This window comes from Macrotis lagotis, chromosome 2 (genome assembly GCF_037893015.1).
Source record: "Macrotis lagotis isolate mMagLag1 chromosome 2, bilby.v1.9.chrom.fasta, whole genome shotgun sequence".
In the NCBI taxonomy this organism is placed as follows: domain Eukaryota; kingdom Metazoa; phylum Chordata; class Mammalia; order Peramelemorphia; family Peramelidae; genus Macrotis; species Macrotis lagotis.
Genome location: NC_133659.1, coordinates 331472876 through 331542337, shown reverse-complemented (window position 1 = coordinate 331542337; position 69462 = coordinate 331472876). Strand labels below are relative to the sequence as shown.

At 47.4% G+C, this 69462-nt stretch overlaps 1 protein-coding gene across 1 annotated transcript; it reads left to right on the top strand.

Moving 5' to 3' along the window:
- The first annotated feature begins 36041 nt into the window (after nucleotides 1-36041).
- CBX7 (chromobox 7) lies at nucleotides 36042-66227 on the top strand. Its single transcript, XM_074226961.1, has 6 exons — nucleotides 36042-36148; nucleotides 37606-37649; nucleotides 46181-46246; nucleotides 53835-53901; nucleotides 59247-59646; nucleotides 61340-66227. Exons 1-6 carry the CDS (start codon nucleotides 36080-36082, stop codon nucleotides 61492-61494), a joined length of 801 nt encoding a protein of 266 aa, XP_074083062.1. The 5' UTR covers nucleotides 36042-36079; the 3' UTR covers nucleotides 61495-66227.
- Nucleotides 66228-69462: the final 3235 nt, after the last annotated feature.

The following is a 69462-nucleotide window of genomic DNA, read 5'->3' as shown; positions in this document are numbered from 1 at the left end:
GGATCCCCAATCGGGTTCTTTTTCCCAGAGACTGAGAACAGAGGCCCTCCCCCCACTTCACAACCCCCATCCAAGGAAAGCAAGGAAATGTATCATAGCCCCAGAATCGGAAGGACTTCAATCCTGGTAGTGCAGCCCCCTCCTTTAGGAGAGCAGGAAACCAAAGCCCAGGGACTGGAATCGATTGTTGAAGGCCGCACAGTCAGTAAGTGCCAGAGACAGAATTTGAACTTGGGCCCTCTAATTCTGAACCAAGGTTCTTAATCCTGGACCATATAATGGGGACAGACACCCTCTCATCACCTCAAAAGCACCAAGTCATCCATCAACAGATAGGTATTAAAAGACAAAACTGTGGCAGAGTCAACCTGAGGGATAGATAAGAAGACCCTAATGGAAGGGCAGGTGCTGATCTGCATCGGTACAGGTTGTTTATTGGCGTTCCCTAAATCAAAGGCTCAGATTCAGTCCAAAAATGAAGGAAATTCTGGGGACGAAAAAGGAATAAGGGAGCAGGGCCTGCCTTCAGGAAGATTACTTTCTAGCCAGAGCCAAAACAATGCTTCCCCATAGCTAGCCCCCCCCCCAAACGGCTTGACTGGGTACCCCCTTTTCTTATAGCCTAGGTTCTCTGGACCAGGGGCCTTGGGTCAGAAGGAAGCTCAGGAGAGGGCAGGGTCCTGGCAGGCCATAATGGGAGAGAGAGAGAGAAGAGAAAAGCTTGGGGGTTAGCCTATAGTCTCCTCTGGTTTTGGGGGGCTCCCAGCTGCTGGGAGGAGTCAAACCGGGGTGGGGGGAAGATTCACAAAAATCCCACAGCCCCTGGAGCCTCCGGGCTCGGAGGAAATGTGATTGAATGTGTATTGTGTTGGGAGGCAAAAACACGGCTCCCTGGCCTTGGTCCAGGCCGGGCTGGCTTGGAACTCTCTGCCTTTGTTTGGTATTTTGGCGTTTTTTTTTTCCTCTCTCTCTTTGGGTTAATTGTTCTCATTAAGTCTTTTTGTTCTGTTTTGTTTCCTTGGCTGACAATGCTGCCCGCCTGGTGGCCACTTTGGGCCGCTTCCTGTGTTTGGACCCAAAGCAGAGAAGGCCTGGTCACTAGGCCTTGCTTCCTGTGCAGAGACAATTGCCGTGGCAACAGCACAGCCCTGGGTCCAACTGAGGCCGAGTTGGGGGAGGAGGACTTACATCACCGGGGGGGGGCAGCTGGGGATGGCCTTGACCAGACACAGGATGAAAAAGGGCTGGAGACCTGGAGAGCACAAGCCAGGAGGATGCAGAAGGGGAAGGGGGGGACCAGGGGGCAGCTCGAGGGGCCAGACCGAGAGTGGAAACGCCGCCGCATAGCTGGGAGGTGACTCACCCGCCTGTTGAGAGGGGAAAAAAATTCCAATCACATTCTTTCGGGAAGGTAAACAAGGTCATTGAAGGAACCCAAGATCCTGTTTACCTGACCCTTGAACCCCCTGGGACCCCAGGAGGCTGAGCTCCTGGGGACACATACTTCGGGGAACAAGGACCCACTGGAGCCAGACTGAGAGGTCTGGAGTCTGGGAGTGGGCAGTGGTGACCTTTTGTCACTGCCCAGAGACCTTGGGCATGATGGATGGCTCCCCTGCTGCCCCCCCTTCCCAGGAACCAACACACCACAACTATTGACCTGAAAGTCTCCCCTCAGACCAAGAGCTCCCCAAGGACAGAAGATGAGTCTCCCTCCTCACACCAAAGGCTTCTTACAACCAGGTGTGGCTTCTGTGCAGAGCCGTAACTAGGGCAGGGTGACTAAGGTTTGTCCTCGGGGCAATGAAATTTGAAGGGTGCTGACATCACCTTTGGTCCTTTCAGGAGCTAAAAACAACAGAACTTCAAACTTAGAAGGGCTAATTCAAATAGGAAGCTACCACTGGTCCACTGGGGTGAACAGATTCTCTCTTCCTCACCTATAGCCACCTTGAGGCAGTCATGGACCTCTCACAGCCCAGGAGGGAGGAAAAGAGATTCAAACCCACCCAAACTGGCTGAGTCTGGGGTTCTTCACTCTGGGGGGGGGGGTCTCCCATCTCTGCCCTGTCAGGGACCTGAGACCCTCCAAACTAAGAGGCAAGTTGGCAAATCCCTGGTTGTCTTCCTGGGTCACCACCTCCCCCACACACACACACCTATGATCTGAAGTCCGCAGTGACCAAACTTGAGGATTGGGATGGCTCCTCCCCACCTGCCCTCCTACTCCAGGATGAAGGGTCTTCATTGCTGACCCCACAGAGGGCAGAAATTCCCTCCACCCCTTCTCTCCTTTTAAAGTTTAGAGGAAAGGCTGGGGGAGCAGGGCCAGGTAACTTCTGCCCTTCACTTGGGTCGGAGCAGTAATACCCGGCCTCTGGCCTGCTTTCTGCCTTTCTGCCCAAACTCTGATGACCTCACTGCCACCTTCACCCTGACCTAGACTCTTTCAGCCTCCCGAGGCAATAATGAGCTCACCTAATAACTCACCTATGTTTGTCTGGAAGAAGGCTAGATGCCGGTGCTCACAGTGCTCCTGGGAAAGCCTTTTAACTGGGCCCTTCTTTTGCCATCTAACTGGTGAGTGAGGCTAGGAAGGAAGGGAGGATGGCGCTACAACATAGGAGCATAGGAAGAAACTTGGAAGAAGGTGGCTCATTTCCTTGACTCATCCTTAATCCAAATAGGACCTTTAGGTTCCCTTCCTCACCTGTACCCACAAATCAATCATAGGTTGTATGTTGGCGGGCCTCAGCTCAGTTAAAGGGAGCATATAGTCAGAGTTTTTTCTCATATGGAAGAGAGCTCCCCGTCAGTGGAGGTATTTAAGTAGGATCTGGTTGACCATGACCGTGTCATGGATGACATGGATTCCTACCCAGGAGGGAAGACAAGCTCCCCATGAGGTTTCTTCTGGCTCTTATGATGATCTAACGTTGAGATGTTAAAACTCTGTCATTCTATGTTCTTGAGCTCATTGGAATCTAAAATTTTAATGATTCTGCAATTCTGGAAATTCTGATGCTATTTTGTGGGACTCCAACATCCTGTGAAGGGTTTGCTTCTCACTGGAACACCAGCTCCTTGGTCCTTTCTGTTCACACTAGGTCAGTATCATAGAGGTACCCCTGAATGGAGATGGGGAAGGAGAAGACACCAGTTTCCTCTCACCCCCCCCAAAGAGAGACCCTCCCCCTGACACACTGAAGGGTCCGTGGCTGTGCCCATCCCCCTCTGCCACTTCTAAGTTTTCCCATAACTAGATGGACTTGGGTCACTTTGTTTGAGAAATATCCTGTCCTCTCTTGGGCTGGGAGGAGCATGGAGGGGAAGGGGGGGGCTGGAGGGAGGAAGAGTGAAGGGGAGGACACAGCAGAGACACATTCCTGAGATTCCTGGCGGCCTTCCCATCCAGCTGCCTGGGGCACCTGGCCTGGTGCCCTCCTCCTCTCCCCCCCCTTCTTCTTGGTTTAGGGGTGCTCATACTCCCTCCCCTTGGTTCCAGGCTGATCCAGGCCTTCCCCACCCCAAACCTTAACCAGAGGCTGAGTTTGGTTGGAGGGAGTGGGTTTCCCATTTCAGCCCACTCTGGGACAGTTGCCCCTTCCGTTTCACCTTGGCCAGATGATCTGTCTCCATCATTTTGGGGTTTTTTTTGGGAGGGGGCAATGAGGTTAAATGATTTGCCTAAGATCACACAGTTAATAAGTGTTACAGGTCTGAGGTTGGATTTGAACTCCTGATTTCAGGGCTATCTACTTCACCACTTTGTTGCCTCCCCCCATTTATTCTTTTTTTGAAGGGTCTGTCCCCATTATTGAAGTGCCAGCTGTCTCCCATTTCTGTAGCCCTTGAAGGTCTCCAAAGGGCTTCCCTCAAAACAGCCCTAGGGAGGAGGCAGGTGGTATGATCCCTCCTCCCAAGAAAGGAAGTGACTTAGCCAAGGTAACACTTAATCAGTGTTGAAGGTAGGACTCAAATTGAAGATTTTTTTCATGACTTTTAGGGAGTGGATTGATTGGGAAGTCGCCATCATCCATGGAGAGGGGCGGGATCTAGAGAACTAGGGTGCTGTAGGGGCACTGCCCCCTCCCTGGGTGTAAATTATTAGGAAAGCAGAATATGCACTGATAATATTAGCAGACACTTGAATGTTTGGTCCATCAACTAGAATGTGTTACAGGGCTACCACGTGCCAATCACTCTGAGATTACAAGGAAAGACCCCAAATGCCTTGCCCTCAGGGAGTTTATACTCTAGCTTAGGAGGCAAGGTGCTAACAACAGTGTTCAGACAGTCTCAAGACAGGATGAATTGGAGAGAATTAAGAATTAAGAAAAATTGGAAAGGTTTTCCTGGAAAAGGAGAGATTTGGGGGCAGTTGGTGATACAGGGGATGAAGCACCCTAGAATCAGGAGTTCAAATATGACCCCAAACACTTGCTAGCTGTGTGATCCTGGGCAAGTCACTTAATCCCGATTCCCTCCAAAAAACAAGTGAAAAGAAATTTTTTTCATAAAAGAAGGGATTTTTACTGGGACTTGATTTTTGTTGGGAAGCCAGGAAGCTGAGATGAGGAAGAACAGCCCAGGTACAGGGGAGGGGAAGGGGGTCCAGTTCTGCCCACATAGGAACACCCTCTGTGTCACAGCTAAGAAGTGTTTGTCTGATTGTGCCTGAAGATGGGAAGCTGACTAATGGTTTTATTTTTTTTAATTTTGAGAATAATTTAACATGAAATGATACACATAAAATTAGTACAATCTGTCCAAATGCACATTTGTCATAACACAGATGGCAAAGGACAAAGTCAAAGCACTCACCACCTTGATGAAGTAAACCGTCTCGGATCTGTCTCCTCGCTTCCTGGAAATCTGTCTCTCTGGTCCTTCCACACATTGTTCTTACATTTACCCTCTGGGACGACTCAGTGAACTGAGGACTCCCCTGCTACTTCCTGCTATGTGCTCTGAGATCCTCAGAGGAAAAGCCCCAGGGGAATCCCTGGCATTTTTGCTGGGACGGGGGAGATAGTCCAGATTTTTTTGGGGGGGGTTCATCTGTTCATTTCCAGGAATGGCAATAGGGTAACAAACAATTCTAATTCCTTCAAACCCCAACTCTGTTCCTTCCTATGTGACCCTGGGAAAGTTACCTCACCCTGTTTGCCTCAGTTTCCTCATCTATAAAATGAACCGAAGGCAAAGGCAAACTACTCCAGTATCTACGACAAGAAAATCTCAAATAGGGTCACGAAGACTTGACACACTAAAATGGCTGTGCCAGTCTCGGTGCTGGGTCCTATGGGTACAAATGAAAAAATAAAAATAATGCTTCTGTCCACAAGGAAACAATATAGATAGAGAGGCTGATAGGTAAATGGATGGATGGACGGATGGATGGATGGATGGACGGATGGATGGATGGATGGACGGATGGACGGATGGATGGATGGATGGATGGATGGACGGATGGATGGATGGATGGATGGATGGACGGATGGATGGATGGATGGATGGATGGATGGATGGATGGATGGGCAGATGGCGAGATAAACAGGTAGATGGCTTGATCATTTCCATTAATTAGGCTCTTATTGTCTGCTTGGCACTGTGCTAAGTCCTGAGAATACAAATGTAAGCCAACTAGGCCGTCCTTGCCCTCAACAGAACATCAGGGGGATCTGGGAAGGGCCTCCCAGCTGGGACAGGATTGCTGGTAAAGTGGAGAGGAAGTAAGGTGGGGAGGCAGCATGTAAAATTGGGAATCCAAAAGATCTGTATTCAAATCCTGTCCCAGCCACTTACTTTCTGTATGGCCCTGGGTAAGTCACCTACTGCTCTCTTCTTCAGTTTCTTCATCTACAAAATGGGGGATAATAATATCTACTTCATGGAGTTGTAAGGATAAATGAAATAAATTATGTAAAAGTGTCTCTGTTTACGGATATGCATATTCTATATGAGCAACTAGGTGGCACAGTGTGATGGAGCATCAGGCAGACCTGAGTTCAAATCCAACCTCAGACATTTCCTAGCTGTATGATCCTGGGCAAGTCAGTTTACGCTGAGTGCCTCAGTTTCCTCATCTGTAAAATGAGCTGGAGAAGGAAATGGCAAAGCACTCCAATATCTTTGCTTTTTGTTTTTTGGGGGTTTTTGTTTTAAGGTTTTCTTACAAGGCAATGGGGTTAAGTGACTTGCCCAAGGCCACACAGCCACATCATTATTAAGTGTCTGAGACTGGGATTTGAACTCAGGTCCTCCTGACCCCAGGGCCGGTGCTCTATCCACTGTGCCACCTAGCTGCCCCCTCTAATATCTTTGCCAAGAAAACCCCAAATGGGTCACAGAGAGTCAGATACAACGGAATAACACTGATAACACAGGCATGGAACTCAAGCTTGAGTTTTCCTCTTACTCTAGAACTAGGCCTCAGACTGTACCACTTCCTCCCAGGAGATTCTTCATTGCCACCTTGCTCTCTGGCACCATCCATCCAGACCCTCTTGCCTTAAGCTTCACACCCTGTTAGCTCCCTCCAAATTACTTTCCATTCCCACCCAAACGGGCTATCTGGATCACTTCAGAGACAGCTTCGCCCGGCCCCTGCCCCAGCCATTGTCACCTCTGCCCCACACCCTTCCTGGGTTTTCCATCTGTCCCTCAGACTGTCTACCCATCCAGTTGTCTGTCTGAGACAGACAGAGGAAAAAGGGTAGAACCCCGCCCACCGCTGTGTTGGTCCTGGAGAGAGCGAGTACAGTAGATCATTGTTCCCTCTCTTGCTAGGAAATCATTACCATTGTGTCTTTCTGTGCCCCCAAGGCTGTCTGTTTTCATGACTGTATGTGTCAAACATTTTTCTATTGTTAGCTTTGGGTGATTGTGGATTCTGAAAAGGGACATTCCCTTGGGAGGGCCACAAAAGGAGGAGTCATCCAGGAGCACCTGGGAATGGGGATGAAGGGAGCTGGCGCCGAGCCCCCCGTCATCCAGGCACTCAAGCCACCTCTGTCATCCTTGCCTTGCCCATTTTAATGTCAGATGAGCCCGCTCCATAATCGATTTGAGAGAAGTCTCCTTCTCACCTTCAATACCAAACCACATTTGAGCTGGGGTGGGGAAGGAGAGGGGGGTCCTTGGAACATCACAGGATCTTGGCCACTCACTTAGGGGGCTTAGATTTGTTCAGGGTGGAACTAGAGACAGTGGCTGTGAAAGTGATGGTGAGAGACTCGAGACATGCAGATTTAGACCCCTGGGGGGGGAGAAATCAGCCCTCGGATGGAGCAGACGGAACTGGAGGTGGGGAGGGAACCCTCTGTCGCTCAGGGCTTTTGAGGTCCAACGGAGGACCACTTGTCAGCCATGCTTAGAAAGGCTGCCCCTTTAGGGTCAGTTTATTTTTTTTTATTTTTTATTTTTTAGGTTTTTGCAAGGCAAATGGGGTTAAGTGACTTGCCCAAGGCCACACAGCCAGGTAATTATTGAGTGTCTGAGACCCGATTTGAACCCAGGTACTCCTGACTCCAAGGCCGGTGCTTTATCCACTACGCCACCTAGCCGCCCCCCAAAGATTTTTTTTTTTTAATTTTTGTAAGGCAATGGGGGTTAAGTGGCTTGCCCAAGGCCACATCAGGGTCAGTTTAAACAGAATCACTTCCAAGATTCTGTCCAACGTCGGACTGTGCCAAGAGGGAGGGCAGAGACCCTGCTCAGCTGTGCCTACCACGTCCAGCCATGGCGACTTCAGCCCCCAGAAGATCAGAAGGCGCTTCCCTGTAACTCATTCATCCTGTGCTCTTGAATTTTCTGTTGGTGCTTCCTCCACTGTGACATGGGTAGGGTCACAACTGGAAGGACCCGGAATGTTGGAATGAAGTGCTGTCCTAGAACAGAAAATGTCAGGGTGGGGAGGGATCTAAGGAAGGGAACGTCAGGACTGGAAGGGACCTTAGAACAGGGAATGTCAAGCTCAGAGAGCAAGGGTTTTGCCCCTGGTGGCACAGCTTGTAAGGAGCCGAGCTGGCCCCCGACTCCAAAGCATACCCTCTTGCCCTTACACTACAAGGTTTCTCATTTAGTCCCCCCACAATTACCTAAACCCCCAAACTGAGTTCCTGTGAGTAGCTTCCCCACATCTTGATTTCTTAGCTCTAGGTTCCCCTTTTACCCTGCAGACCCCCCAACTCAATACCTATTCCCATCTGATCTCGGATACCGGTAGCATCAAAAATCCCTTTGGATTTCCTTGGTGCCAGTTCCTTATTAGACACCCTGGTCGGCTTCCCCTCCTTCCCTCAGCCCCACTCCCAGAGAGATCTCACCCTGACCTAATGAGCTGATGCCATGTGTCCAGCTGGTTGAAGAGAGCCACTAGAGTCCTTGCCTAAGGGTCAAACCCACATCCCAGCTAACACTCAAGACCTCTCCCACAACGTGGCCTGGACCTACATCTTATTTTTTTATTTTTTAGATTTTTGCAAGGCAATGGGGTTCAGTGGCTTGCCCAAGGCCACACAGCTAGGTCATTATTAAGTGTCTGAGATCAGATTTGAACCCAGGTCCTCCTGACTCCAGGGCCAGGGCTCTATCCACTGTGCCACCTAGCCACCCCTTGGACCTACATCTTGAGCCTTCATTCATTCCTGTTCCTTAGTCACTTACACATTCAATAAACATTAAATGCCAGGCATGATGTTAAGTGTTGGGGCTACAAAAAGAGGCCAAGGGAATCCCTGCCCTCGGGGAGCTTCCAGTCTAAAGGAGGAGACAATATATAAACAAAAGTATGCACATGAGCTGGATACAGGATAAATGAGAGATTATTAATAGAGAAGGTACTGGATTAGGAAGGGTTGGGAAAGGCTTTCTGTGGGGGGGGGATTTTATTTGGGGCTTAAAGGAGGCTACTAGATTAGGACTTGGAGCGGAGGAGGGAAAACTTTCCGGAAATGGGAGACAGCTAGAGAAAATGGTCAGTGTCTTATTCCAACACCAGCCAGGGCAGCAGTATCTCTGAATTAAATAGTTTGTGCTGGGGAATAAGAGATAAAGAAGCTGGAAAGGTAGGAAGGATGTGAGTGATGAAGGGTTTTGAATGTGAAACAGAGCATTTTGTATTTGCTCCTGGAGGCAAAGGGGAGCTACTGGAGGTTATGGAGGGGATAACACAAACACACTGGCACTAAAGGAAAATCACTTGGGTGGCTGAATGAAAAATGGCCTGGAGTAGGGAGAGATTTGAGATAAGGAGATTTACCAGGAGCTACTGCTATAATCTAAATGTGAGGTGATAAGGCCTGCCCCTGGGGAAGGGGGGTGGGGCAAGTATTGGAGAGATGCTCCAAAGATGAAATAAAGTGGACAAGAGATGCCAGAGAAGTGAACCGGCTAAGAGATACCGGAGAGATGAATTAGATAAGAGTGGTACAGAGGTGAAACGGAGAAGAGATTTTAGAGCTGTGAAATGGCAAGAGATAAAAGAGAGATGAGATAGACAGTAGTGCTCCCAGAGGGGAAATGGAGAAGAGATGCTGAAGAAATGAAATCCACAGGCCTCGGCCACAGCTTGGATGTAGGGATCAAAGAGTGTGAGGAACCCAGGATACACATAGGTTTGGAGCCTGAGGGACCAGGTATTGCTATTGCTCTCTACAATAAAAAGGGAGGAAAATGGGGCAGGAAGAAAGGTGATTTCATTTAGGACATATTGAATTGAAGATGTCTGCTGGACATCCAGTTTGGTAAGCTTGGAAGACAGGTTAGCAGAGTGATTAGGGCAGCATTACAGCAACCCACCGTACATTCCAACCAAAATATGTGACCTTGGATCATAGCATCATAGATTTAAAGATGGAAGAGACCTAAGGGGTCATGGGTTTTAAGCTCATTCAATTTTTTAAATTACCTTAATTTAATTTTTTAACAAAGAAACATTTTTGTTCTCTCCCTCTTGTCATTGAAAAAAGAGGAAAAAATAAAAACAGCCTAGCAAAATAAATTCCTGCATTGAGCCACATCTGAAAATGTATGTTTGATGCTGCATCTTGAGTGGATCTGTTCTCTGTAGCAGGAAGAGAATAGAATGCTTTCTCAGCCATTCAGTGGAATTGTGATGGCAAGGCAGTGGGTTAGAGTTCTGAGATCTTTCACAGTCACTTTGTTGTTGTTACTGTATAATTTAGTCTTCTGATTCTGTTCCCTTCACTTGGCATCAGCTTATAGTTTCTCTGAAACCATATCCATCATTATTTCCTAGAGCATAAAAGGGTTTCAAAACATTCACTTATGTAGCATCACGCTCCCGGGCAGGCAGGGGTATAAGACATGGTGAGGATGGTGTAGCTGTCACACAAGGCAGAAGGAGAACCGGAAAGTGAGGGGGTGCCCAGCAATTGAGGAATGGTACCGATGGTACATAAGGCGCCTATAAGTGAATGAATGACTGAATTAGTGGATGAAAGCATATTTCTTAAGTTCTTTCTATCGGTCAGACAATAACTGTAAATTATAATCAAGGGGGGGTGCAGCTAGGTGGTGCAGTGGATAGAGCACCAACCCTGGAGTCAGGAGGACCTGAGTTCAAATACGGTCTCAGACACTTAATAATTACCAAGCTGTGTGGCCTTGGGCAAGTCATTTAACCCCATTGCCTTGCAAAAACTAAAAAAAAAAAAGTTATAATCAAGGGGAGATTTGGCTCAGGACTACAGGGTTCTTGATCTGTTTTGCATCCCGGACCCCTTGGGCAGTCTGTCAAAACTTACGTACCCTTCTTGGATAATGGATTTTTGTCTACATTCATAAGTAAGGAAAATGTTAGAGTTGCAGTTGGATGTTACTGAATATAAGGATGAACTTTTTTCCCATCTAAGTTCACAGATTCCCCTCCTGAAACCTATTCCCAGACTTTAGAGTAAGAGTTTCAGGTGCAGGGAAGAGAATTTTGGCTCTGGAGCCCCAGGGCCTGGATCCAGATGTTTATTATTTGTATAACATAGGGCAGGTCTCTATGCACCTCACGTTCCTCATCTGTAAAATGGGTATCCAGAATTTCTCCATCCTTTTCAGCTCTAATCATTGATCCCTGGGATGCCTGGTCCAATGCAAATGGTAAGAATTTAATTAATGCTTCTTTCCTTCTTCCCTCTCTACCTCTTCTCTGACTGGCTCTGTATGCATAGTTGAGGCAGAAATTTAAAAGAAAGACTTTCAAATGGCCTCTGATAACCTCACTGGTTTTATCTGACCTTTTTGTTCTTTCTCTGCCCGCTCTTCCCCTTTATTGCCACAAAACTGGGCCCAGCGCATTTTGGAGAGGGAGGGTTTCCGATTACTCATACCTTGGGGCAGCTAGGAGATGCAGGGGATAGAGCACCTCGTCTCAAGTCAGAAACCTGAGTTCAGGTTTGGTCTCAGGCACTTCCTAGCTGTGTGATCCTGGGCAAGTCACTTTGTCCTGTGTGTCTCAGTTTCCTCAGCTGTAAAATGAGCTGGAGAAGGAAATGGCAAACTGCTCCAGTGTCTTTGCAAAAAAAAAAAAACAGAAAAAAAGGGAAAAAAAAGAAAAAAACAAAGGAATAACAACAACGAAAGGATATCTGGTAAAGGAGAGCCTGGCCATTATACAGATCTAGCCCAGAGCAGTTCAGCATATGGCCAGCAGAGGGCAGCAGAGAACAGGACTCTGCTAGCCAGAGGCCACTGCCAGTGGCTCAGCTTTGGGGGTGGCCCTCCTGGTGCGGGCCCCACGTTCCCTCTGTAGGGTCTCGGGCAGTTTTGTTTTATCACTTAATTTCCTTCACTATTTGATTCAATGACAGCTGCTTAGAACTAGTGTGTCCTTTCTGGTTGATTTAATTATTTTTTAAAAAACCAACTTTAAGGGGCGGCTAGGTGGTGCAGTGGATAGAGCACCAGCCCTGGAGTCAGGAGGACCCGGGTTCAAATGTGACCTCAGACACTTAATAACTGCCTAGCTGTGTGGCCTTGGGCAAGCCACTTAACCCCAATGCCTAGCAAAAACTAAAAAAAAAAACCTTTATATAACAATACTAATATTAATATAAATTAACATTTCTTAGGTTTTTACTATTTATTTGTGCTTTACAATTCTTTATCTCATTTGATCATAGCAAACCTGGAAGATAAACACTAGTAATATTTTACAGATGAGGTTAAGTGACTTGCCCAAGGTCACACACCTAACACTTTTTTTGTACAAGAGAGAATGGCACATACCCATGGTGAGAATGAATTATTTAGACAGTTAAGAGCGTCCCACTAGTATTTTCACAAGATTAGGGTATTTTAAGGAAGTCCTCCAACATCTGGAGTCAACCCTCAAGGCAAACACATGGGAAGACAAAGGGGAGAGTCTCACAGAATGGACAAGTAGAGATGGAGTGCTATCTGCATCCGGGGGTGGGGGGGAGATCACCAAACTCCTGGAGGACTTGAGTACCTGACCAGTATCAACTCAGGGTCTGGCACCGGTAAGCGCTTATGAATCCTACTGTGTGACTCAAATCCATTCTTTTCCCTGGGATTTCATTTCTTCCTCTATAAAATGAAGAGGTTGGACTAGATGGAATTTGAGGAAAATCTTTAAAATTAATTTTCATTTTTTCAATTAAAATATATTTTCTCTCTCTCCTATCCCCCTTGCCACACACACACACACACACACACACACACACACACACACACACAATACACATATATGCATTGAGGGGAAAAAAGAAAAGCAAAAAACGAATTTAGAACAAATATTCATAGTCAAGCAAAATCAATTCCCATGTTTTGTCAGAATCCCCAGCTAAAGAATATCACTCAGAAATTATATGAAGAAAAGAGACAAGGGGCGGCTAGGTGACACAGTGGATAGAGCACCAGCCCTGGAGTCAGGAGGACCTGAGTTCAAATCCGGTCTCAGACACTTAATAATAATTACTTCGCTGTGTGACCTTGGGCAAGCCACTTAACCCCATTGCCTTGAAAAAAAAAACAAAAAACAAAAACAAAAGAAAGAGATGAAGAAACAAATACTGAAGGGGTAAGATTGAGAGGTATGTAAAAATAAATACAAAACATACAACAAATGTATCAAAAAATGAACAAAACCAAAGTGTGTGTGTGTGTGTGTGTGTGTGTGTGTGTGTGTGTGTGTGTGTGTGTGTGTGAACCTGACCCCTGAGTTCATCATCTTTCTATCAGGAAGTGGGCAGCTTGTGTCTTTCTTGGTTCTCTGCAATCATGGCTGGTCATTGCATTGATCATAGAGTTTTTAAGTTTTCACAACTATTACTTTCAACATTGTTGTTTCTGTTATATGTATACATTGTTTTCCTGATTCTGCTTACTTTTCTCTGTGTCAGTTCATATAAATCTGCCCAGGTTTCTCTGAAACCGTCCCCTCTTTGGCTTCTTCCAGCACACTAGTATTCCATCATATCCATATACCATTTGTTCACTCATTCCCCATCTCAGTTCTAATTCTTTGCCACCCTAAAAAGTTGCCATCACTGTTTCTATATATATGGGGCCTTTTTTCCTTTCTTTGATCTCTTTGGAGGGTAGGCCAATAGTGACATTGCTGGGGAAAAGAGCTACATAATTCAGCAACTTTGGGGATTTTCCAGAATGGTTGGTTTGGAACTAGTCTTTCAAAGGGACAAAGGCATACTAGCTGTTTCCACAAAGTGAGGAAGATATTATTTACTCAAGGGCAGGGATTGGTTTTGTCTTTCTTTGTCCCCTCAGCCCTTAGCATACTATCTGACCTATAAGCATTAATAAATGCTTGCCTATTTAAATGCTAGCTAATATTAAGTTCAAGTCTTCCTATCCAGTCCTCTTTGGGGAGTCTCCTTTTGAATAATGAAATGTCAGTGTTTGCTGATGACTATTAAATTTGTTATAAAAGGAAAAAAAGAATTAAAATGTATATTGGCATTTAGCCCCTTCCCCCACCCCAATCCCCTAAAAAAGATCAAAGAGGAGAATAAACCTAGTCTATATGTGGGCCAACTTTATAACTTCAGGCTTACTCCTAATGATACCACTGAAAAACAATGCCATGGGGCAGCTAGGTGGCACAGTGGATAGAGCACCGGCCCTAGAGTCAGGAGGACCTGAGTTCAAATCCAGCCTCAGACACTTAATAATGACCTAGCTGTGTGGCCTTAACCCCATTGCCTTGCAAAAACCTAAAAAAAGAAAAAGAATGCCATATAAATATTAAAATTCACATTTTTCTAGCCCTTGATTATTTACAGAGGCAAGTGGGGTGATCAATAGAGTGCCAGGCTTGGAACTGAGAAAACTAGTTCAATTCCCCCTCTCCGCACTCCTGCACATACACTGGAGGTGGAACCCTGAACCACTTGACTTGATAGTCACAGATTCAGAGGTGGGAGCAAGCTTAGAGGTCATCTGGCTCAGTGATGTCAAACTCAAATACTAAATGATACAGAATGATCCCCAAAGGCTGTACATTGAGTTAGAAAACCACATATTGGTATTATCTATGTTATATTATATTTTTATTTATTTTGCTAAATATTTCCCAATTATATTTCAGCTGGTTCAAGCCCCATTCTGGGGTGCACATGAAATGCGCAGATGCCCCTGATCTAGCTCAACCTTCTAATTACAGAAGAGAACAGTGAGATCCAGAGAGGCTCAATGACGTGCCCTAATGGCAGCCAAGTAGGAAGTTTCACTGGGAGGATTTGATGCTAGGTCTTCCTGATTCCAAATCCAGAGCCTTTCCCACTCCACGCCCCGAACCCCAACAGCCTTTAAAATACTTAAAGGTAGTGATCATGTCCCCCTGTGACCCCCTCCTAGTTTCCAAGTTGAATATTCCTCTTCTTCAATCAGTCCTCAAGCCTCTCATCAAAATCTGGTAGCCGTGCTCTGGCTTGTGACCATCCTTCCAATACCAGGTACTACCCCCAAACTGAACACAATACACTAGAGATGCTCTGACCAGAGCAAAGACTAGTGGAAATGTCACTTCCCTCCTTTTCACTTCCCTCTTTTTATCATCTCCATCTTTTATCATCTCCTTCAAATAGGGAGAATATCACTTTCCTCTTTTATCACCACTCCCTTTGGATCAGCCCCATTTTGATCACCTCCTCTCTTCCTATGACCTCTCTCTACTCTCATCACCTCTCTCTACCATCTTCCTCTATTACCTCCTTCTTTCTATCACCTCCTCTTCCATCTCCTTCCTTTTACCTCTATCTTCTTTCTCTTTTTATCACTTCCTCCTTCCTACCACCTCTCTTTACCATCACTTTAGTCTTTTCAACTATCATGCTACACTGCTGACATGCTGAACATTTGTCTTGTGCCTTGTTCATTTAAGTATATATGCAATTCATTTATTCACTTTATATTGATGCTGTATATGTGTCCTTGTCATCTCCCCCCATTAGAATGTAAGCCCTTCCAGAATAGGGATCATTTCATTGTTGGTAGGCTAGCATACAGTAGGTACTTAATAAATACTTGGTGATGGATTGATGTTAGTAAACTAAAATCTCAGTATCTTTTTGACACAAACTGAATTTGCTTTTTTTAAAATAGGGGGCAGCTAGGTGGCGCAGTGGATAGAGCACCGGCCCTGGAGTCAGGAGGACCTGAGTTCAAATCCAGCCTCAGACACTTAATAATGACCTAGCTGTGTGGCCTTGGGCAAGTCACTTAACCCCATTGCCTTGCAAAAAAAAAAATTCAAAAATAGGGTTTTACATCTATTTCTGTTGAATTGCTTCTTATTAGATAGCGCCCATTGTTCTCACCATCTATTTAATCCAGGGTCTATTATCTATTGAGTTAGCCACCAATAAGCTACTTGATCTTGGGGAAATTCTTTAACCTTTTGGGGCCTCAGTTTCCTCATTTGTAAAATGAAGGGGATTGACCTCTAAATTTCCTAACAGAAACTCTATGATCCTATCCTAGAACTATTTCTAGGTCATAAGTAGATACAATCTGGGTTGGTGGAAGGAGTTTTCATATCAGTTATTCCCCAGATTGGTCATAGATTCTTTAAATAGTGAAGTCATAATGAATGAAACCACTCCCCCCCCCCCCCATGAGCTTTGTGAAGTAGGCAGCGCAAGTATTATTATCATTAACATTTTACTGATGGTGAACCTGAGACCCAGGGAGGTCAGATTACTTACCCAAGGATATAACAGATATTAAGTGGCAGAGACAGGGCACAAATTTGACTCCACTATCAGATTTGTCTTTCCATTGTAACCATACTTCCCCATTAATAGCTACTGGAAATTTTCACATCATTATGAGACTTTCTCATCAATTTTTTTTTTTTAAATAGGAAAGACAATAAAGAAAGAAAACTTTTTCTGAGTGGGGAAAGAGAGTCTCATTGTCTTTGAAACTGGCTCCTTTTGTCTTTAATGTCTTGGTTTACCCAAAGCTTCAGAGTTTTGTTATTTATTCATTCCTTTAATAGGAAGACACTCATTTCCCTCTCAGTTAACTAGTCCTTAGGTTGCTGGGCCCAGAGGCCTTCACCAGAGGTGTTCTTTTCTCTTGTAAATTAGCCCCAGGAAAACCCACTCTGAGGGCCTGGAGGAAGGTTGTGGAGTCAGCAGAGAGAAGGAAAAGAGGTGGGACTAGATAGACAGAGATACAGACAGAGGACCAGAAAGAAAGGTAGACAGAAATATAGATATCTAAGCAGACAGACAGACAGACAAACAGAAAGATAAACACATGGTAAATGGACATAGAGACAGATTTAAAAGGTACCTATATAACTAGGCATATAGACATGGACAGGGAAATAAATAAGTATGTAAATAGACAAAAGATAGACATATAGACATGGAGGAAGGGAGATGATAGAGATAGACAGATGGGCAGCCAGACTGACGACAAAAAAAGTACATAGATAAATAGGCAGGCAGACATATGAATAGGTGGACAGATAGACAGACAAGACAGATAAACAGAGAAGCAAAAATGCTTCCTGCCCCCAAGGAACATATATTCTAAAGGGGGAAAACAATTCATGAATGGTCCCCCCTTCCCCATAGGAACCAGGAGACTAGAGAGAAGTCTAAAGAACAGGCCAAATCACCAGGACAGTGAACCCTAGCTGGATGAGCCCAGGGACTGAAGTGACTTGCTGGCATCAAAGGTGGGAATGGCCATACATCCTCTGCCTACAGTCAGAGCCAGAGAGGGGCCAACAGATTTTTGAACCAGGGAAGCCAAGTCAATTTAAAGTGATTAAAGTAATTGTCTTTGGGGGATCAATACAAACATGGGGAAGAGTGGAATGTTCTGCGGCCCAGGGGAAAGGTCTTTGGGAAAACTAAGGAGAAGCTGATGCCCGGTTCTTCAGACCAAGGGGGACTAGGCTTCGATTCTTCTTGAGTTCTAACAATGAAGGGTCCTCCCCATGAGACCAGCACTGCCTGAAGAGGGAAAGTGCACTTGAGAGACATTAGAATCGGGAGCAACCAGGTGACTTAGTGGATAGAAAATACCAGCCCAGAGTCAGGGGCATCTGAGTTTATATCCAAACTTCCTAGCTTTTGGCAAGTCACTTAACTACACTGCCTGGCAAACAAACAAGAAAAAGAAAGAAAAAGAAAAGAAAGAAAATAGAATCTCTTTCAAGCCCCCAGGTATCTTCTTGCTATCAAACTGGTGCCAAGAAGAGTGAAGCAATAGTGAAAAACTAAATCAAAGCTATTTTGCTGGAGAACTGTTCTTGTGAAAAAGATCTTGGTGTCTTAGTGAATCCCAAATCAGTCGTATGCCAGAGCAACCAAGAAGGCCAATGTTATCTTAGACTGCATTAACTGAGGTGCAATATCTAGGAAAAAACTTTATCTAATGATATCTAATCTTTCCCAATGAGACTACATCTAGAATATGATTATTAGATATCACTTCCAGGTATTACATTTTCGTAATAGCAGCGGCAACTGGACAGTGTTCAGAGCCGGATGATCAGAATGATGAGAACCCTCAAGACAAGGCCATAAAGAGAACCTAGGACTGTTTAGTCCGAAGGAGGGAAGACTTAGGAGGGCATAACCATCTTCAAAGATTTCAATGGATTTTTGGTGGAAAAGGGATTGGACTTGTTCTGTTGGCCCCTAAGACATCATACAAGACTGAATTGAGCCCTGGACTTGGGAAGCTGTTTTTATTCAGCTGTGTCCACCTCTCCATGACCCCATCTGGGTTTTCTTGGCAAAGATCCTGAAGTGGCTTGCCATTTCCTTTTCCAGCTCATCTGTGCAGATGAGGAAATGGAGGCCAACAGGATGAAGGGACTTGCCCAGGGTCACATAGCTAGTAAGAGTCTGAGGCTGGATTTGAACCCAGTCCAGAGCTTTACCCACTTCATCATCTGACTGTCCCAGAGTTAGGAAGCTCTGGACTCAAATTCTGCCTCAGAAGATTGCTAGCTGTGTAACCCCGTGCAAATCACCAAGCCTCAGTTTGCCCGTGTGTAAAATGAAGAATTTGGCTTTATGATAGATAATATCCCTTTTAACTCTATGATCCGATATCAATGGATAGAAGCTGCAGGGAAACAAGTTTAGACTCTAAAAAAGGAAAAATTAAAAACGGTTTTGGTTATTTTGGAGAAGGTCAATGACTTCACCCATCTCTGAAAGAATTCAAAATGAAGCTAAATGATTTCTTCCAAGGAATAATACAGAGAGAGGGGATTTGGATTTAGATAAAGTCGCTCTCAATGACCTCTGATATTCTTTCCAAACCAGAGAAAGCTGGTAAACGTTTAACAATCAACTTTCCTTCCCCCCCCTTAAAAATGACATTTTATTTTATTTTTCCAATTACATATAACTGTTATTTTTCAACAGTCATCCATTTGCAAATGTATGAGTCCACATTCTTCTCCCGCCTTCCCTTCCTCTCCCCTCCCCATGTCAGTGAACAATCTGATAAAAGTTGTGCATGTGCCTTCATGTTTAACACATTTACATATCAGGCCTTTCGTGAAAGAGGAATTAGAACTAAGGGGAAAGGGGAAAAAACCTTGAGAAAGGAAGAAGTGTTTTATGAGTTTTAAAGAGTAGTTCTAAAAAGTGAACATAGTATGATTCAGTTGTAGTTTTTTCCCCTCTGAATATAGATGGCATTGCCTTTCTGGAACAACCAGCTTTCTACAGTGCTCCCAGAATTTTCTCTATCCCTTTTAAAAAATTTGTATTTTATTTTTCCAATTACTTGCAAAGGTGCTTTTCAGTATTCATCCATTTGCAAGTTTAGTTTCTCCCACCCTCCCTTCTACTCCCCCCCTCCCCAAGGTGACAAACAATCTGGCAAAAGTTGTATATGTACAATCCTGTTTAACAGATTTCCATATTAGTCATGCTGTAAAAGAACAATTAGAACTAAGGGGGGAAAAACACAAGGAAGAAATAACAGGGGCAGCTAGGTGGCACAGTGGATAGAGCACCAGCCTTGGAGTCAGGAGGACCTGGGTTCACATCCTGTCTCAGACACTTAATAATGACCTAGCTGTGTGGCCTTGGGCAAGCCACTTAACCCCATTGCCTTGCAAAAACCTAAAAAATATATATATAACATAAAAGGAGTTTTTAAAAATGAACAGGGACAGCTAAGTGGTGCAGTGGATAGTGCACTGGTCCTGGAGTCAGGAGGACCTGAGCTCAAATGTGACCTCAGACACTTAATAGTTACTTAGTTGTGTGACCCTGGTCAAGTCACTTAACCCTACTTAAGCCTTAAAAAAAAGCAAAAACCAAAAAAAGTGAACATAGTATGCTTCGCTCTGTATTCAGACTAAATAGCTCCCCCTGCCCCAGAATGTGAATGGCATTTTCCATAACAAGTCTCTGAACTGCTGAGAGGAGCTGCATCCATCATAGTGGATCATCTCACAGTGTTGCTGCTAATGTGTACAATGTTCTGGTTCTGCTCCCTTCACTCAGCATCAGTTCACAGAAGTCTTTCTAGGCTTCTTTAAAGTCCAACTACTCATGATTTCTTATGGAACAACAGTACTCAATAACATTCATAAGCCATAATTTGTTCAGCCATTCCCCAGTGGATGGGTATTCCCTCCTCTATCACTTTTTCTCTCTCCTTTTTTCTTTTTTTTTCTTTTTTGGTTTTTACAAGGCAATGGCCTTAAGTGGCTTGCCAAAGGTCACACAGCTATTGATTGTCTAAGATTGGAATTGAACTCAGGTCATCTTGACTCCAGGGCTGGTGCTCTCTTTCCTTTGCCACCTAGCTGCCCCCTCCATCACTTTAAAAGTCTACACAATCACTAAAACAATCAAATTCTATTTGGCAGTCATTACCATTTCCAGAGTAAAAGTTCATACTAAAAATGGAACACCCTCCTCCTTTCACCTCTAAGATTCTGTGAAAAGGAGGAGAACCTAGGTCTGGATAAGTCAGCCATGGTACATTTAACCCCTAGAATATTGAAAGAATCCTAAAACAATTTTTTTTTAAAAAAGAGAAAGATGGGGGGTGGCTAGGTGGTACAGTGGATAGAGCACCAGCCCTGGAGTCAGGAGGACCTGAGTTCAAATCCGTCCTCAGACACTTAATAATTATCTAGCTTGTGTGACCTTGCGAAAACCTAAAAAAAAAAAAAAATCACACACACACACACACACACACACACACACAAAGAGAAAGAATCCTAATCCCACCTCTTTCATTCTTTACCCTTCTAAAACCATTGCCTCTCAGTCACAAGGAGCAGGACCACCAGAACTTCAACCACAAAGAGAGAATCTCACTTCAGTCAGGAAGAAAAAAATAACCATTTAAACCAGGTTATGTTACTCAGTAACAAGAACAAATGAAAGAAAAGTTGAAAAAAGTTTCAAAAAGCAAAGACAATCAACACCTCAAAATAGCTCATCTGAGGCAGCTGAGCATCCTCCTTCAGATGAAAAGCAGATCCACCTGAAGAGCATTTTACAGTCAGTTTTCCTGAAAAAAAAAAATGAGCTGAGAAAAACCTTTGACCTGTTAAATCATCTAAGGTCAAAACTCAAGGGGATTTTAAAAAAAAAAATCCTATCAGAAGAAATACGACTCACTCTATGTTTACACGCCACAGGAAGAGAAGCCTACTGTCTCTTAGAAATTCCTACTTACAAAGGATTACGAAGGCAACAAAGAAACATGCCCCTGGAGAGCTGGTACAATTGTTTTGGGGGGCTTTTGTCTTTTTATCTCCTGTACATAGGTCAGCGCCTTCAACAAAGAAGGAATTTGATGAATGTGTATTGTATTGTTTTGTAGTGAATTATATGACTAGGAATTTGAGGTTCTATCCTGCAGAGGGAAACCAGAAATATGTCTCTTGGAGAGGGGGGGGGGAATATATTATCATTTCTTAAACTGGAGCACCACAGATGATGGTCATTAGAGCAAATAAGTGAAGGTTTGGGGGAAGAAGGGCACCTGAGCCACATTCCTGTCTGGGCTTGGCAAGGACAGTCTCTATAAGAGTATGGCAGTAAAAGTAAAATCAGAGATCTGAGTCTCAGTTGGAGAAGGAAAATGAGTGCTTCTGAATGTGGGCAGTGACCCAGATCAGATTGTTTCAACAAAATAAGCTGGATTTTTTTAAAGAAAGGTAACATTATTGGATTTGATGAGTAAGGTGGACTGGCTGCCTTGGGAGGTAGTGAGCTCCCAGACACCAGAAGTCTTCAAGCAGAGGCTGAATGACCACTTGCCAGTGATGTAGTAGGGGGACTCCTACATGGGGATTTCACACTGGACTAGATGAACCCTGAAATCACCCCCAAAGAAATAATAACAGTCAACATTTTCATAGTGCCTGCTATTCAGGTCCTATCCTGAGTATGCTACAAATGTGATCTTGAGTAATGCTCAGAACAAGACTGTTGTGGAGATAGGAGCTTTTATTTTCCCCCTTTTACAATCAGGAAAACTGATGCAAAGTGACTTGCCCAGGTTCATAAAATAAGTGTCTGAGACTGGATTTTTACTCAAGAAGACCCGAGTGGGAGCTCTGTAATTCAAAATAGAGTAAAGCATCCTGGGAAAGATCAGAGGACTATCTGATCCGGATTTGGTTACTGTGTGACCTTGAGTAAGTCCTTCCACTGCTCTAGACTATAGTTTCTTTCTCCTTAAAATGAAAGGGTTGGATTGGAAGACCCTTAGGTCCCTTTCAGTTTTGATCCTGTGAGTCTTGGCCTCTCCATTTAACTGTAAGCTCTTTGAGGACAGGACCTATGTCTTATCTATTCCTATGGCTCCTCCTGGAGCTCAGGGCTTTGAACTCAGTAAGTGCTTTGTGAATGTTGATGTCCTTCACCTGATCTGAGTTGGTCTCCCCCATGTAGGGGACAGGATGTTTCTCTGGTGGGGGCAGGGGAAGGCAAAGGGATCCCAGAAAAGAATCAAAGCCCAGGTGCTCCATCCTCTTTCCACCCCAGGGAAGGATTTGGCTCAGCCAAGGGACTAGTTATTTCTTGCCCAGAGGGAAGAGGGGGGAGGAGGCAGTAGAGGGACATTCTGTGCTGGACAAGAGGATGTATGCAACCATCTTTGTCACTGAGCCTGGAGAGCAGCAGCCTGGGGATGCGTCCTTCCCCTCCACTGGTGAGGTGTAAGGCAGACTGTGAAGGTGTTTGCAAGTCTTGAAGAATTCTGTATTCTCCTAGTGCCAATAGCCCCCTCCCCAGGCCCAAACCTAGAAATCATGGAACATCCCGATCCAGGAACAGTCAGGAGGTAAGGGAAAGATTCTTAGATTAAACAAATAGTTTATTGTAACCAACAGATCTTTGAACTTGGGAAGGAGGAGTAAAAGACAAAAAACAAAAAATGCCCAAGAGACGAAGAAGCAGACTGGCTACTTCATGAGAGAGCAGAGTGATAGCTGGCCTACCAAGTCCAGCCCTAGGATTCACCAAGTGGCCAGGATCCAGAGGAAGGCCTCCAGTGGATTGGGAAAATCATACAGGCAAGCTTAGTAGAAGACCATGGACAAAAGGAAAACAAGGTAAGAAGGAGGCTTAGAAGCCACATGGGCACCCCCAGGGGCAATGCCCTCATTGAGGAAACCAGAAATTTAGCAAAACGGATTTGAAGAGAGAAGTCTCAAGCTAAAGGAATGAATTTATAATGGTGGAATATCAAAGCTGTTATTGGGTAGAGGGAAGGATTACTGGGGAATCATATTTCTGGAATATGCCTTCTCAACAAATTACCACCTCTAGTCTCCATCCAAAACTCCCAGGGAAAAGTACAACCCTGCTTAGGAAGCCCTTCTACCTAGACCACTCTTCTGGAAGTCCCCCAGCAACTCCATGAAGTTGGGTGAGTTCGGACCCACCAAGACTCCCTAACAAACGTCAAAGACCTGCCAGACCAAATGGGCTTTGGGCGCCATCTTATGGTCAGAATGAGGCAAGCATGGACTGTGTGCCCGCCTTGAGACCACAGCCCCTTATCTCACTTCCCCTGACTGACAAGGATAACATCCGAGCAGAGTGGCTACTGAGACTGGACCAGCAGCAGGACTGCCTTCAGCCCGACTGGAGATTCCCTCAGCAAGGAGAAGGTTCAATATCAACTTCCCTGCCCCATCTTTTTTTTTAAACCGAGGAAGCCCACTGGTCATTTAATTCTCCATTGCCACCCTATAGTACCCCAGAATGTACTCTTTTTTTTTTAAATTTAAGTCAATGGAGTTACATGACTTGCCTAAGATCACACAAGGAAATTATTAAGTGTCTGAGGTTAAATTTGAACTCAGGGCCTCCCGTCTCCAGGGCTGGTGCTCTATCCACTGTACCACCTGGCTGCCCAGTACCCCAGAATGTTAGAGCTGGAACCTCAAGTCCCACCCAGACCCGACATAGAACATTCCCTACAACATGCCCAGTGAGCTTCCTCTTAGGGTCCTCCAGTGTTGGAGAACTTGTTCTTTGCCAAGGTGGTGCATGTGTGCATGTGCATGTGCACGTGCACACACACATACACACACACACACACACACACACATACACACACACACCCTTGATCTACCAGCCTAATAATCCTGTCAAACAGAAATAATATTGGTCTCTTACGATCTGCTCTTGCTGAACCAATCAGTGTTGACTCTTAGCAATCACCATTTTCCTTTTCAAATATTCACAAATCGTCTTTTTATGTGTTTATTGAAAAGGGAACCAACCATCACTGGTAAGTTCCAGAAATGGGATTCATATCTTGTGGGGATTGCAAGTTTAGAATTGGCTTGCCTGGAGGCAGGAAAACTCACCTTTCTGAGTTCAAATATGTCCTAGCTGTGTGATCCTGGTCAAGTCACTAAGCCTGTTTATTTCAGTTTCCTCATTTAAAAATGAGCTGGAGAAGGAAATAGCCAATTATTTGGGATCTCTGTCAAGAAAACCCCAATGAGGGTCACCAAGAGCCAGACATGACTGAAAATGGCTCAGGAACAATCACAATGATTCCCAACACAATATTGCCATAGCATGTGGTACAGTGGAAACAACATTGAATCTGAAGTCCAATGACCTGTAGCAAATTTTGCCTCTTCAAAATTATAGAAGGGAAAAGTCCTACATGTTTCAAAATATTCACAGCAGCTCTTTTTGTAGTGGCAAAGAATTGGAAATTGAGGGGATTCTCATCTACCAGGGAATGGCTGAACATGTTATGGTACATGAATATTATGGAGTACTGTTGTTCTATAAGAAACCATCAATGGTCGGACTCCAGAGAAGCCTGGAATGACTCACAGGATCTGCTGCTGAGCAAAGGGAGCAGGAAGGAGAGAATAATGTACATATCAACAAAAACATTGTGAGATGAACAACCTTGATGAAAGCAGCTCCTCTCAGCAGTCCAAAGACTAGAACAACTGTATTAGACTGACTATGGCCTATGATATTGTACCCATCCAGAGGAAGAAAAACAAAACAAAACAAAACTCACAAAATAAACCAACCCAGGGGCAGCTAGGTGGCGCAGTGGATAGAGCACTGAACCCAGAGTCAGGAGTACCAGAGTTCAAATCCAACTTCAGACACTTAATGATTACCTAGCTGTGTGACCCTAGCCAAGCCACTTAAACCCATTGCCTTGAAAAAAAATGAAAAAATAAAAAAATTTAAAATTTAAAAAAAAAAACAACCCTTCAGAATCTGATGAACATTTTATAAAAAATTGTCTCATGTATCTCTTTCCCTTAATCCTAATTCCTCATACCAAAAATTACTAATCTGTAAACATGTTCATCAAAATATGTATGTACAATGCTAACCTGACTGAGCTGAGGGAAGCAGGGTGGGAAAGGAGGGTGGAAGGAAATTTGTAGCTTAAAAACATACATGTGCATGTCGATGAAAATAAACAAATTTATTTTTAAAAATTGGCCGTGTCACTTAATACATGTATGACCTTCCACAAGTGACTTTCCTGGTTCTCAATTTCCTCTGCAAAATGAAGAGGTTAGACTAGATCACTTCCAGCTCTGTGCCTCTCTCTTTCTTTGCTCCCATCTCTGTCTCTCTGTCTCTCTGTCTCTCTGTCTCTCTGTCTCTCTGTCTCTCTGTCTCTCTCTCCTCCCTCCCTCTCCCCCCCCCCTTCCAGCTCCTTTGGACTAAAGTGTGTACTTTTAAACCTACTTTTCAACTATGAGTCACAATGTATAAAGCCTCAGTCATACCAAAGGGTCAAATTTACATGGATTAAGAATTCTTAGCTCATTTTCATAATTACCATATTTTACACATTTGCCCATAGACATCAGAGCCATGAGTTTTATTTCTGCCTCTTTTCTTGGATATTATCTCCTAAAAACTTTGGGTTCTTTGCATTAATAGTCTTTCTCTTTATGACATATTTTTTATGATAAATTTGAACAATTTTCTCCCAAATTTTCTATTTTCAGTTGAAAACTTTCCTGATCAGTTTTATAAATCTCTGGGCAAATATATTTTAATTTGTCTTTATTAGATATCCTGGAGCTAAGTGACTTGCTCAAGGTCACCCAACTAGGTAATTATTAAGTGTCTGAGTTGGAATTTGAACTCAGGTCTTCCTGACTCCTGGGCCAGAGCACTGAGGGCCTTAGAGTTAGGAGGACGGGAATTCAAATCTGTCCTCAGATACTTGACTGCAAGACCTTGGACAAGTCACTTAACAGGCCCTCTCCAGTCCTCCTGATCCATATCTGGTCACTGGACCCAGGTGGCTCTGGAGGAGAAAGTGAGGCTGGTGACTTAGCACAGCCCCACCCCAAAATCCAATTCATGTGCTTATCATGACATTACCTCCCTCATGTTGTGATCTTCGAAAATGGACAAAAAAATTAGATATACTCCACCCCTAGGGCAGCTAGGTGGTGCAGTGGATAGAGCACCAGCCCTGGAGTCAGGAGGACCTGGGTTCAAATCCAGTCTCAGACACTTAATAATGACTTAGCTGTGTGGCTTTGGGCAAGTCACTTAACCCCATTGCCTTGCAAAAATCTAAAAAAAAAAAGATATACTCCATCCCTGATCAGAGCCTATCATTCTATATCTTTAACTGTGAATCAGAAATGTAAAATTCCAAATCTCCCTAACTTCTTAATCCTTCATTTCCTAAATTCACTTTTCTCTTTTGGGTTTCAGAAATTGAGATATAGATATCATCTGTGGTCCCAAAGCTTTCGTTTTCCATTGCCAAGACTACAGAATTCTGACCAAATTGTTCCAGATTCCTTTAAATGGCAGCATTTGCCCCACCATGAATTCCTAGAAGTGGGTAGGGCTTATCGAACTTGATATATTTCAGAAAAGTTTTTCTGGCCTGGCTACGTGGACTGCGGAAACTGCATTCTTCTCAACTGTTTGTGGCGGGGATGACTGAATGACCTCCTTGGCTTGCCCCAGCAAGGAACTGCCAACCACCACTTACCTAATTTTCCTATAACAAGGGCTATCATCATTCCTCGGAGCTTAGAACATTGTTTGCTTTTGGGTAGGGGTGGAGGTCTAGCTGGGCATAGATACTTCCTATGGCATGCCAGAGGTTCTTTTGTATTCCAGTATTCCACCCAGGTCTCCCACTTCCTGGCATGGTTTCAGAGTCCTCTATGTCTCTGGATTCCCAATTATTGTATTGGTTCATTCCATCCAGATAACCCAATGAACAGAGGGCAATTCTTCAGGCCTTCCCCCTTTCTCCTTCACGCTAGAGACCACCCCCTACTTTGTAGTCACCTACACACTATTACTTGATCCTAGCACAAACATAACCCACTGCCTGAAAGTTGAAACAGAATGGCCTTAGGCCTCCACACCTGCTGCAGCTTTTGTGCTCCTTCTCCTTTGTTATATAGTGAGTTTCTCATGTCTATGGGTTCTCTGTCTCTTCACGTGACTTTGCTCCTTGTATAACTTAGAACTGTCAGATGACTGCCAGTATCCCAATTCATCAATGAGCATTTCTTATGTACCTACTGTGTGCCAGTCCTGCAGAAGCTTTCACTTATTGGATGCCGGAAAGTCTTAGGATGACATTTAGCTTCCAGCCCCTTTTTACTTGTTCCCTTCCCTCCCCTCCCTGTCTTTTGACCAAAGAAATATAAATTATCATCATTGAAATCTCAAGATATATTAGAGTTTATGGACTAGAATTCTTTTTTTAAAGACCATGCCTTAAATACAAATCACTTTGACTCTTACTGATTGACCAACAACAGGTTCCAGCCCAAGCCTCAGCTGATCATTCTTTGGCTGATGGTTCAAGTGAATAGAAATGTAATTGTTTCTGTTTTGACCAGAAACCCCAAGATGCTCTCTTACAGATTGTTTTTATTTATTTATTTATTGGGAGGGGGGCTAAGTAAAAGAGACCACTCTTTTTCTTATTTTTTTACCTAGCCTTAATCACTGAATGACCGTTGCCTCAGTCAAACAGACCAGTTAAAGATCTTTTCTAAGAACAAGCCAAAGTTCCCCAACTGCAATCTGGGGCCATCTACGGTCATCCTGACATACTTCTGGCCACTGGACCAAATGGTCCTGGAGGAGAGAGAGAGAGGCTAGCAACTTTGCTCAGCCCCTCCACCCCCCCACCCTATTTAAAGCCAATTCACTTGCAAGCCATGACATAACCTTCCTTATACGGCACAGTCCTCTTAGAGAATACAGAAAGAACAATGAAGAAATGAATGAATAAATGAATGAACTTTCCCTGAACACTTGATTAGGACCTTCTTATACCCAGCAGCAACAAAGATTGAGGTATATATATATATATATACACACACATATATCCTTCCATTTAATAAGCAATTACTAAATGTCTACAATATGGAAGCTAGAGTTCCTAGGGACCATAGAAAAGGGAATTTCAGTGAGAAGCAAAGTGGCACAGTGGTTAGAACACCAACCCTGGAGTCAGAAGCATTGGAGTCCAAATTTGGGCTCAGAAATTAAGTGGGTGACTGTGGGCAAGTCACTTAACCCTGACTATCTTTTTTTTTAGGTTTTTTCAAGGCAAATGGGGTTAAGTGACTTGCCCAAGGTCACACAGCTAGGTATTATTAAATGTCTGAGGCCAAATTTGAACCCAGGTACTCTTGACTCCAGGGCTGGTGCTCTATCCACTGAACCACCTAGCTTCCCCCCTGATTATCTTTTTTTGGTTTGTTTTTTTTTTTTTACAAGGCAAATGGGGTTAAGTGGCTTGCCCAAGACCACACAGCTAGGTAATTATTAAGTGTCTGAGACCAGATTTGAACCCAGGTACTCCTGACTCCAGGGCCAGTGCTTTATCCACTACACAACCTAGCCACCCCCTGATTATCTTAAAAAAAAAAAAGAGGGAAATGGGAGAGTTGGGGGGGGAGCTGAGAAGAGGGAATGGTAGAGCTCCGAGGAAACTGAGAACAAAAATTTCACAATCAACAGATGACCAGGGCATGATCTGAATCAAGACTTTCTGCCAAGTCTCTGTCAGATAGGCCTCATTGCCTCTCAAAATCTTTGAGGGAATCACAGATCTCACTTGGGAGACTTTGAAAGGTTTTGGGAATCTATAGACAACCATTTCTAAACAGGATCATCTAGAGGACATTGCTATCAATGTATACTGTGTAGTACAACCATGCAAGTTAATATGAACTTGGACACTATAGTAGGAACAAAATATAACAAAACTTAGGAAAGAAAATGTTCAGAAAGGAACAGGGAAGCAAAGAGGATGTTTTTACTACTATTTTAATATATATATCTTCATTTTATTGAAACATTTTTATAGTACTTCCATTTTCTTCTCCTTTGCATTAAAGAAGGGGGGGAACCATTTAAGAAAATCTAATTTGCAATTCATATCCATAGTTTCCCAACTCTGCCAAGAACTCTTTTCCAGGTAGAGGGCACAAGAGGGCACAGAGCACAGGATCCAGAGGCAGTAAGACCTGAGTTCAAATTCAGCCTCAGACACTGACTAGTTGTGGGCAAATCACTGCAAATCTCTGTGCCTCAGTTTCCTCATCTGTAAAATGACTATGATAATAGCACTTTGACACATAGTAGGTGCTTAAATACTTCTTCCCTCACTGGTTTAAGCTACTTATAAACTCATGGACTCCTTAGGGCTCTCCTAACCTTTTAGAGCACACAAAGTCAAGGTTTAGTTTTTTCCATCTCCAATGCATCTTCACACAAAACCCTTCCATCACCCTGAGGCTTACAGCACCCATTGCCTCCTCACTCACACAAAAAAAAGAACCAGGTCTAGTTACTATGGCTATTTCTATGGGTCTGGCTCAGAAACCAGTCTCAAAACTTTTCCTCACTAGTGGTAAGTCAACTAAAAATGGTCATAGAAAATCTGTGTGTGCTCTGAAGTCCACCTGGGGGAGAGGGTGGGGATAGTGAGTATGATCATAAAGATAGTGGTCTGTCCCATCCTCATTAGATATGTGAGAGAAAGAGAAAAACAGACAGACTCAGAAACAGAGACAAAGAGAGAGGTAACAAATTCACAATTCCATAATATCAATCTCATTTTGGCCTTTCTTTTTATATTGAAATGTTTGTTTGGTGATGGTCATTAAGTTTATCACTCCCAGCATCATTTTCATAAGATGATGAGAATAACAGCCTTTAAGGTCAAACATAATCCTACAGAGGGGAAAATCGAAGTCTTTTTTACTTCCAATCGTCCCTATTGAAAATACCAGTGCTGGCCTCTCAGATTGGCCAACATGACCAGAAAGGATAATGATCATTGTTGGAATGGTGGTGGGAAATCTGGGACACTATTGCACTGTTGGTGGAGCTGTGAACTCATCCAACCCTTCTGGAGAGTTATTTGGAACTATGCCCAAAGAGCAACAAAAATGAGCATACCCTTTGACCCAGCAATACCACTACTGGGTCTATATCTTGAAGAGATGATGAAAAAGGGTTAAAAACATCACTTGTACAAAAATATTTATAGCAGCCCTGTTTGTGGTGGAAAAGTATTGGAAATCAAGTGAATGTCCTTCAGTTGGGGAATGGCTTAGCTAACTGTGGTCTATGTATGTCATGGGACACTATTGTTCTATTAGAAACCAGGAGGGACGGGATTTCAGGGAAGCCTGGAGGGATTTGCATGAACTGATGAGCAGAACCAGAAAAATACTGTATACCCTAACCTGGGGGTGATGTCCAACCCTGAAGAACTCCCTCATTCCATCAGGGCAACAATCGGGAACAATTTTGGGCTGTCTGCAAAGGAGAGTGCCATCTGTATCCGGAGAAAGAGCCGTGGAATTTGAGCAAAGTTCAAGGACTATTCCCTTTAATTTAGAAAAAAAAAACAGATATCTTATTGTCGGATCTTGTTACTTCTTAGACTTCTCTTCTTTAAGGATCTGATTTCTCTCTCCTCACACCCAGTTTGGATCAAGGTACAACATGGAAACAAAGTAAAGACTAACAATTGCTTTCTGTGGGGGGGTGGGGGTGGGGGAGAGAAGTAAGATGGGGGGAATTGTAAAACTCAAATAATATCTTTAAAAAAATTAATTTAAAAAAAAGAAAATACCAGTGCTGGGAAGGTAGTTTGGAAGACAAACATAGGTGACAAGGGCAAATCCCAGCAAAATACACAAGTTTAAAAGGGCTAAATGATGGTCAAATGCTTCCATCCTAATAGAAGGAGAGACTAATAGTCCCTTCAAAACTCCATCATCTCCAAGGGTCAAAGCAGAAGCAAAGAGAGAACTCAGAGCCTGGGCATAGATTTTTGTTTCACTTTGTTTTTGTCTTAGGAGAGAAAAGGAAAGGAAGGAAAGAGAATGAAGGAGAGAACACACCTCATTTCAGATGTGGGACAGGACAGATTATACAAATGTGGGTTTGGACAAAGGAAAGCAGGTGCTTCACTCTTACCTCACCTTGGCAAGGAGAGTGGGTGGGGAGAGGGGGGAGTTAGAGAAATACAATAAACAAGGAACTAAGCAGATCATAAAAAGACTAACAGATTGGGGACATGTAAAGACTCATTGCCCAAGGGTCAGTGGTGTTCTCTCCCACTGAGGGAGGCTCACATGGAGCCCAATACAGTGCAGGGCTCACAGCTAAAGGAGCCTGACATTTATAGAGAGGGATTAGACTTATTTTTAAATCTCTGACCTTTTATGTCCTCATCTTGGATCACCAGAGAATGTCATTGAAAGTTTAGGCATAATTCCTATCTAGGGTCTCTTCAGAAAGACACTCAGCGTATGGAGGAAAACAGGTCTAGGTCCACTATTTATTTGTTATCATAAAAGTCAAGCTAAAACACTGATGACTCAGAAGAAAGTCTGCCATAGACTTAAAACATTGAACTGTAATTTATCTCAGGAGGATTACATATAAAAACACGAACTATTTGTGGGAGTTCTGAACTGCCATTTATCCTCTTCTTTGACTGCTCTCTCTGAGTACCTTCCTCAAGGTCTCTATCTTCTGGCCACGGAGGGCATGCCATGGTGCCATCTTTTCCTTGCTCCCAGTTACCTAGACCTTCCAATGACTAGACCTCATGATTCCATGGGGTAGCTGCCAGAGCTATAAGAGTCCATTTCAAGATTGAAGAAAGAAGTGCAAATAAAAAGTGGTTCCCATGTCAGGTCACTCAGAGAGCATATGCTCTCTCTGCCACGGGTAGGCAGCTGCCACAGCTGTTGGGGAAGGGTGGAGGAGGACCCTCTCCTCCTCATGGGATGTCCAAGAGAGAACTATTTGAGTCCCGAGCCACATATTCAGATGAAAGTAAGAAGAGAGTAAGCACAGTTGTCTCTCCCCTGCCAGTCTATCGAGTGGGCAGTACTTGTTGCTGTGTCCTGTACCCTGACACAATCCCTTGTCGAGGGGAAAGGGTGAGGTGGCACAAGGGGACAGAAGAGAAGCCTCTGGTTGTGAATATCTTTTATTGAAGGATGCAGCTAGAAAGACTAGGGGCAAATGTGTCACCAGAGGGGACCCAGCTCCAGGGACAACATACATGGCACCAGAAGAGGGCAGCCTCCAGGAATGCTTTCCAGAAGGGAGGGTTTCAGTGACAGAAATAGTCACAAGCAAAACAAGACTTTAGCTATAAAGAACTGATTATGTAGGAGGATTAAAAGCAGATAAAGACAAGATAAGGCTGGAGGGTGTAATCTAGGGTCCGGAAGGATAAAGGGGAGGGAAGAAGAATAGGAATAGACTTTTTTACCAATCCAGCCGTTGACTGCTAATATTTATTTCGTTCTCTTTCTTTTCTTTTCCTATCATTTTTCCTTATAAAGGGGGGAGGGGGAGGAGTACAAAGAGAGGAAGAACTCTAATAGGATGTGATAGGGGTAGAGACTAGATAAACATAGCTATCATAACTATTAACATGAGTGGGATGAACTCACCCACAAAATGGAGGAGAGAGGACTAGATCAGAAAGCAATCCAATACATTGCTTACAAAAATCATCCTTTAAAAAAGAATTCCATGAATTAAAATGAGAGATTGAAAGTGCATCTCTGAGGCTTCCGACGAAGCCAAAAAGAAACAAAGGTATCAGTTATTGTCTCAGGAAAAGCATAGCAAAGAGACACTTTTAAAAAAAAATAGCTATAGTTAAAAGCATTATAAATACTAAGGAAGCAATAGCAATATTAAATTATATACAATTCTTGGCAAAGCATGGAGGTACTTAAAGGAAAAGCTAATCAAACCACAAGGAGAAATAAATAGTAAGACAATCATTATTGGGGACACAAAAATGTATCCTTTCAGACCTAGGCAAATCTAACAGAAAAATAAAGAAGAAAGAAGTGAAGGGACCCAAATAGAACTTTAGAAAAGTCAAATATTGTACCTCTCTGGCAATGACTGAACGAGAACTAAAAGAAGAATATATACTTTTATTTCATGGAACCTTAAAAGGCTTTGAGCCTATAGTAGAGCATCAATAACTCATAAGCAAATGCAGAAAAGCAGATAAATTTAAAATATCCTTTTAAGACCACAATAAAAATTCTAATCAATAAGGGAAATTTTAAAAAAACTTTTGACTTAGAGTCTAAACAATAAAGTTCTAGGACAAGTAAGATAGGAGAGCAAATCAAAGAGACCAAAACAATTAAATTACAATGAGACAATACAGTAAAACCCGGGGGATATAGCCAAAGGCACGTTGGAAAGTGTTCTCTCTAAACATTTTTACTAGACAAAAGAGAAAAAGAAATCAATGAATTGAGCTTAGGAATAACCAACCCTTTAAAAATCAACAAATTTAAAACTGCCTAAATAAATAGAAAAATAGACATTTTGAAAATTAAAGAGGAACAGAATAAAAAAAACAAAAATGTATTGAGTTGAAAAAATTAAAAGATTTTTAAAATAATTTTATTGATAAATTTTGTTTTACATTTGCTTAGTTTTTCCCCTCTACCTCTCATGCTTCTGCCTCCCAGGTTGCCATTCCTTTCAACAAAGATTAAAAGAAAATGAAAAAAAGTTATTGAAATGAATGATACTTTTTAAAAATCTGACCAAAATGTAATGATTCACACCTGTGGATGACATCGCTGCAAAAGAATGAGAAGGAGAGATGGAAGAACCTTGAAAGATTTGTACAATATTAGAATGTACCTTCGCTGACTTGATAGGAAGGAGAGAGAGAGAGAGAGAGAGAGAGAGAGAGAGAGAGAGAGAGAGAGAGAGAGAGAGAGAGAGAGAGAGAGAGAGAGAAACAGAGAGACAGAGAGACAGAGAGACAGAGAAAGGCAAATGACCAAAACAAAAAATGAAAGAGGGAAATGTACTAGGGATGATGAGGAAACAACTGAAATCATCAGAGACTATTATATATTACATACCCCTACAAATTGAAAATTAAATGGTTGAATCTCTACAAAAATAAAATAGAAAAAGTCTCTCCTTCCCACTTCTGTTAGCTGATATTCCACTATTCCCTCGAGGGAATATTTGTACCAAAAGTTATTGCCTTCCTGTTGCAGAAGGGAATCTTAGCGCCTTTTGGCATTCAACTATTCAGTTTTTAGTTTTGGTACTGGGCTAGAATGTTTCTGTATTCAGCAATTTGGTGTTCAGTTTTGTTACCGGGCTATCATTATTATTATCATCCGCGCTTCACAGTTGAGGAAACGGAGGCAGTGCTTTGGCCAGGATCAAATAGCTGGTAAGAGTCTGAGATGAGATTTGAACACAGGTCCTGCTGGCTCCACGCTCAAAGCGCATCCACCGTACCGCCGAGGCTTAAGCCCAGGCTCCCCGGGAGCGGTATGCGGTGTGCCTGGACTGCATCTGCCTATGGGGTCTAGGGAGTTTCGAGGTGATTTTTGGCCCTACCCTCCTCACTCGAGGGCGAGGGGGCTGCTTGCGGGATTTAGTTGTCCCGCTTAGAATGCGCTTCCAGGCTCAGACTCGGGGTGTGGGCTGCCCCGAGCAAACCCAGGCAGAAAAGCCAACAAAGAATTACATGCCAAATGGCCGCAACAGAGGCGGCCGCAGGAGACAAGCCCAGAAGCAGAAGCAGCAGAACCCTTTGCACACGCGAAGCTAAACGTTTGGGGAGAAAACGCAGCGGTCGCTGTAGAACACTGACTTTCCACGTTCGGGGCTCCGCAGGGCACCAAGGGGTCACTTTGTCGAGTCAGACAAAAGAGCAAAGTTCATTTGGGGATCGGACTTGGCCTCCGGGGACACAGGGCCCCCCAAGAGTCTCTGTTCTGGCAGGGGCCCCCGTAGGCTCGGGGATCGGTGGGTGCGCGGAATCACTGGGGGGAGCCACGGGGGGAGGCCAGGGGAGCCTCGGCCCCGGCGGGCGGGGGGGCCGGCGGCGTCTGTGGGGAGAGCCGGGGGGACCCCAGAGAGCCGGAGGGGGGGATGCGTAACGGGGCCGGAGCCCGCAGGGAAGGGGATGCATGGGTGGCGGGGCCCCGCGGGCCGGGGAAGCGCGGGCAGGTGTGCGGGGGGGACGAGGCTGGGGGGGGGGGGTCAGAGGGGAAGCATGAATGGGAAAGGGGGGAGAAGCCTGGGCCGGGGGTCGCCGAGGGAGGGGGGGAGGGGAGGTCCGACGGGGAGACTGGGGAGAGTCCGGAAAAAGAGGGCGAGGGGCCCCTTCCGAGTGGGTGCCCTCACTGGCCGCAGCGTGAGGATGGGGGGCGGGAGAGGGGGGACAAGGGGGGCAGGGGCAGGCCGAGAGCGCCCCGGGAGCCGCCCCCCCGCCCCGGGCCGCTGGGCTGGGCTGGGGCGCGGGGGCGGGGCGGGGCGGGGCCGGGGCGGGGCCGGGGCGGGGCCTGGCGGCCCGGGGCGGCCCGGGGCGGGGCGGCGGGGGCGGGGCGGTCGCGGACGCGCGTGCGTCCCGGGGAAAACGTTGCGCAGGTTCTAAAATGGCCCGGCGGCGGCGGCGGCGGCGGCGGCGGCGGTGAGCGCAGGGGGAGCGGCGGCGGCCCCGGCGCGGGCGCGAGTCTAGCGTGTGCGCGCCCCCGCCCCCGCCCAGCCGCCCCGGCCCCGCGGCCGCCCGCATGGAGCTGTCGGCCATCGGCGAGCAGGTGTTTGCCGTGGAGAGTATCCGGAAGAAGCGCGTGCGCAAGGTGAGGGGCGGGGGCGGCGGGGGAGGAGCCGGCCCGGGCCGGGGCCGGGGCCGGGGCCGGGGAGCGGGGCCGGGGAGCGGGGCCGGGGCCGGGGAGCGGGGGCCGGGGCCGGGGCCGGGGCCGGGGCCGGGGAGCGGGGCCGGGGAGCGGGGCCGGGGAGCGGGGCCGGGGAGCGGGGCCGGGGAGCGGGGGCCGGGGCCGGGGCCGGGGCCGGGGACGGGGAGCGGGGGCCGGGGCCGGGGACGGGGAGCGGGGCCGGGGCCGGGGCCGGAGTCCGGGAAGCGGGGCCCCCTCGGCCCAGTGTGCGCGTCCGTGCCCCTCGGCCCGGCCCCCTCGCGTCCCGGGGGCTCCGGCCGCCCCCCGCCTGGGATCACTGAGTCCCGGGGGGCTCCCCAGGGCAGCCGGGAGCTCGGACCCCCCAGAGCGGGAGCCCCCCTCCGGTCTCCCCCAGCCCCCCATAACTTGGGCCTCCAAAGCTGCCCGGGACCCGCCAAGGTCACTTAGCCCCCCCAGCCCCGCCCCCCCCACGGTGCAGCCCCAAGATCGGACCTGGGTTCCAATTCCGCCTGCTACGGGAGCCTTGGACAGGCTGCTTGATTTCCCCGGGCCTCAGTCTCCCTGTTTGTAAAGAGGGCCTGGGCTCACCTGCGGCCTCAGACACCTAGCAATGACCTAGCCGGGTGGCCTTGGGCGAGTCACTTAACCCCATGGCCTTGGAAAAATTAAAATAAGTGAGTATTTGGTCGGTTCCCATATTAAAAACTTGGCTCCTGAGTCACTGGACCTCCCCGGCCCCGTTTCCGCATGGACCAGCCGGGCCAGGTCCCCCCAGCTCCACAGAATAACTCACCATGCAGCGAGCAGGAGCCCCCCCAGTCAGGGAAACTGAGGCACCCCCAGGATTTAAATGAGGCATACTTTGCCAGGGCTCATGTGGAATCCTTCGGGGCCAAACTTGGGGCGCTTTCCATCACCCACAGGAATGGGGAAGTGCGTTCTAGACCACAGTCTAGAACCCAAAATTCAAGTCCCCAACTCCTTATAGCCCATTACTCCCCCAAGGACTGAGCTGGCGGTGAGCGATCCGGGGAAGGGAGATGAGCAGTCCCAATAGGGACTTTTCTTCCATTAGAACTTTTTTTACTGAAAAAACTATTTACAAAGTTTTGGAGGTGCTGCTCAATGGGTCCTTTCAAGCCGAGGCTGTTTCCTGGTCAACATTGTGCCCTTGGTGTGCAAGTCTTGGGGCTGCCCGGGGCAGAGCCGGGGGAGCCCTCCATGGACGGGTCAAGCGACGGCGTGCTGCCTCTCCATCTGTACACCCCCACCTGGGTCCAGATCCGCCTGAGCCCTCCCCAAGCACCCATCTGACCGAGGATGTGGGTCCAACCTAGAGTTCACTGTGTTCTCTCTGCCTCCTCTCCTCTCTCTTTCTCTCTCTCTCTCTCTTTTCCCAGGGCAAAGTGGAATACTTGGTCAAGTGGAAAGGATGGCCCCCAAAGTAAGACTTGTTTGTGTGTGTGTCTGTCCATCCCTCTGTCTGTCACAGTAACAATAGCACCACATCCCTGGCCTGAGCCCTCAGTCCCCCCCCCCCCACCTCTTCTAGAAGCAGGTGCTCATGGAGGTGAAAAGAGGAGCAAGGCCTGCCCTCTGGGAGCTCACCATCTAAGCCAGTTGGTACACATACAAGCAGGATCCAAGCAGAGGGCCAGGGAACCCCGAAAAGCCTCATGGAGGCCTTGGGCCTTCAACAACTATAAGACTTACAAAGTCATTTGCAAATATCTCATTTGAGCATCACAACTGCCCCCAACCTCCCAGGGCCCGTTTTACAGTTGAAGCAAATCGAGGCAAATAGCAGTTAAGCAACTTGCTTAGCGTTACAGTTAAGAATTATCTGAAACAGGATTTGATCTCAGGGCTCCCTGCCAGCAACGCTGAAGGACAGCAGATTTTGAAGGGCGATTTTAAGGTTTTTAAAAACTTGATTTCTCTAGTCTGTGCATCCCTTTTAATCTCCGCTCTATTCCTGCCCCAAACAATGAGGTGGTTCATTGGATAGTCAGGAAATTTGTGTTCAAATTTGACCTCAGATACTTAGTGTCTTTGTGACCCTGGGCTAGTCATGAAGCCTCTGTTTGCCTCAGTTTCCTCAGCTGCAAACAGCTTGCAGAGTTGTTATGAGGAGTAGATGAGATATTTGTAAAGTGCTTGGAACAAAGTGAGAGCCCAACAAATGCTCATTCTCTTCCCCTTCCCTTTCCCACCACAAGAACTAAATACTGTATAAAGAATAAAAAAGAGGGGGCAGCTAGGTGGCACAGTGGATAGAGCACTGGCCCTGGAGTCAGGAGGACCTGAGTTCAAATCAGACCTCAGACACTTCATAATTACCTAGCTGTGTGGTCTTGGGCAAGTCACTTAACCCCATTGCCTTGCTAAATAAATAAATAAATAAATAAGGGGGTGGGGTTAAAAGGTAATTCTGCAAAAACTAAACAACACTAGATGGCAGAGTGGATAGCACACAGCCCTGGACTCAGAAGGACCTGAGTTCAAATGCAACCTTGGACACATTAATTACCTAGCTGTATGACTTTGGGCAAGTTACTTAACCCCAAAACCCAAATAACAATAATCATAATGCCTTCCACCCCCCTCCCCAAAAACTTAAACAACTTACCATCCAGAGCTGATGGCGTATGCAGTGGTCTGTCTGCCCCCACCCCACCCCAGGCTCCCACCTCTGCAGAGCCCTTTCATTCTTATTCCCAGGGGGTGGCATGCTCTTCATATTCAACCATGCCAGTCTCTCATTTATTAAGCACATCCCGTGACCCTGGATGAGTCACTGAACTTTTCACTGCTCTCTGGCAATTCCCTAGGAGTGTAAACTTAAAGAAGGTGCCAACCTGCATTGGTGGAGGGAGGTTCAGCCTCCATGTCCAGCCCTCTCCTCAGGTACTTGACCCAAAAAACAGACTTGGGCAGAAGAAATGATTTGCCCAAGGTCATACGTCCTGCACTGTCAGTGTCAGCCAGAAACCAGAAACCAGTGCCCTGGAGTTGTCCAATCCATACAGAGATAAATGACTCCATAGTATAGACACTTGCTTGGCCAAGGGCCAGTTCCAGTGTGGCCACAGCTAAGTAAATACCAAGCTTCCAGGGGAAAGAGGGTGGTAAGAAGTGAGCAGGGAAGGTTGAGGAACGGGTCTCTCCTCCTTCCTTCTTCTCTGGCCACTTGCCTGCCTTGGTCATCTTTGAGGTGGGAGCTCTGGGGCTTGGCTGTCCAGGCTGCAGGACTCAGGAGCCAGAAAGTTCTGAGGGGGAGCTGGGACATGAGGAACGAGCCTCTGAAGAGAGAGTAGAGGGGCAGGGGAAGATGCAAAGTTCCAGGATAGCAGTCCAAGCCTTTATCTTAACTGATCATCCCTAAGCATTTATTATGAACCTACTATGGGGGCAGCTAGGTGATGCAGTGGTTAGTGGTTAGTACCCAAGTGACCTTGGGCAAGTCACTTAACCTCATTGCCTTGCAAAGAAAAAGAAAAGAACTATGTACCAATTTTGAAGCAAGATGTCAGTGTTTAGAAAAGGGACAGTAGTCAGGAAGACAAGTTCAAATCCAGTCTCAGATACTTCTAGTTGTATGACCCTGGGCAAGGCACTTCACCCTATTTGCCTCAGTTTCCTCATCTGTAAAATCAGCAGGAATAGCAAACCTATCCACTATCTCTGCCAAGAAAACCCCAAATGGCTCATGAAGAGTCAAACGCAACTGAAAAACCTTTGATAGACACTGTGCCAAGTGCTAGAGATTCAAAGAACTGTAAAAGCCAGTCCTTGCCCCCAGGGAGCTTACCCAGCATCATAGGGCTCTTTTTGTTTTGGTTTGGTTTTGCAAGGCAACGGGGTTAAGTGACTTGCCCAAGGCCACACAGCTAGGTAATTATTAAGTGTCTGAGACCAGATTTGAACCCTGACTCCAGGGCCGGTGCTCTATTCCCCATCATAGGTCTTTTAAAAAAAGTTTATTTCTGTGTTTTTAACCCTTCTTTTCCCCACTGCCCCCTCTTTTTCTTGAACTGGTCCTGTAAGAGAAGCCATTAAAACCAAACCCAACAGTCCCATCTACCATGGAGCACCCATAACCCAGCGCCTTTCCAAAGGGGTGCCCATGGTAGAGCTGGAAGGGACCTCAGCGATAATAGCACCTCCCCCATCGTGCAGAGGAGGAAACAAGCCCAGAGAGTGGAAGCAGCAGCAGCACGGGGACTCATACCAGAGTCTTTTGACTCTGAGTCCATCCCTCAGTGCCAGCAGAATGGAAGCCCCCTGAAGGCAGGACTACATTTCCATTGTTTCTGTATCCCCACAGCCTAGAAAACACTAAGAGCTTCATCATTGCTTATTGGATTGGATTGCTTTCTAACCAAGCCATCTTTGCAAGGCTAACCCCTTATTCCGACCTATGCTGGCTCCCAAACAACCAGAGCCCCAGCATTCAGGAAAATTGTGCTGTTGAAGAGGGAAGGGAAAGATTAAACATTTATTAAGAGGGGTGGCTAGGTGGCGCAGTGGATAAAGCACCGGCCCTGGAGTCAGGAGTACCTGGGTTCAAATCCAGTCTCAGACACTTAATGATTACCTAGCTGTGTGGCCTTGGGCAAGCCACTTAACCCCATTTGCCTTGCCAAAAAGCCTAAAAATAAAAAATAAAAGCACATTTATTAAGCCCCTGCTGAATACTGACGGGGAGTGGTAGCCAACTCTGCTTAAACCAGCTCCAGACTTAGAAAATCGCAACTAACATTGCCTATGTTTTGTTGGATTTTTAATCCTTTTGTTAAACAGGTTCCCAATGTTTCATTTCAGAGTGGTTTGGGCAGCTGGGGAGTTTGGGTGGAGGCAAGCTTGATACCTCTGCTGAAGGGGATGAACAGGATCCAAGGGGACACGGGAAGGGGAGAAGCCTTTATTAAGCACCTGCTGGATGTCAGGGACTTTGCAATTTACTTTACAATATTCTCTAGTTGATGTAACAGCCCCGGGAGAGGGACACTATTATGATTCCCATTTTACAGTTAAGGAAACTGAGGCAGAAAGTGGTTCAGTGACTTGCCCAGGATCACGCAGCTAATTATGTCCAAGGCAGAATTTGAACTTGGGACTTCCAGAATTCTAAGTCCTGTGGCACCCCCTAGCGGCCACTAGATGATTCTGCCCTCATGAGCCATGTTCTTGAAAAGCTAGGAAAGGGGCCTCAGGGTCCAGGGTCAAGATGTGCCCACCCCGGCTTGGTAATATAGAACCGACTCCTGGAATCAAGGGTGGATGTCCCAGAAGGGCCACAAGGTGGGCCCTCCTTGAGATGGGGCGCTAAGCCCAGCTGGTGCCCCGGGAGCAGGGAGTCAGAATCTCCCTGGGCAGCCGGATCATCTCGGTGGAGAACAAACTTGATTTGGAGTTGGTAGACCTAGGTTCAAATTTGGCACCTGTGTGATGTTACCGCCTCTCTCTCCTCAGTTTCCTTCTGTAAAATGAGGGGGTTGGACTCCGAGACCTCTGGGGTCCCTTATAGCTCTAGGCTCCCATGTTCCCTTTGAGATGGAAGAGGAAGTTAACCCTCTGTGACCTTGAATGATTTTAACAAGTGGGGGACAGACCACAGAGAACAGAAGGGGCTCCAGGGGGAGGGCGTCTCATGAGCAAAGTCTTGGAGGTGGGAAAGTAAGGGGAGGAGTCGAGATAGAGAGTAAACCTGGAAACAAGGCTTAATGAGCCCTCCACCACTAGAAACTTCACCTGAAGAAGGGGGTACTGGACGGGTGCGCAGGGGAAGAGCCTTGATAGATCCCCAAGGGCAGAACTAGGAGCCCTGGGAGAAGCTGCAGGAGGCAGAATTGGGTTCATCATAACATGCCTCAATCTTTCCTCCATTTCCCAGAGGTTTCAAACAATGAGAACTGTCCCAAAGGGGTCTTGCCCCGCTGAGGGTAGTGAGCTCCCCATTACTGACAGTGTTCAGCAGATGACCACTTGTCAGTGAAGGTAGGGCAGGCGTTTCTGTTGAGGTACAAGCCAGACTAAGATGACCCTCCAGGACCCTCTGGAGCCAATAAAGGGAAGCTAGAAAGTTGGGGGCCAGGAGTTATTTTGAGCAGGGGCTTGAATACATAATTGGCAGCTAGGTGGTGCAGTGGTTGGAGCACTGGCCTTGGAGTCAGGGGGATGGGAGTTCAAATCCAGACTCAGTCACTTACTGTGTGACCTTGGGCAAGTCACTTAACCCTGATTGCCTGGCATTCAGGGCCATCTCCAGTCATCCCGATTCCTCTCTGAGCACTGGACCCAGATGGTTCTGAAAGGGAAAGTGAGGCTGGGGATTTAGTACAGCCCACACCCCCCTCCTTACCCCCCCACTCCGATCCAATTCCTGTGCTTGTCATGGCATCACCTCCCTGACCTCAGGCTCTTCTCCAATGAAGAGCAAACCTCATTAAGAAGTTTAGGCTTAATGATTCGATGTTATCTATGGATGGGAGAGGCCTTAGCCGGGGTCTAGGCCAACCCCCTCATTTTGCAGATGAAGAAACTGAGGCCCAGCCAGGGCAGGAAGTGGCCTGAGACCCTCCCCCCCAGTAAGGAAATGTCAGAGATGGCCCCTCCAGAGGCCGCAGGAGTCTCCCCAATCTGCCAGGAGGCGGAGGTCACTGCAAGGGAGCCGACGAGGGGCCCGATGGAAAGCTAGCCTGGCCCAGACTCTGCAGGCTCCCGCGTATGACTGGGTTGGAGTGAATGTCTCTGCCCCTTGGTCACAGGGAATGCAAAAAGCTGGGCCTCGAGGACCCCTGTGTCCCCCCACCCCCAAGGGTGCTGAAGGTTCCTGTGTCCTGTCCTCCGGAGATGGGGGGAGGGCCGGGGAGCCCAGGCTAGGCCTGGATGCGCTCCTCCCCTTGCGCCTGTGTCGCCTCCTCCCGTTAGTTGGCAGGAGGGCCAGGCTGGGCTCTGAGTCAGCTCCCTGCACGCTTGTTTACAAGTTCATTCCAGAGGTGGGGAGGGGGGAGAAGGAGGAGCCCCAGGAGCCCAGCTCACGTGGCCGCTGTTTTCCAGCTGCTCATCCTCCATCACCACCGCCACCCCCATCCCAGTCCCAGTCCCCTGCTCAGATCTGTCAAACTGCAGGGTGATACCCCAAGGGATTCTGGGCTTTGTGTTCAGGAGGCTGCCCCCCCGCCTCGTGCCCCAGAGGCTCTGTCCTGGAATGTCGGACTGGGAGGGGCTTTAGAACATGGGGTGTCAGACCAGGGAGGGGCTTTAGAACATGGGGTGTCAGACCTGGGAGGGGCGTTAGAACCTGAGATATCAGAATTGGGAAGGGCCTTAGAACAAAGTCTGCTTAACCTAAGAGACCTTGGAGATTATCTATCCTTATTTTGCACATGGAGAAACTGAGGCTGAGGGAGGAAAAGGAAGTCTCCCACAGTCGCCCAGCAAGTCCTGGCAGAGTCCAAACATGCAGGCAGGTGTTCCGCGGTCTCCCCCTCCTCCCAGTCACTGGATAACCAGCTCATGGCCCTCTGACCTTTGTCCTCTCCTCTGAGAGGAGGCCCTCTCGTCTCCCAAGCCTTCCTGACCCCCTTCACACGTCCCCCACAATTATTAAGCACCTATGATATGCCTGGCCCAATCCTAAGTGTTTTTACAATTACTCTCTCATTTGATCCTCACCCCCCGCCACTTTGAGTTCCTGGCCTGCCCTCTGTCTCAGCAGGAAGGGAATTTCCTGCTTCCAGTGACTTCACAGGAATGACTAGCAAGGGGCTGGGGGGAGATGGATGAAAGCCTCCAGGAAGAAAGGTGAGAGGACTGAGGCAAGGCAGGCCCAGGCCAACTGCTCATCCCTGTCTCAACCGGCCCCCTCTTGCACAGAACCTGGAAAAACTTGCCGTTTTCTGCCCCAGTAATCTTTAGTATGCTTCCCTTTGGGCAACTCATGAGCCTCCTCTGTAAAAGGGTTAGATGACTCAATGATCCCTAAGGATACCCCCCCCCCCACTGCCTTGGCCTTCCCTGTTCTCAATCCCTCTCAGCTCTGACATCCCCTGTTCTAAGCCCCCCCCCCCAGCTCTGACATGCCCTGTTCTGAGACTTTCTTGGGCCTGAGGTTCTGCAGGAAGCCACCCAGGACAGGAATACTGAGTGCCCCTCTCACTTTGTCCTGGATAGCATCTTCCCAGTCTTAGACCTCTTTTCAGTTTCCCTCGTACAAAGGAGGAAAGTGGCTGAGGCGAGCCCTTCCCCCCCCCACCCCTGGGTCTCCCTGTCTGTAAATTGAGAAAAGTGGACTTGAATTCTAGGCTCCTTTCCACCCCTGACCTGGCTTAATTCTGAGGTAGGGCGCTGGGCCTGGATTCAGGAAGACCTGACCCCAGTCCCTGCTGTGGGAACATGAGCAGATCGCCTGCCCTCTCGGACCCTCAGTTTCTGCATCTGCACAATGGGCACAACCCCCCGCGTCCCTGCCCCTCGGGGTCACTGTGACTCACAGCTGGTAGAGGGCTCTCCTCAGTGGGTCGGGGATGATTATTCAGTCACCAACGAGAGCGAGAACTCACATTTCTAAAGTTCACTGAGGTTTATGAAGCCCTTTAAAAAATCTTATTGATCCCTTGTTTTCCTTCAGCCGCCTTTCCCACTGTGCCTCTCGTGGTCCCTCCAGAGAGAGTCCTGATGAGAAAGATGTTTAAAAGTTCAAAGCAAACCCCAAACTAACATCAAAATTCAAACCACAAAACACTCTTTGGAAATTGCATTTTATTTTTGGTTTTTGCAAGGCAAATGGGGTGAAGTGACTTGCCCAAGGTCACACAGCTAGGTAAGTATTAGGTATCTGAGGTCAGATTTGAACTCAGGTCCTTGACCAGTGTTCTACATACGCTGCGGCACTAGCTGCCCCTGAGCAGAATCTTAGCAAGTTGTCACAAAGCACCTACTGAGGCACGGGGCAAGTGTCACTAACCCTCTTGAACAGAGGCAGAAATTGAGTCACAAAGCTAGGAAGTGCCTCAGCTGGAATTTTGAACCAGGGCTTCCCAGTGCGGACCCAGAAAGCTTTCTATCCCTCTTCAGGCAAGAGAAAATGTGGAGTAACTTATCTGGGAGAGGCCTTGGGCTCCATGTTGTAGGGAAATTTGGGGAAAAGACTATTCTTGGTCCTTAGGGAGCCTGTAGTGGGGGGGCAGGTAGAGACACATAAGTGGTTCAGGAAAAAAGGTATGAGAGGAACCAAGCAGGATGGATGCTCAGAGTACAGGTGGAACAGTTAAATCATGGAAAGCCTTAGAACAGGATGGCAGAGCTGGGAAGGGACTTAGAACAGGGGATGGCAGAGCTGGGAAGGGGCTTAGAACAGGGGATGGCAGAACTAGGAGGGGGCTTAGAACAAGGGATGGCAGAGCTGGAAAGGGTCTTAATATAGAGGACGTCAAAGCCAGGAGGGATCTTAGGGTAGGGGATGTTAGAGCAGAGAGGGGCCTCAGAACAGTAAGTTTTCGCTCTGGAAGGGACTTTGGTTATCACCTCCTCCAACCCCTTCTTTTTATGGATTAAAAGCATTGAAATCCAAAGGAACCAAATTGATTTGACTCGGGTTCCATACCCCTTACTAACCCTCAGGAACCTTCCAGGTGAGCAGGGTGATAAGGCTGTGATGCACCATGGGCAATCTCGATACAAATCTGAGCCATGATAATAAATAGCACAGGAGGGCTATAGAGGACTATAGACCACTCCCAACCTGGGGGTATTCTGAGACAGATTCTGACTTCAGAGAGTCAGATTTTGGGTGGACCTTGAAGGTCTGCATGAACCATTGGCAAACCTCAAGTTTGGGCAGGAAAGAAGGGAGGGGGCCCCAGTGACGCTGGACAGGGGAGACAGGAGAATCCATCCATCTCCACCATGGCTCAGAATGGCCAACCGGCGACGCTACTAACAGTCATCCCCTTTTACCTCCTTCCCCAGGTACAGCACATGGGAGCCAGAGGAACACATCCTGGACCCCCGCCTTGTTATGGCATATGAGGAGAAGTAAGTGAGCCCTTTTCCCTACTGGAGTGGGGAGGGGGTAGGCAGTGGGCATCCTGATGCCCTGGCGCGGGGGTGCCCACACCACCGTTCCCAAGCATTTCCTGAACCTTTGTCCTTATCCTCCACTGGAGGCTCTGGAAGAGCCACAGGCAAAGCCTCTGCCCTCATTGAACCAGCAATTGGATTGTTGCTACCAGCATTTGTGAAGAACCTACTAGGTGCAAAGCTCTGGGGGATACTGAGGGGGGAAATGGCCTTGGCTCTGCCTTTAAGGAATTTCCCTTTTGGTGGGGAGGTCCTTACAACATGGGCTTAGACAAAAGAGCTGGGCAGCAGAGGGTTAGGGTGCACTCCAGGCAGGCTTTGTGGAGGAGGTGGCATCCAGGTGGCACTGGAAAGGAAGCTGTGATTTCAGCAGATTGGGAGAGAGGAGAGTACATTTCTGCTTTGTTGGGCATCAGCTTGTACCCATGAAAATGTAGGGAGCAGAACAAAGGGTGGCCCAAGGCAGGACTTGATTGAAGGCCAACTGGAGGCCCAAACAACTTGTGCCCATCCTGGGGAGAAGGAGGCCTCATGGAGCACTCTGCCCTCATACTTCTGTGAATTTGCCTCAGTTTACCTTCCGGGATTAAGGCAGGAACATTCTCAGACCAGTTACTCCACTACCGCCCCATCCCCTCTGGGGGAATGCTTGCTTGCTTGGGAGTCAGAAGACTTGGATTCCGTTTTAGTTGAACCAGAGAAAGTCCCTGCCCTCAAGCAACTTCCAATCATCAAATTCGAGATGATCCCTGTGAGTGGCATTTCCCAAATCACTGATTCATTAACGCTGACTTGGTCCAGACACCTAGTATCCCTGTACCTCAGTTTCCCTCAGAGGAAAGTGATATAAACACAAGAACAATCATTTTGTTTTTGGTCATGGTTGTGGTGAAAATAGTCCCTAGAATCTTGCGATCTTGGAGGCGCCAGTCCAAGAGTAATGAGACTGCGTGACATGGGGAGGTTGCTTCCTCCCTAGGCCTCAGTCTTGGCCTCCAAGGGCCTTTCTAGCTCACAGGTACACAGAACTGCAGAGGACTTGGGGTGCAGAAGATTTGTGCTGGGAGGTTGCTTAGAACAGCTTAGAATAGGCATAGGGCACAGAATGTTAAAACTATAAGACTGAGAACCTAGGAAGTCATCTCCATTACTTCTGCCTGGGCAAATGGCTTAACTTCTCTGGCACTCAGTCTCCCTCTCTGTAAAAGGAGGGGAGTGGACAGATCACCCCTAGGGTCTCTTCCAGGTCAAACACTAGACTCCTGGGTCCTGGTTCTACTCTTGTACGGGGGGGATCAGAGGCGGCTCAGGAATTGAAACCCCAGGCTTATAACCCCAAGTAGGCGGGGGCCCTGGAAATCATCGTGGCCATCTCATCTGACATCTGATCTTTACTCGAAGACCTCCAGCAAGGAAAAATCCCTCCTTCTAGCTCAGTGGCTTCTAGACATGAGGATCTTCTTCCCTGTGTGTTACTGATGGCTTCCCCATCTCTTCCATGACTTGGGCAACCTTGGTCTCCCTTTTCTTGTGGCTAAGTGGTCAGGACACCCCAGGAGTAAAGGGGAAAGAATTTGTATCCAAAGCCCTGACCATTCAGGGACCTTGGCCGAGGCCTCATTTCCCTGAACATCAGTTTCTCCCTTTGTAAAATGAATGGATTCCATCGGGTGACCTCTGAGAGACCTTCCATTCTAATAAGATTATCCATCAGTATTAGGAAGCCTTTGCCATCCCTGGGGCTAGGAAGACAACAGTGAGACAGTCTCAGGGGACTTAAACGAGGAGTGCTCCCCGTGGATGAACTTTCCAGCTCTCTCTTGTGCCCTCCTCTGTTACCTTGATCTAGAGATACTCACTCTCCCTGTGCCTTGGTTTCCCTGAAAGGAATCTGTCAAATGGATTTTTTTCCCCAAGGTCTGTGGATTTTCTTTTCAAAGTATTTTACTTGAAGAGAACAAAGTTTTACTGTCTTCCATTCCCCCACATTTCCCCGGCATGCGCTGGGTCCCCACCTCTAGGCTAGGAGAAGATCCGCAGGGAGAACAGGAAAGGAGGCTAGTGAGCATGAAGGCTGGCTCCACATATTCACATACATAGTCATATTCTTACCCACATAGGCCCACACGCTCATCCACACCCACACTCGCAGACATACGTAAAACTCCCATACTCTACCATAGACTCACACACATCCATTCACCGATATTCATACATGCACACTCACACTCTCACAATACAGTTATTCATACTTACATGAACACACACACACACGCGCGCGCGCGAGACACAGCAGCCAGGAGGTCAGACAGATGGTACCCAGATGTTCACAGGAGGGCTTCGTGGGCCACACATCACATCTAATGTTCCATTGACCTGGAGTTGACAAGAGTCTTTCATTTCCATTTCTAGCTCATTTTTCTCATGACTTTATGTTATTTTAATTAGTAACTTTTGGTTTTCTGACACCTTTAATTTCCAATTACTCTTCTGTCTCTAGAGAACCCTCCCCAATGACAAGGGCTACAAAAGACAACTCAGGAAAGTTAGGCATCATTTGAGTGATGTATGGTATGTTCTGCCTCCATAGCCCCCCGCCTCTGCAAAGAAGGAAAGCTGTTTTCTCTTCCACTCTTGGGGGGGGGGGGCAAGCCTGGTCATAGTAAGAAAGTTGGGCCAGTTTTCAGTGGAGTCAGTATCTGGATCCCCTTCACCCTGTCCCCAACTTCTCTGCCAGGTTGTTGATGGCCCATTAAAAATAACAACAAAAGCCCAGGGCCTCCTGGAGGTGATGAGCCATCACCTGGACTGTCTCTTAGAGCATTTTCTGATTTCTGGGATTGAACTTGACCTAGCAAATTTCCTGGATTTGGCTCATTTAAAACATGTTTTAATTTTCCTAAGTCCCTGTCCAGGTGATTAGGCAGAACATCTGCAGGGTGACAGCAAGACCCAAGAGATTCAGGAGGAAGATGGTACTCCCAAGTGGGCACCTCAGGGAAGCCTTCCTGGAGAAAGCAGTCCCTTGGGATCAGAGGCCACTTCCTCTGACCCCATCATTTTACAGAGGAGGAACTGAGGCCTCTGCTTACACATGGTTCATGTTGGAGCCCGACTCATACATGTGCAGTGATGTTCCCTTGTGCGGTGGGAGCAGGGATCTGAGTTGGGGGCAACATCAGAGGCCATTTTACAGATGAGGAAACCAAGGAAGGCCACACAGGCAGGATCCTAAAGGGACTAAAGAGGCGTTCTCGACTAAGCCCCTCCCTTACAAAGGAGGAACTCAGACCCATACGGTTCAAGAGTCAGGATTGGGGGCAGCTAGGTGGCACAGTGGATAGAGCACCGGCCCTGGAGTCAGGAGGACCTGAGTTCAAATCTGGCCTCAGACACTTAATAATGGCCTAGCTGTGTGACCTTGGGCAAGCCACTTAACCCCACTGCCTTGCAAAAACTAAAAAAGAAAAGAGTCAGGACTGGAACCCCACATCTCTGACTGCAAGCCCAGATTTCTTTCTGCTGCATCCCTCTGTCTGGCCTTCACTGGGCTGAGACTCAAGAGGGAAGAAGGGCCCCCGAGGGTAGGGGGAGATGGGGGGAGGGCCTTGATGGAGACACCTTTATACACAATATGTACATACACACACACACACACACTCTCGTACATACTTAGACCCTCTTACACTTACACACATGCATGCACAATATATCCCCCCAGCATAGACTCTCACATTCACACAACTTACACTCCCTCACACAGTATACACCCATACACACACTCAAGCACAATACATACTATACACGTTCATATACTATAAGCTCATACACACTTTCTGACACGCACACGCTCACAGCCACCCATGCTTGCACTATCACACAGTTGCACACAGTATATCCACATCCACACACACATTCCTATGCTCACACAACCCTCACACAGCACACAAATTCACACGTTCATACACATTCATAGACTTATACATTCATACACTATATGCCCGTGCATACTTACAGATGCCCTGGCACGCACACGATCACAACCACTCATGCTTGCACTCACATGCACTCATACAGTTGCACGCACATGCACACATACACACACATGTTCTTTTACACAATCCACATACCCATACAGTGTGCATTCACACACAGTACCAAACCCTGTTATACCCACATACACTCACAGACTCTTGTACTCACACAACATGCCCACTCATATCCACATGCACAGACACACATTTGCATTCACACAATGCACACCCAACACACATGCACACTCATACTTATTCACACACATATGCACACATGCTCACAACCACACATGATCTACATGGACACATACATTATACTCATGCATTTCCACACCCCTGCATATCCAGACACACTCACACATGGTCACACTGCACACACACACACACACACACACACAGAGGCAGGCTGTGAACGAGGCAGCCCAGCTTGCCTCCATCAAAGAGAACACCGAGTACGTGCGGAGCCGGGGGGCCAGGGACATCCCAGTGCTGACAGGGGGCCCAGCCCAGTTTGGGGAACATACGTAGGGCTTGTTTATCTAAGGGGCGGCAGAGAGGGGACAAGGCAGAGGGCAGCCATAGGGCCGGTTGCTCTCTCCCAGCCACCCCCTCTGTGGCTCTGCCCGGCAGCCCCTCGGGGGGCTCTCCATCCTCCCACCAGGGGCTGGAGTTGGGAACAGATGCTTGGCAGGCTTGCAACTGGGGCCTGCCTGTCTGGGAACATGTTGAACCTTTGGAGGCTCAGGTTTCTGGCATCAGGGGCGTTTTCAAAGCTGGGCCTCAGATTGAGGCTGACAAACAACAAGTCCGGTCCCTTCTTCTGTGGCCCGGAGCCATCCCCCTGCCCAAGTTCTGCTCTGGCTCAGCTGGCTCACCAGCAACCTTGATCTTGACCTTGGACTTCCATCATCTACATCCATGGACTTGGGGCCCCCTGCTCCTCTACCCCCGCCTTTTTCATCCAGCCCCAAGGCTGCTCCCAGAGTGCTGGGCACTTTTCAGTGTTCTATCATTATCTTGACCCTCAAGATTCCTGAGGGTTGGGAAGGTCAGGAATTATTATTCCCATTTTATAGATGAGGAAAACTGAGGTTCAGAATGGCAAAGTGGTTTATCTGAGGTCATAGAACACAGATCTGAAGCTGGAAGGCCCTTCTTTTATAAAGGAGGAAACAGGCCTCGAGAGGTCTTGTGACTTGGCTAAGGTCTCAAAGCTAGTAAGTACTTGAGGCAGGATTAGAATCTAGGTCTTCTGACTCCAAATCTAGGATTATTCTGTTGTACCAGGTGGATGCACACTCGGTAAAATCCTAGGATTAAGAAACATCTGGGTCAGTCCATTTTACAGAAGAGGAAACTGAGACCACATCTTTGAGTTACCTATGGTCCCAGAAGTAGTACGTGACAAAAACAAACAAACCAATTCAGGGGTTTCTTACATTTTTAAGTTTCTACATCAGAGCAATTCTTAGATCCCCAACAACAATCTCAACCTTTAAGCTTTCCCTTGGAACAAACAAAAACAGCTATGCCAAAATAACAAACAGCAGCAGCAGCAGCATCTGATGAAGCCTGTGACGTTCTGTACCCCTAGTCCCCCACCTTGGGGGTAAAAGGATCCTTCATCTCCAGCTGGAAGGCCCCTCTGGCCATCGAGTCCACGCCAACTCCTAACCCTGCACAAGAACCCTGCACAAGAGTGACAGATCTCAAAGGCAGTTTTTCATGCTCAGCTATTTTTGCTCATTTTGTACACATTTGTGAATGTCTCTAAAACTGACTCGAGGGCAGCTAGGTGGTGTAGTAATGACCTAGCTGTGTGGCCTTGGGCAAGCCACTTAACCCCATTGCCTTGCAAAAACCTAAAAAAACCAAACAAACAAAAAAAAAAGACTTTTGAGAGACTTGGTCACAGAAGGTCGATCTTCTTTCTCAAGGTCACCTTGTGAGTCCTTAGAGATCTGGAACTCCAACCCTGCTCTCCTTGTAAGGCCAGCCTAGACCTGGCAGGACAGTTCCAAGGGGCCCCCTCCTCCCCCCAGGGGCCTCTTCCCTCCATTCCCCTCCTTCCAATTTCCACTCACTCTACTGAGACAGCGCCAGGCGGTTGATGTGCAGTGGTGGGCTCGCCCCTTTCCGCCCTTGCACCCCCCCCCCAGTGGGTGGGGTCTTTGGGCGGCTATCCCAAGCACTGGATGCTCTGGCAGCACAGGTTGGTCACGATCACAACCTCAGCAGCAGTAGCAACAGCAGGGTGTGGCCTCTGCAGCTTCAGGCACAACCCATTCATACAGAGTCTTTAGATCTTTAAATGTGTGTGTGTGGGGGGGGAGAGACAGACAGACAGACAGACAGGTAGACCCAGGGAGTGAGGAAGGAAGAGGAAGGAAGGAAAGAAAAAGAAAGGGGGAAGGAAATAGAGAAGAGAAAGGAGGGAAAGGAGAAGAGGAAGGAGAAAAGAAAAAAGAAAGGAGGGACGGAAAGAAAAAGAGGAGGATGGGAAAAAGAGAAAGAAAATGGGGAGAGAGGAGGGAAGAAAAGAAAAAAGAGGGAAGAGAAAGGGAGGGAAAGGTGGGAAGAAAAGAAAAAGAAAGGAAGAAGGAAAAAAGAGAAGAGAAAGTCAGAGAGAGAGAGAGGAGGAAAGGAAAGAAAAAGAAAAGAGATTGAAGGGGAGGTAGAGAGGAAGGAGAGGAAAGAGGAGAGAGAATGGGAAAAGGAGAAGGAGGAAAGAAAAAAGAAGAGGAAGAGAAGGAGAGAAAGGAAGAGAAAAACAAGAAACTTTACTTCTCCATTCACCGTTAGATTTCCAGAATTCTGAAGGAAGGGCTCCAGAGTTACCTAACCCAACACAATAGAATGTAAGCCCCTTGAGGGTAGGAACTATTTGATATTTGCCTCTGCTCCCCCAGGCACTAGGATTTAGTAGGTGCTTACTAAACATTTGTTGAAGAACCAAGATCTCCCCATCATCATGCTCCTACCAATGGGCATCTCCCAAGCTGCCCATTTCTTGTTCTGCCAGCCCCAACTGGGCAATTTTTCCTTACATGGAGGTTAAATCCACCCGTACCCCCCCCATCCTAGAACAGTGCAACAGGGCAAAGTTAACCCGCCTCCCCTGGGGCTTTTAAAGAAGACAATTTCCAAGTATTCCATTCCCACACTGCTCTGCCAGGCTTTCCAAAGTGAAACCCAAACCTAGTTCTCTAAATCTGGAATGGCCCTGGCAGCCTTGGAGCTGGGGCCCATCTTGGAGGATGCCTGTGACAAAGAGTTGTCTACAGATGGGGAAGTCTTGGGTTGGCACCCCAAAGACCTGGGCATGGCCCTTCCCCCCCCCCCCCGCCTCAGTTTCACTTTCTTTAAAATGAAGGCATTTGAATGAAATACCCTTTCAGGGTCCTCCCTCCCATGCCTAAGGGCCCAGGTGACACATACTATTTAGCTGTCCTTGCTGTGTCCATCATCGGTTTTTCCTTTTCTCCCTCCACCCGCCTCATGCTCCCCAGGGAGGAGAAAGATCGAGCATCCGGGTGTAGGAAAAGAGGCCCGAAGCCCAAACGGCTGCTGCTGCAGGTAACCTTGGGCCCCTGCCCTCTCTCCCCCAACTCTGGCCTTGGACACTGGTTGGATGGATGGGGCTCCCCATGGTCCCCCCCAGCCCCTGCAGGTCACTGTGGGAGGGTGGAGGCCCCCAAAGGTCTGCCCCAGCAGCTGGAACAGGAGCCCTCAGAGTCAGGCTTCTGGGCTATAGTGCTCATCCCCATCAGCAGCATCAGAAGGCACCCAAGGAGAGGATGGGTTGGCATGCCACATACCAGAGAAGGCAGGAGCAAAGGTCAGAAGGGAGAAAACACAGTGACGGTCAATGGCCAGCAAGGAAGGCAGGAGCCTGGAGGATGGGAACTAAGGTTGACCTGGGCATTGAATGCCAGAATCAGGAGCCCCAAACTTCTCCTGTTGACAGTGGATGCTACTTGGTAGAGAAGCAGACAACTGTTGGGATTAATTTCCCAGAAGACCTCCTACTTTCTAACAGAGCAGAACTCAGAGAAATGGGACATAAGTTTGGTGGCTGCCATATGGTCCTAGGTCGGAAAAAAGCCAATCCTGATGGAATATTAATGTCATAGTTCAAGAGTGGATATGTCACTTTTCTCTCTAGGCCTCAGTTTCCTCATCTGTAAAATGAAGGACCTCTGAGGTCCCTTCCAGCTTTAAATCTCTGGCATTCTGGACAACCTAAGAAACAACTGTGAAGCAACAAATGTTAGCATTCGAATTTTAAATTCCTGCATGCTTAGACTGGTTCAGGGAGAAGGTGCCAGACTTTTGGAGCCAAGAGACCTAGATTCAGATCCTACCTCACCCACTAGCCTTGGGCCTCAGTGATCTCATGTATAAAATGGGTGTGGTAGTCCTTTTTAGGAGAGGACAGAATGGAAGTGGGAACTTTGGGTCTAACTGGGGTGATCAGGGAGGACCCCTGATATCCTGGTTGAAGCAAGGAAACCACATTCTATGCAATTCAGTCACGGAGGGTTGGAGAACCTTGGATTCTGGTACTTTATGTACCAGGTCTGGATATCTCCTGAGCCTCAAATTTATCCATGTGACTCAGTGACCTGCAGTTGGTGATAAGCTCCTGGAAAACAGGATATGTGGTCCTTTGTCTAACTTTGTTTACCCTGAGGTGTAGGATCTTCAAGAAGTTTGGTTGAACTGGTCTGAAGAGTTAGTGTGGTCCAGGGGTTTGAGTGCTAGGTCAGAAGAATGAAGTTTGGATCCCTGCTTTGCCAAGCCTCAGTTTCCTCATCTGCCAGATGAGCAGGACGTTCCAGGTCCCTTCCATCTCTAGATCTGTGGTCCTGTAATCGATGAAAGGACCTGTGAATCTTATAGAATCTCCATTTGTGTTAGAAAGGTAAACCAGACCCTCTTCTCATGTCCCTTCCTCTGAAATCCAGCCAAGATCCCCCTCACTGAAGTCTCCCCTCACGCTTGCTGACCCATCTCTGTGTCTCCCTTTGGTTTTGGGCAGGGCTGAGTTCAAGGCCTACAGAGCCATTCCTAGAGGAGGCTCACAGTTGGGAGGTACCCCATCTGAGCCCTGCCTGAATAGAAAGTGGTCATCCAGCTCCCTGCTCAGAGATCTCCAGTGAGGGGAGACTCCCCTTCCCCCCTGACCCCTTCCCAAGGAGGTCTATTTGACAGCTCTCTTTGTTGTTGTTTTGGTTTGTTTTTGTAAGGCAATAGGGTTAAGTGACTTGTCCAAGGTCACTCAGCAAAGTAAGTATTAAGTGTCTGAAGCCCCATCTGAACTCAGATCCTGCTGACTCCAGGGCCGGTACTCTATCCACTGAACCACCTAGCTGCCCCCAACAGCTCTCTTTGGTTAGGAAATATGTCCTAACGTCAAGCCAAAATTTCCCTCCTTATAACTTCCACCCATGGTTTCTGGTTCTTCCCTCTGGGGTCAAACTGACCAAGGCTAATCCCTTCAGATTTCTAAAATCAGTAATCCTGAGCCTTCTCTTCTCCAGCTGAACCACCCTGGGGTTCTTCACCCAATCCTTCCATGGCCTGTACTTCCATTCTCTCCCCCGCCTGGGCCCCTTCTCCGAATCTGCTAGGGCCTGTCTAGAACCTTTTTGTGATTGGCCCAGCCTGCCGAGGACAAGGGAAATTCTCTATTTTTCTATTCCAAGTTTTAAAGCCTGGTTTGACTGTCTCCAGCCATGGAGCTGTGATTGGTCAGCGGCCGCACATTGTTAGAGTGGCCACAAGTGCCTCAGTTTTCTCTTCTCTTGGCGCTAGAATGGAAGGTCCCTGCCAGCAGGGACTGTTGGATTGGTGTAGCTTGGTAGTGTCTGGGAAATGGTGGATCTTCAAGGAAGGCTTGGTGATTGGGCATCTGCAGAATGAGGGGTTGGATGAGCTGGCCCCTGGTTGGAAGATCCCTAACCTGTGCTCCTATGAGCTCCTGTGAGCCAGACTCTGGTTACTGGGGAGATCCCTCAGGGACCTTATAGTCTACAGCAGATAAACCACAGTCACAATGACTAAACTCTAACATGATAAATGCATAGGGGAAGTCCTGCCAAGTCAAAGAATTTAAGAGGGAAAGGAACCTTAGAGACCATCTAGTCTAACACCCCATTTTTACAGAGAAGGAAACAGAGTAGGTAGTAAATAGCAGAGTTAGGATTTGAACCCAGATCTCCTGACTTCAAATATATTTGGAGGTAATGGGGTACAGGGAAAAGAACACTAGCTTTGGAGTCAGAAGAGCTGGTTCAAATCTTGCATCTGGTGCTTACCACTGGTGGGTTCTTAGACGAGTCCCCTTCCCTCCCTGGGCCTCGATTTCTTCCTTTATAAAATGAATTATTGGTCTCAATGGCCTCTCCTTCAAGCTCTAGAGCTGTGATTCTCAGGAAGGAAAGATCCCTTCTCTCATAGGGGTGGGAAGGGGGATGTTGGTGTGACCTCTCCAAAGAGGACAGCTAGGGCTTTAGTGGGGAGGAGGAAATTGAGGCAGGGGAACAGCAGACCCTGGGAAGAAACCATCTTGGATGGTCAAAGCAAGTCATTCATTGTGCAATTATTTAATATTAAAACAAAGAGAAGGTGGGGAGGGGAAGAGAGGGAGGGGGAAGAGTGAGAGAGGGAGGAAGGGAAGGAGGAAAGAGACAGACAGAGACAGAGAGAGAATATGAGACTTGCCAAATGTAATTGGGAAGGGAGTAACAGTAGATAAGGCTGGAGATGGAGGACCCTAAAAAGCCTTAAATAAATTTATAGGCAATAGGGAGCCACAGAAGAGTTTTTCAGTAGAGGACTCAGTTCTATAGCATAATCTGTTAATAATCAATAAGGACATTGCTATAGGGCTTTGGAAAGCATTTTATGCACTGAACTCATTGGAACCCTGATTCAACTCGATGAGAGAGAATCTTTTCCACATGTGATTATCCACATTTTACAGTTGGGGAAACTGAAACTCTGTAAGGTTAAATGACTTGCCCCGGGTCACACAGCCAAAAATTATCACAGGTGGAATAAGAATCTCCTGAAAACAGCAGTGCCTGAGGCCCAAATATGGCTTGTCATCTTCCCATGTGTCTAGTCAGATAGCAGAAAATCTAAATGATTTTCTACTTGGGCTTTTATTTTTTCTTTTCAAAGGAATCTCATTTGATTTTCTTACTTTCACTTTTATTAATCTCTCCTTTGATTTTCAGAATTTCTAATTTGATATTTAGCTGGGAATTTTTAATTTGTTTTTTTAATCTAGTTTTTTTTAAGATGCCTACCCAATTCATTGCTCTCCTTTTTCATTATAGGAATTTCATTTTGGAACTGAGATATCTATTTAAGCTATATTGATCTATACATTTCCGGTTTTTCATTGGCAAACTCAGGGAAGTTAAGGCTGAAGAAAAGATGATTTTGAGGGTGGTGGTACAATGATTGTCTTCAGGTATCTGAAGGGTTTTTTAATAGAGAGGCAACGCTTAGAGTCTAACTCTAGTCTTCACCACCTGAGTGTTCTTCAGCAAATCATTACTCTGAGACTTCGTTTCCTCGGCTGTAAAATAGAAAGGGAGGGGATTATCCCTGAGGCCCTTCCATCCCTAAATCTGTGATCTTACCTAAGAGCAGATGGTGAAAATCATTCAAGTTGTTTAAGAAAAGCAATATTGAAACACAGGGCAAACATTTTCAAATTTTAGGTACAATCCAAAGGAAAGGAAAGGAAGAAGGGGGAAAGAGAGAAGAAAGAAGGAGGGAGAGAGAAGGAAAAAGGAAGAAAGGAAGGGGAAGGAGGGAAGAAAGAAAGAAGAGAGGAAAGAGGGAGGAAGGAAGGATGAGGAAGGAGGGAAGGAGGACAGCTTGGTCTGTGAGATCCCATTCCAGCTCCTGAATCTGTGGTTCTATTTCTCCTTGGACTCCATTGGACCCAACAGATGGATGCTTATACAAGATAAATAAAAACTAGCTAGTTTGGGGAGTACACAGTAGGGCTAGTAGTATACCTGATATGAGAGAGGAAACAAGAATAGTCATTTGTAGTCCCTGTCCTCAAGGGCTTCCATTCTCAAGCAGTGAACGTTCCATGAACGACTGAGTGATGTTCATTTGTCAGACGACAGTTATGTGCTTACTGTTTGCAGAAACTTGTTCCAGATATTGTAGGGTATAGAAAATTTAGAAAAGACCCAGGTTCTGCCTGTATGAGACCTTCAATCTAGTGGGAAGATCACTGTGTACCATCCCTTCATTTTACAACTGAGGAAACTGAGGCCCAGAAAGATTAAGCCACTGGCTTAAGGTCACACAATTTGGAAGTAGCAGAGCTAGGATTCAAGCCCAAGTCAAGGACCCTCGATTTGGAGCTGGAAGGAGTCCTACAGGTCATCTTTTCCAATATCCTTACTCTGCCAGTGCGGAGGCTAGGGCCCTGAGCAGTAAGAGGACTTGTCCAAAGTCTCACAGACAGTGGCAGAGCTAAGATGTGAACTGAGGTTCTCTGACTCCAAATCGACCCATTCTAAGCTAATGTGCCTTTATTAAATACCTACTGACTGTCAGACACCAGAACACAAAGACGAAAAGCCAGACAGTCCCCGCCCTTGGTGTGGGCATTCAATGCTCTACCTTCTCTCTGCCATCCTGGGCTTTAGGGCAATAAGCCAAGCCCTGAAAGGCTGGCCTAATGGGGAGAGGGAAGGTAGTGGTCAGGCTTAGGGAGCATCAGGGCATCAGAGGGACCCAGGTAGCAAGCTTGCCCAGGTCGAGACAGAGGAGAGTTTGGAGAAAGAGCAGCTGCCCTGCCCCCAGTCATCCTTGCCAGCTCCTTGACCCCCTTCCCTCTTCTCCCCTGCTCCTCATGCCGGTCCCCCAACCCTGACCTGCAGAGGCTGTACAGCATGGATTTGCGCAGTGCCCACCAGGTGAAGGGGAAGGAGAAACTGTGCTTCTCCCTGGCCCGCCAGTTTGGCGGCAGTGGGGCCAGCAGCGGTGGTGGCGGTGGCAGCGGCGCCCCCGACGGGGTGGGTAGGGCGGGCCCAGCACAGCTGGAGGAGAAGAGCAGCAGCGGCGTACCCACCCTGCCCTTCCCGCTCAGGAAGCAGAACAAGGCCCAGAAGTGCCTGCGGCTGTCCCGAAAGAAGTTCCCACCCCGCCTGGAGGGCCGTGGTCAACTTAGAGAGGCCTTCCTGGATGAGCCCGCTGCCCAAGAGACCACACAGGACACCGGCGAATGGGACGAGGCCATGGCCACCACCACCCCTGCTGAGCAGCACCCTGGCAAAGAGGGTAAGCCCTGCCCCTGTTTTACCCTGGGGGAAACTGAGGCCCAGGACAGTGAGACTTGCCTAAGGTTCCCTAGCTACTACAAAGTAGGATTTGAACCTAGGTTTTCCTGGGCTCTGAAAGACATTAAGGCCTTTTGTCCAACCTCCTCATTTTACAGGTGAGGGAACTGAGGCCCAAAGTGAAAGGGAGGCTCATAGAGGCAGGAAGTAGCTAGCATTGCCTGGATTCAACCCTGGCTCTTTCAATCACAAATCCAACCATCTCTGCCCCCCTGCACCACCCTGCCCAGCTATCTACTGTGGGTCTAATGGGAAAGAGACCAGTGAAGACAGCTGCCTTTTTAGATGTAGCTCCAAGGAGCAGTGCTCACCCCTGGCTGGGCAGTGCCCAGAGGAAGATAGTTAAGGTGTGGCTGCCATTCTTGACCTATCCATCGATGGGTTGGGGGAAACTATGGGATGATTAGCCTGCTGAAGAGAAGTCTCGGGGCCATGGTAGCCACCTAAAGTATGTCAAGGGCTCAGCCTCATAGATTTAGAAGGAAGTCACCAAGAAGCAAATTAGGGTACTATTTGAGGGAAAGGTCTTTATCGATCAGAGATGTCCAGAATGGAGTGGACAGCAGCCTTAGGAAGTAGAGTTCTCCATCCTGAGAGTTCTGCTTTCAGAGACCAGATAGCCCCTTGTCCCACATGTTTCAGAGGGAATTCTTGGTTCAGGTATAGCTTGGGTTAGGTAAGATGATCTCTTCCCTTCCAACACTGATTTCCCTTTATGTCCTTCTTCATCGGCATCATTCTCAGCAAGACACCCATGAGGTGGTGGATAGAGAGCTGGCTTCAGGGAACCGCCTCTGACCCTTTTTGGCCATGTGACCCTGGGCAAGTCACTTAACTCCTCAGTGATCCCAGGTAGCTCTCTAAGATGATAGTGGGAGAGCAGGTGTAGATCTGCACCGGTGAAGGGAATTTCCCCACCAGAAGTTCTTGATGAAATCCTAGGTCCAAATAAAAGTATTACTCATAACACTTAAGGTTTGCCACTTAGTTGGCCCTGAAGCCGGATCTCCTTCCCTACCAATGTCTGGTCAGCCTCCATTATCCCCTTTGTCAAGCTTCCCTCTCCGTTTCATCCTATTGTCCCCTACCGCAAACACTATTGCAGGACAGCTTAATATTCCCCTTTTTCAGAGGAGGAAACTGAGGCCCAGAGAGTGAAAGGGAATTGTTCCACCTTTTCCCCTAAGTTCCAACCTCGGGCTTCCTCTGTTCATCAGTTTCAGGTCAATGTGGGGAGGGTATGTTAGTTTCTCCCTGTATGGGTCCTCATCCTCAAGTCTTGTCTGTTCCCCCAACAAGCCAACGGGATACCCCAGAGAGCATCTGATCCTCCAAATTGGCCCAGCAGATATCTGAGACAAGTGGGTGAGGGGTGATCTTTCTCCTTCCCCTCAACCCAGTTCTCAGCATCTGTCAATTGGGGTCTCATCCAGAGCCACAGAACCCTACGTTACTGCTCCTAGACCTCAGTCTAGTCCCCTCACCTCTGTGGATCTCAGCTTCATCATTTGTAAAATGAGATGAGGAAGGGGTCACGTGGGCTCACCATCTGATCCCTTCCTTTCCCTTCTGTGTCATGGGTCCAATGAAGCTCTCCTCCCTCTGTCTCTGTCTCTCCTCCGTGACTGTGGTAGGTGGTGACCTGAGTGAAGGGGGCCCTCCCTGGATCCCCACGCACCCCCCTTCCGAAGTGACGGTGACTGATATCACCGCCAACTCCATCACCGTCACCTTTCGGGAAGCACAGGCCGCTGAAGGCTTCTTCCGGGACCGGAGCGGGCAGTTCTGAACCTCTCCATTCTGAGCCCTCTTTAAACAGTTTTGGTGGGTTTGGGGTTCAAGAACAGAGGAGGCATGGGAGGAGGGCCATGCAACTATTTTCTTTTAAAAGACAAACTCCTAAAAAAAAAGAGAGAAAAAGAGAGCTGAAGAGAGCTGCTCTCCTCCACCCTCCAGTTCACCTTCAGTGGATCCAGGGACAATGATGTTTACAGAAGTTTGCTGGGGGTGGGGGGGCGGGGGGAGGAATGGAGTGATCTTTGGGGCCTATTTCTCAGATGGTCACTGGCACTGACCTTGCCTGGACTGGATGGTTCGGCTCGAGCAAGTCCGGGCAAGGAAGAGGGAGGAGGGAGAAGGCAGAGGACTAGGTGATATCAAAAGGCCTTCCCCATCTTGGGGCTCCAGGACTGAGAGGTTGGCTTGCTGGAGTTTATCGATACTCTGAGCAAGGCCTTTCCCAGAGGCACTTGGGCCAATTTCTGAGGTCCAGGTAGGGTTGGGATGTATGGAGAGCTGATGCCCCAGAGGAAGAATGGGAGCTTCCCATTCATCAGTGCAGACAAGAGACTCCCCCCCCCCAAAAAAAAAACAAATAGCAGAAACCTTCCTCCTTCCCTGCCCAGGTACAAAGAGCTCAGTGTGAAGGGGGCATTTGTTTATCCACTTCCACTTCCAAGGCCAGCATTCTTCCAGTGTTTATGCAGAAAGGAAGGGGCTTTGGTTTAAAAAAAAGTCCAGTTCTGTGATCCAGAGCCATGGTGGGGAACCCCTAGCGTGGAAACTCCCTCCTCTGGATCAGGTTGGCACCTTCACTGAAACTGATAAATGTTTAGTTTTGGAAAACCGCTGAGGGCTGACGTGTGGACTGTCCTGCCCAACTAGCGTGTGGCCGATGCCAGCCCCAAACCCAAGTCTTCCTTATTCCAAGGCCAGATCTCCAGCCAAGCTGCCTTTAGGATTTATGTTCTCCCCACTCCTAGCACACACACACACACACCTACACATGAATACATACGTGCTCATACATACACACACACCTCTCAATTCTTCACCATCACAGTGACTCTCCTTTCTCAAGCACATGATGCACTTTTCCTCATGGCAGGTAGGGAGTGTATTCTAGCTTCCCCATTTTATAGATGGGGACACTGAGATCCTAATAAAGGAAATAAAGTGACTTAACTGTCAGAGCCAGAACTTTGAGTTTGGGTCTGGCTTTGGAGCCAGGGGCCCTGGGTTTGAATCTCACCTCCAAGGCTTGGGTGGCCTAGGACATGTAAGGGAGGCACCTCCTTGGGTCTTCAGGAAGGCTAGTTGGGGTCTCACTGGGATCCTTTTGGGCTCAAGAGCTCTGCATTCAAGTCCAATGAGCATCTCCCCCTTTCCCAGTTGTTTTGAATTTTCCATGTCAGAGTTATTTGAGAGAACACGGAAGTTAGCAGTAACACAGGCTCCTTTCATAGGGTTGGCAGGGAGGGCAGAGAGATAACAAGGGTGGGGAGGTTAAGGAGGACTCCGGGGCAGGGCTAGGGGACTGGAGGAAAAGCTGGCAGAGCCTGGCAGTGAAAGCAGGGAGATGGGAGCTCCCACAATCCCAAGCTCCCACAATCCCTTCTCTCATTTAGATCTTGTGAATCTTTGGGATGGGGAGAATTCAAGAGCCCCCCTCTAAGGGCCTCCAAACACCCCCCCCCCAGCCCTGTAAGCACACACCTGTGTACACGCCACACCCTACAGAGCCACTGGGCGTGAAGCCAGGATCCTCTGGGCTGGGAGGCAGCACCTGCCTGGCCTGCTTGTCCGTCCCCCCTGGGCCTCCGCGTGAATAATTCATTCTCCCTTTGGGCCCGTATTCTAGGAGAGGGAGGGAGAGTGGGGGAGAAAATCCCTTTAAATCCTGAACTCAAGGTACAACTTTCCTGTCTTCCTGGCATGGTGGGGGAAGGCGCCCTAGCAAAGGACTTTTCCAATGTGGGGAAAGCAGAAATGGGCCCATTTTACAGATGAGGAAACCAAGGCCCAGAGCTAGGGATAGATTTGCCCAGGATGCTGATACTAGTAGAAGTCTGAAAGCCAGAGGTTGCTTTGGGGGATCATGGGGGGGGCAGCAAATGAATCTTCATTCACCTCCCCCATAAACGTACACACACATATCCAGGTGGGCTTTACTCTAAGGAAACTCACCACTGCTGATTTAGCATGAAAGGATGAAAAGTTCTGGGCCTCGGTTTCCTCATCTCTAAAATGGAGGAACTGGATAATGGCCCTTCTAACTGAATCAATGATCTCATCGCTCAGGTGCAATTCCCTTCCTTGTGAGCCTCCTCCCCCATTCCTGTTTGGAGAAATTTGAGACCTTGTGAAAATGAGTGACTTGCCCAAGCTCTCATTGCCTATTTTCAGTCTAGACTCACACAAAAGTGTGATCACTGTTCCTAGTGGATCGAGCACCAGCCCTGGAATCAGGATGCCCTGAGTTCAAATTTGGAGTCACACTTAATAATGACCTAGCTGTGTGACCTTGGGCAAGTCACCTAATCCCATTGCCTTGCAAAAAACAAAAAAAAAAGATTCCATTAAACACATGTGCAGAGAGGAATTTTCTTTAGTGTATTTTTATCACACACATCTGGATTTAGAGGCAGAAGACCTGGGTTCGAATTATAGCTTTACCTCTTAACACCTCTGTGACCTTGAGTAAGTCTCTTGCCCTCTTCTAGACCTCAGTTTTTCCCATCTGTAAAATGAAGTAGTGGTGATTCCCGGGGTCCTTTTCAGTGTTCAGTCCAAGCCTTCCCCCAACTTGTCATCAAGGGAGAGTCAGCCCAAAGGGCCCTGCCCAAAACTTGTGCCTGAATATGGGGGAGTGGATGATAAGTGGAGCCAGATTCAGAAGGTCCCATGCAGCCTAGCAGCATGTAGGGAGGGCTTGTGTATCTCTGACTCAATTTACTTTTTACAACTCTTCTAGGGAACTCTTTCTGAAACTCCTCCTTTCTCTAAAATGGGGATTATGTCAGAGCCCGCAGACAAAGTACTAGTTCCATGACAGTGAGTAGGAGCCCCAACTATTCCCAAGAGGTCCCCCATTCTCAGGGTAGCCTTGCTCTCTTCCCTTACTGAGCAGAAAGGAGACAAGAGAGACAGTCACAACTGTCTTCCACCCTTTCTTGTGCCAACCACCTTCCTGCCCCTAGAAGTCTCCAAATAAGATGTATTTTAAGTCCAACCAAAAGCAAGTCACCCTACTCCAATTACCCCCCACCCCCAAAAGGCCTTCCAGCTCTGATTCTGGAGTGTAGGATGCCCAGGCTGGGACCCCTAACCCAAAGGCCAAGCTGCCTTCACGGTCTACAGGGGAGTGAAGGGGGATCCTTTCCCCTCTGGCTCTGCTTCCTTCCACTTTTGACTTTCCAAACCAAAGATATTTTCAGAAAAGCATCCAGGCCGTTCTCCATGCCCCAACCCTTTCTCTTTTTTTGGGGGGGGGGATCAGGGGGGCCTCCAGCTGTTGCTTCTGGGGACCTAACCCACCTCCTTCCTGTTACAGGGTGTTTTATCCAAAGCCTTTATGAGAGTAGTTCACATGCTTCCTATAATCACCCCCTCTACTCAGGAGGTCCCACAAGAGAGAGGGAAGGGGGCTGTCCAGGGACTTAGAAGAAGGTGAATGACTTACCCAAGGTCTCGTGGCTTATTTTAGGAAAGACCCCCCCCATCCCAAGAGAAAAAATAGCAAAGAATTTGGTTTGCTCACACACACACACACACACACACATACATACATACATCCTTACATACAATTTATATACAAACCTATTCTCAGTTGAACATTAGTAGAGAGAATTTGAAATTGCATCTGAGCTCTGTCCTTTATGAGCTCTATGGCCCTGAACAAGCCCCTTGCCTTTATCTGGACCTCAGTTTGACCCATCTGTAAAATAAGAAGGTTGGATAGCCTGACTTTCCACTAGCTTCAGAGAGATATTGGGGATGGGCCACCCCAGATCCCCTCGCCCTTTGTCAGGAGGCCGCTCTGCTCCTTTCCTTTCAGTCAGGAGAACCTCAGCCATAGCATTGGGGTCATAAGGGAGAGAACAAGATTTACAGGGAGGTGAGCTTGCAGCCTTCCCCTATCCCCTCCAAGGCAGCCTATTTTCTCGTGTCCACGTGAGGTTACTCCTTGCATGGGCTTGCTTTGGAGTGACCAAGGGAGGGGCTTATGTCCCTCACCTGACTCTGAAACAACCCCCCTTAAGCCCATCTGAGGCAGGAGCATGGCAGGGAGCATTCTCCCAACTTGCCTCAGTCATAGAATGGGTAACAGACATCGCAAGAAGGAGGTGAGGGGGTGCCAAGAATGAATACCTAGGCCAGGCTGCTAAGGGGAATGTTGTGAGGGATGGCTGATAAGACAGGGTTGGTGAAATGGAGTCAGGATAATGAGGGTAGAGGGTAGAGGTCCACCCTCACTGAGCTGGGAGACTGAGGGAGAAGTTGTTGACCCTCTCCCCCTCCTGGGGACTTTTCCCTGGCCTGCCACAGGGCTTGACCACTGTCTCCAGCTGCAGTAGAAAGTGGGATTGGAAGTCCAATAGGGAGGTCTACAGGCAGCTGCCAACTGAATGAGACCAGAGGATGCGGTGTGGGTAGGGTGGTGGGAAATAGGTGCCCACAATGTTACACACACACACACACACACACACACACACACACACACACACACACACACACACACACCTACCTACCTTTTATACACCTTTTTCTCTCTCTTCCTTCCCCCCTCCTCTCTCCCTTCTTCTCTCTCTCTCTCTCTCTCTCTCTCTCTCTCTCTCTCTCTCTCTCTCTCTCTCTGTCCTGACTGCTGCACTGCCCTTCTCTTTGGGACTCCAGAGAGGGTGACTGCCTCAACCTCCTTTCTGCTCTATGGGCCCTTTCAAAGAGATTATTATCAATTTAAACTATATATATATATTGGAGTGGGGTGGGGTGGGATGACTGCCTTGATGTCTGCAATAAACAAGCCTATGGATTAGCACTTTAAGGTCAAGTGCTCCTTCCCCCTTTGCAGGCCCCTCCAAGAGGCCAGCAGGGCCTTGCTTGTGGCCTCCTGACCGGTTGAAGGTCTGGCTCTCTCTGCTTGAGACAAACGTACCCTACAGGCCCAGCTCATCCTAACTGGGCAGGGCACCACCAGAAACAACTTGGGTTTGGACCCCCAGCTCTGTCACTTATGACATGTCTGATCTGAGCAATCCCTGGCTCTCAGTTTTCTCCTTTGTAAAATGGGGTGACTGGGGATAGCATCTGGGGGCCTCCCACCCATCTTTAAACTGTGACTGTCACTCTTGCTGCCCCCCCATCACCCTCTGCCCCTGTTGAGGAGGAAGATCCCCGGATACCCCTGGGGATCCTTCCCCAGGTTACTGAGAGACCTGCTTGGTCCAGGAAGGGGAGAAACCAAGAGAGACTGCAGGGCTTGACCCAAGGGACAGGACCCGCCCAGGGAAGAGGCCAAGCTGAGGATCAGACCAATGGCACCCAGCCTGGAGAAGGTCTGGCCCAGCCTGTATCCTCCCCTCCCCCTCCTGATTCTGGGCATTCCATCCAAGGGCCTGGCAGAGTAAGCTGGATTGGAGGAGGTGACCATGGAGCAGGGAGAGAGTTGTGGGCTCTCGCTCCCTTGTCTTGGGGCCTGTAGAGGTAGCACAGTACCCCCATCTTCAGGGTGAGCCTTTTCTCCTTGCCTCCCCAGCACCCTAACTTTTGAATGTTCTAATCCAGGGCTGGTACTTAGCTTTTTACTTTTTAAAATTAAAGGGACTAGGAGCAAACATCTACATCCCCAGGTGGGCGCCAGGGTCCCTTCCCAGCCTGCTTTGGGGCATTACTCTTAATAATATTTCTAACAGTGGCCAATTTCCCTCCCCTCTTGCTCCAGGGATGGGTGAGGTTGGGGTTTTTTCCCTTTGGGCAAGTTGGGGGTGAAAGCCCCAGCCCCCCCAGTCTCAGCCTGGGAAAGCTTTCTTTGCACAGAATGAGCTTATAGCTTTGTACAGACAATTGAATGTATTGGGGAGGGGTGGGAGGGGTGGGAGGGGCTGGGCCAGAGGCCAGAAGGGCAAGGTCACTACAGGTACCAGTACCTGTTGCAGATGAGAGAAGGCCAGCCGGGAGCTGGTCAGACTGGGGTGGGAGGGCAGGGGGGCTCAGATGGACGCCGAATGTGGTTTTATTTTTGTACTGATATCAGTAAGAGACTGTACTGCATCTATTTATTTAGATGATTTATCTGGCAAATGTGGAAAAAATTATTGAAGAGAATATTAAAGATGATTTGGAGGAAAAAACAAACCATGGTGTTCATTTCATTTCCCAAACTGTTTCTTAATTGTCCTAACAATGGAGCCACAAAAAATCATTCATTACCTGGGTTCCCTTACTCATGCTGTGCAGCTTTGGGTAAGTCACCACCTCTATATGGTTATCAGTCTCCTCTGCTGTTTAACAGGCTCCCGGTCTCAGAACCCCTGAAAAATATTTGCCTCCCATGAGGCCTTTCTACTCCTCTAGACCTGGCTGAAACCAGGAGAAGCAGGGTAGAGTTGGGAAGGGGGCTGGTTAAGAAGGGATGCCATGCAAGGGCTGGGGGGCCCAGAAGTGCAGATTTTTCTGTGTATTTTTCCTGAAATTTTTTTATTCGTCTCTCTTTTTTGTTAGGGTTTTTGCAAGGCAGTGGGGTTAAGTGGCCCAAGGCCACACAGCTAGGTAACTATTAAGTGTCTGAGACCAGATTTGAACTCATATACTACAGAGTCCAGGCCTGGAGCTCTATCTACTGCACCACCTAGACTCCCCTGTTCCTTTTTTTTAAAAAAAAGAGCCCTTTTGTTATAAAGGATGTCTCTCCAAGAGGGGTGAAGGTGTCTGCAGGAGGAAATAAAAGTGATGTAAAAACCAAGAATCTCAACAAAGATTTTATTTTGTATTTTTTTATTTAAAAATATTTTGTTTATTTTTAAATCTTTTGACATTATCATGAAATGTTTATTTTTTAAAAAGCAATGGCTTGGTTTTCCCCTTTTTATTGTTATCTCTTATAAGAGATGGCTCTCTAGGAGGGGCTGGAGGAAGGGGATGCATTGGGAGATGTGGATAATGTAAAGGCAAGCTATCAATAAAATACATTTTTTAAAAGAAAGAAAAGGGCCTTAAGCTGGGAGAATATCAGAAAGCAATTATTAAATGCCTACTGTACACACACAAAAAAGACAAAAGACAGTCCTTGCTCCCAAGGAGCTCACACCCTCATGACCAGACAACAAGCTGACCATTATATACAAACAAGCTGTTTACAAGATAAATAGGAAATCATTAGGAGAGGGAAGAAGGTACTAGAAATGAGAAGGGCTGGGAAAGGCTTCCTGCAGAAGATGAGAGTTGAGTTGGGATTCAGAGGAAGCCAGTAAAAGGAATGAGGGGGGAGAACTTTCCAGCCATGGGAGAAAGCCAGAGAAAATGTCAGTTGTGTGACCCTGGATGAGTCATCGTACAGCACCCCCCTCCAGTGGCCTCATGGAATCTTTAAGATTCTAAGTCACAGAATAGCTACATTGGTTGAGGGACTTTTATCTCTGGGAGGTCCCTATCAATGAAGTCATAGATCTGGTCCAAAAAAGGTCACTTAACCCCATTGCCTTAAATAAAAAAAAATACCTCCAGGTTGCAGGGCATTGTGTTATGAGAACCTTATAAATCCAGATATCTCCAATGCAGAAATAATCATCAGTGATTACTGCATCTATCCGCCATAGGCAGCCCTGACTTCATCCCTTTCAGAGCAGGATACCCTCATTGGGTCAGAGCAGGAAGGTACTCAGAGGCCAGAGAGAGAGGTCAGGAAACTAAGAACTGAGGTTTCCCAAAGGGGAAGTGACTTGCCCAAGGTCACACAGTTACTGAGTCGTATTTGGTG

Coding starts and splice junctions, on each gene's coding strand:
- CBX7 (XM_074226961.1), top strand. CDS start 36,080: ATGGAGCTGTCGGCCATCGGCGAGCAGGTGTTTGCCGTGGAGAGTATC. Junction 53,902..59,246: donor CCAAACGGCTGCTGCTGCAG/GTAACCTTGGGC, acceptor CCTGACCTGCAG/AGGCTGTACAGCATGGATTT. Junction 59,647..61,339: donor GCAGCACCCTGGCAAAGAGG/GTAAGCCCTGCC, acceptor TGACTGTGGTAG/GTGGTGACCTGAGTGAAGGG.